The sequence below is a fragment of the Rousettus aegyptiacus genome, unplaced genomic scaffold (assembly GCF_014176215.1).
Source record: "Rousettus aegyptiacus isolate mRouAeg1 unplaced genomic scaffold, mRouAeg1.p scaffold_m13_p_9, whole genome shotgun sequence".
Classification (NCBI taxonomy): domain Eukaryota; kingdom Metazoa; phylum Chordata; class Mammalia; order Chiroptera; family Pteropodidae; genus Rousettus; species Rousettus aegyptiacus.
Window position 1 is genome coordinate 86,968,667 of NW_023416312.1, and position 72,089 is coordinate 87,040,755.

Here is a 72,089-nt window from a genome sequence, read left to right on the forward strand (position 1 = left end):
TTTAAAAACATTGTTTTAGTTTTTGAGATAGGTAAGAGCCTGAATAGGATATGTATGCAGTATCTAACAGGTAGAGGCCTGAAGGGAGGATGGCAGGTCAGGTCTTGGGATTTACAGTTCATTCATGTGGAGGTAGAAACAAAAGTCTAGAGAAAACAAAAAGCCCACATAATTAGGAGTGATCTGAGAAGTACAGGGAAAATAGGAATCCACTGTTCTCAGAGAAGTGATAACTGTGAAAATTCTGGTGTGTGAGATTTGGAGGCTGAAAACAGAGAAAATATCCTTTGAGGAAAAGAGCTGAAAGATAGTGCCAAAAGTGACTTCCGTCAACCAATGATGACTGTTGGTGCCATTTCAACATCGACAGGAATCTCTAATGTGGGGTGTGCCAAAGAAGGAAACTTAATTCAGTGCAAACAGCTCAATTGTGATAGACTACAGCTATGGAACAGCTCAGTAGCATTACAGCTCAATTATAGATGTAAGGCTGGCTATCGGGTGGGTTCTGGGGCAAGGTCTCTCTCTGGCTACAGTGCTTGCTTAGGTCCATTTGCAAGGGGAACACAATCTTTAGTCTTTGGTGGAAAAGGGAAGTGTGTTATTTGAGTCAGAGTAATGCTGTCTATACAGGGAGAAATCCCTCCTTCCCAGGTCCCTGATTGGCCTGTCCTTATGTAAATGAGACTCCAAATCCTCTAGTTTCATTGGTCCAAAAAGCACTGTCCTGACTGGTAAGATGGAATGTTAATTAGGAATGACACACCGAAAGGGCAGACATGGCAGGCACCAGAGCCCTGCTAAAGTGAATCCTGCTCTACTCCATAAAGTCAGCCCCTGCACAACAGCTTCTCCACTGCAATTATGGCCATTCCTTACAACCAACCAGTCTGAGGGTCAATCCCTTCCACTGACATGCAAATAGAAACCAAGGCTCAACTATAACAGGAGGGGCACACACAATCCACACAAGGGACACACTTGGGGCACCTAGCTCAGGTGACCAGGAAGAATGTGCCACTGGGCCCCAAGTGCACCCACTACATAAGACCGCTCTACTAAGACTGGGAAACATAGCAGCTCTACTTAATACATAGAATCAAACATAGGAAGGCAGCTAAAATGGGAAGACAAAGAAATGTGTTTCAAATGAAAGATAAGAACAAAGCTCCAGAAAAAGAACTAAACAAAATGGAGACAAGCAATTACCAGAGTTCAAAACACTTGTTATAAGGATGCTCAACAATCCCAGTGAGAACTTCAATGAAGAGAAAGAAACATAAAAATGGAGATAGAAAACATAAAAGGGAATCAGTCAGAAATGAAGAATGCAATAACAAATAAAGAATACATTAGAGGAAATCAAAAGTAAATTAAATAAAGCAGAGGAACAAATCAGCGATTTAGAAGAGAAGGTATCAGAAAACACCCAATCGGAACAGCAAACAGAAAAAAAGAATCCCTCCTAAAATGTGATAGTTGAAGGCGCCTCTGGGACATCAAGGGTATCAACGTTCACATCATATGGGTATGAGAAAGAGAAGAGAGAGAGAAAGGAATAGATAACCTATTTGAAGAAATAATGATCGAAAACTTCCCTAACTTGGTGAAGTAAATAGACATACAAGCATGGGAAATGCAGAGATCCTAAACAAGATGAACTCAAAGAGGCCCATACCAAGACACATCATAATTAAAATGCCAAAGGTTAAAGACAGAGAGAATCTTAAAAGTAGAAAGAGAAAAACAGTTTGTTACCTACAAGGGAATCCCCACAAGACTGTTAGCTGTCTACGGCCATGCCACCCTGAATGTGCCCATTTCGAAAGCTAAGCAGAGTTGGGCCTGGTTAGTACTTGGATAGGAGACCACCTAGGAATATCAGGTGCTATAGGTGTTAAAAAAAAAACCTGTCAACTGATTTTTCAACAGAAACTTTGCAGGCCAGAAGGGATTGGCAGGAAATATTCAAAGCAATTAAACCAAGAACCTACAACCCAGATTACTCTACCCAGCAAGGCTATCATTTAGAATCAAAGAACAGCTTAAAGAGCTTCCCAGACGAGAAAAAAACAAAAAGAGTTCATCACCACCAAACCAGTATTACAAGAAATGTTAAAGGGACTTCTTTAAGAAAAAAAGAAAAAGATAAAAAATATGAATAATACAATGGCAATAACAACATATTTGTCAACACTTAAATGTAAATGGATTAAATGCTCCAATCAAAAGACATAAGGTGGCTGAATAGATAAGAAAAGAGACTCATTTCAGATCGAAAGACACACACGGACTGAAAATAAAGGTATGGAAAAGATATTTTATGAAAGTTGAAACAAACAAACAAAAAGCTAGGGTAGAAATACTTATACCAGACAAAATAGACTGAAACAAAGGCTATATCAAGAGACAAAGAAGGATCTACTAATATCGCTTCTAGGTATTTATCTGAAGAAACCCAGAATACTACTTTGAAAGGTCATGAGCACCCATATGTTCATTGCAGCATTATTTACAATAGCCAAGATATGGAGGTAACTTGGGTGTCCATCAATAGATGCATGGATAAAGAAGAGGTGGTACATATGTAAAATGGAATATTAGCCATAAAAAGGAATGAAATCTTGCCATCTTCTACAACACGGATGGACCTCGGGGGTATTGTGATGATTGCAGTAAGTCAGATAGAGAAAAACAAATGCCATATGGTTTCACTTATATGTGGAATCTATAGAAGAAATAAACAAACAAAAACAAACAAACTCATAGAGACAGAGAAACATTTTGAGGGTTGTCTGATGGGGGTGTTTGGGGAATTGGTGAAAAAGTAGAAGGGATTGAGAAGTACAAATTGGTAGTTACAAAATAGTTGTGGGAATGTATAGCATAAGGAATATAATCAACAATAGTGTAATAACTATGTATGGTGTCAGGTGGGTACTAGATTTATTGGGGCAATTGCTTCGTAAATTATATAAATATCTAATCACTATGTTGTACATCTAAAATTAATATGATACTGTGTGTCAACTGTAATTGGAAAATAAAAAAAATTATTTTTAAAAAAGGAAATAAATGCTAATTAAGATATAGCTGTGCAGCTCTGATTGGACAGGGAACAAATCAGTCCTATTGGTTGAAATAGGATACCAGGACCTCCTGTTCAGATGGCAGAAACACAATGTAGGCAGGCAGTTCAGTGCAAGCAGCAGGTGGCATGCGTGAGAGGTCCCTGTTTAGAAATGGCTTCCAGGTTTTAAAATTTGAGCCCAGTTAGCCATCAGGACTCCTTCCTGGTAGGCGTCTTCTTCCTTAAGGTGACCCTTCTGAGCTGGTGAAATTTGCTTTAAGACAGAAGGGAAACAGAGCAAGAGGAGAGGGAAAGATGGGCCACACCACAAAAGATTTCTTCTTCCAGAGGAGTGTTTTGGAAAATAGGTAAATTTTAGTACAAACCGGTCGAATCTTCTCTGCGAGACTGATAAGTTTCTGTCAGGTTCTCTGATGTGAGGGATGACTTTTATCAGATGTTTACATCTAAGGAAAGCTCAATATACAGACACGCATAATCCTTGCCTTCGAGTCCATTCTTCGACGAGCTACTGCAGTGTTGTTTTTCCCAATGAGGACAGAACAAGGAGAATCCGATTTAAATTACAGAGATGGAAATTTAGACCACCCCCAAGGGAACAACTTAGACCACCCAAGGGAACAACTTCTTATCCTGTTAAGTGACACTGGGGCACAATATTGAGATGAGTTATGAAAGATAGATTCCCCTGAGAGCTCTAAGAATAGGATCAAAGTAGACATAGCGCAATTTGTAGCTGCTTGATTACGCTGAGCCGAGGTTTCTTTTCCAGAAGACGGTGGGCTAAATTCGATGGCCTTCATTCCCTGGCAGTGCCTGAGTGTGCATACTCGGTGCTGGGGTAGCTGGTGCGGAGGGGGTCGACAAAAGTTAGCTCCGTGCAGAGCTAATTGGAAATGTTGCTGCCCCTTTAAGAGCGGCGGCAGAGGCGCGCGTACAGCCGGCTTCCCTGGGGCCCCGCCCCATTCCCGTGAGCCCTCGGGGAGTGGTCTGACCGCGGGCGGCGGCGGGTGAGGAGCGGGGCGGGAGGCGGGGGGGAGTCATGGCTCCGCGCAGCTGGCTGCGGGCGCCCTTCCACCGCGGCGTTGGTGGCGGTGGCCCTCGGGCCCGCGGGCTCACGCGTCCGCTCTGGTTGATCCTCGCAGTGGGCATCTTTGGCTGGGCCGGGGCTTCGGACGGCGCTGATAGAGCGGCGAGAGCCATGGACGAAGAGATCGTGTCTGAGAAGCAAGCCGAGGAGAGCCACCGTCAGGACAGCGCCAACCTGCTCATCTTCATCCTGCTGCTCACCCTCACCATTCTCACGATCTGGCTTTTCAAGCACCGCCGGGCCCGCTTCCTGCATGAAACCGGCCTGGCTATGATTTATGGCAAGTGCCTCACCTCCACGTCCGTCCCTGGCGCTCCCCCTTTCTCTGCCCGCCGGCTGCTTCACCTCCTCTCCTCGCCCTGCTTGTCCTATGTTGGGCTCCCTTTCTGATTCCTTCCATTTTCTGCCTTTCCCCCTCCCCCACCCGGTTGCTCTGCCTCGCCCCCATTTTCTCTGCTACACCCCCCAGTTCTCTGCTCACCCTGTTTCCTCCTCAGCCCCGCCCCCATCTTTCCCTGCTTCGCACCCCCTTTCCTTTGCCTTCCACACCTTTTATTCTCCTCTGACCCCACCCCCTTTATTATTCCTCACCTCTATGCCTATGCCTACCTAGCTTGGGGCCCAGGACTGAGGATGGGAAGGGAGTGGGTGCGGTGACTGGGATTGGTCTGGGGCCTGGGGGAGGGGGAGACAGCCTAGTGAGCCATTTCTCTGGGGTGTCAGTTTGTTTAGGGCACACTGAAGCTGCAGTAGTATTTCTGGCTCAGAACCTGTATTCCTTTGGAGCCAGTGTCCGCCTTTACCCATCACCCAGTTCTTGCTACGCCCTGTCCTTTCGAGGTAGAGAAAGACCTCACTCCCATTTAGCCCAAGTTAAAACCAGAACGCGAAAGAAGCTAAAGAAGGCTTAGGCATTTTTTAATGACGTTCTGATGTATTATTTGTAATATCTGATATGCATATGTATGGTTGATCCTTACAATTCAGGAGTACAAAGGTGAGGACAAGGAAGAGTTAATGATCTTCCAGCAGTGTGTTGTACTATACGATGATCAGGACGATGATCAGGACGATGATCAGGACGGTTCAGCCAAGCAGACATTAGAAACCCGCATGTGCAGTATGACTTGCTAGTGGCATGAGGTTATTGACGGATCTTTGAGTAAATGGCTTCAGTTTTTGTGCCGTGGTGTGCTTTTTTTTGAGGTTTCTTATTTGTGTATAATTTTTTTGGTCATGAGGAGAGACAAGCAATCAAACCACAGGCTCAGAGGCATTTTGGCCTGTGCTGGGGGCCTCGTGAGAGGAAAAGATGCATATTGCTGACTCTTAATCTAAGATGCCTGTGAGGGTATTCGTGACTGAAGAGATGCCTGTAGACAGTCCTTTCTGTGCAGTACAGGGGTAAAGATTATCTTCATTTGGAACAGGCTTAAACTGATGAGCTCGTTGAGCTTTGTGTCCCAGACTTGCAGATAGGTACAAAAAGACATTTCCTCACGTACCTACCCCCAACTCTTTCCAGTAAATATAGGTTTCTGAAATATGCATCTCAAGGGTAGCAAGGAAGATGCATGAACTCAGGCTTATTTTTCATTTGTAAGGTAATTAAATTCTAAGCCTCTCTGTTCCCTAGGATTTGTAGTTTTTAGACATATTAGTTTTTTTTTTAATTTTATTTGTAGCATCCCTTAAGCTAAACTGGCTGGAGAAGCTATACATCTCTATTGAATTTCTCTGGATAAGAGTTTGTGGTTTATTTACTACCCTCAACAAATGTTTGCTAATCAGCCTACTATGTGTTGTGCACAGAGAATACAAAGAAATATAAAATCCCTGCCTCCAAGGAACTTATCCTTCTTGGGTAGACAGGTCATGAAAAGAAAATAATGGCATCTTAAATTCAGTTAAATGCTAAGTGAGTATTATGATGTTAAAATAACCGATCACAGAAACCTCTTTCCTATATAGAGAGTGTGATTTAAGGTGTGAAGAGGTCTGAACTTTTTTTCTGTAAAGGGCCAAATACTAAATATTGTCAGCTTTGTAAGTCACATTGGTCATAGGTCTCTGTGTCTCCGTTGCATTTTCTTCTCTTTTCATTTTCTTTTTTACAAACCTTTAAGAACATAAATACCATTCGTAGCTTTTGGACCATATTAAAACAAATTTCCAGCACCTGCTTTACAGTCAGACTTGGGTTCCTGTCCCACTGTTCCAATAGCTCTGTGTGATTCTAGGCAAGTCCCTTACCCTAATTCACTGTCATCTATAAATTGGGAACAATGATAGAATCATTTTGAGGAAGGAATGTTTTTAGCTTAGTACCTGACTCCTAAGTAAATGCTCAATAAATGATAGCTATGATACTATTATTATTGCTGTTATAACTACATTTTCTCAAGTTTGGCTCAGAACAGTTCTTTTAATTGCTCAGTCTTGTAAGTTAAGAGGCAAACCGTATTTTTTTTAGGCAGTGATACCTGTGGACGAACAGTTGCCTGACTAATTCCCAAGTTCAATTTGAGAAGAGGTGGGATTGGGTCAAAGTAGTTTCAGTGCCATGGAAATTGGGATTTTCTAATTCTAATTACTGTCTGCCATTTGCCTTTTCTTACGACTTTTATACCATCGTGGCTGCTATGGTAATAATGACTTTTAAGATCTTTATTTTTCAGCTTGACTTCCAGGTGAAAAGGCTTCTTACTCTGGTAATGTCCAAACCTCCAAGATTCAGCCCACTGAAGATTTTATTACTGTGCTGTTGGTTTAGCTACCTAAAGCCTAGAAATATGCTATTTAAAATAAGCCTCTCATATATATTTTTTGAGAAGCAAGAGTAAAAAAAATACTAAATTGCCTTTGTGGTCAGTTTTTAGGTGTGTCAGAGCACCTAAGCTTTCTCATTGGGGTAGGTTGCTTAATCTTAAAAGTGAGTCGCTGGTAGTAAAAATTGTCAGGGTAGTTAAGTAAGTCTGAAAAGTGACCACTGACTGCAGTGTGTTTACACATGGTATAAAAATCAGACAGGGAAGAAATATTCGTTTTGCCTTAAACTTACAGCATCCAGAGTCCTAGGCTTAACTAATATGATTTATCAATAAATATTTATTAAGTTCCTTTGATGTATGAGCTATGGGAAATACAGATGTGAATCATCATCCCTGCCTACAGAGCACTTACAGTCTAGTGATTTAAGAGGTAATATTTATTGAGCCTTACAATGTATTAGACACTGCTAAGTGCTCTATAAGTATCACTTCATTTAAACCTCATAACTCTGTGAGATTGGTACTACTACATCCCTGTTTTATAGATGAGAAAATTGGAGCACAGAAAGGTTAAATGACTTGCCTGGAGTCATATAATGTGTAAGTATTGAGCCAGGATTCAAATGTAGTCAGTCTGGCTCAAAAGCCCCATTCTTTTAGCCCCTAACCATATTGCCTCATGTTAAAACGATAAAACTTAACTATGAAGAAAAACAGGTTAGTATTATCATCAGCTATGTTTGAGGAAGCTGAGGTTCACTGAGGGGTTGTTTACCTTATAGTCACCAACTGTAAATTGATGGAGCCAGAACTCATATATCTATCTAATTTCCAAACTTGTGCTTTTATTCCTACATCATACTATACTAAATGTCATAAGATAACATCTGTAGGGAGATAATATTTGAAGTTGTGGAGGTTTGGAGGTGGATTGTGAGGGAGGGCTATGAGAAAATGGTGACCTAAACCACTGGAGAAGTTAGTGCTGACATGAAAGTGAAGAGATGATTAGAAAATTATAGAATTTGGAAAAAGAAAACTCAGATATCAACCCCGTCTTTGTCACTTAATGCCAAATCATGTTGGGCAAGTCATTTATTCTCATAGATGAGATAATGACAGATTTATATTAATATCTATTTCATAAGGCTATGAGGATCAAATAATATATTCAGAAGCAATTCAGACAGGGGTTGGTTCAAAATCCCAGGTGAAAAGATTCTCTTGGAAAAGAGGTTGATCTTTCCTGAGAAGGTAGCTAAAGAGAAACGAGTTCATATTGAGATGGAGAGGCATGGAATTGAGGCAGCTTATATTAAATGACCTCTGGCTTCTCAGAAACATAGGCAGTGAGATTGGAGACTTGAGAAGGAGGATAAAGGTTGGAGGAGCTGTAGGAGACAGATGATTAAACACATGTAAAATTAACCAAGGGCCAGCAGAAACCTTGACTTTTTGGCTATCTTGAAGTTGAGCTGAACAATCTAACAGCATTGTTCAAGTAGATGTGCTTTATATATATACACACATATATACACATATAAATATATATATGTACACACACACATACATTTTAATATGTAGAAATTTTATCAATTTTGGCCACATTTAATACCCCAGTGATGTTTCCTCCATATTTTTGACAATCAGAGGCTTGTAGTGTGATAAGCTGGAAGAATGGGTTGAAATCTATTAGAAAACCAGTTTCCATTAACTGTAAGACTCATATAGTGGTGGGACTTGGGAGATACTGGGTTCTTTATCCCTTGGAGGGTTTCTAGCACAAGAGAATCAGGAATGTGTAGAAGGGGTGGGACCTCTGTTTCATGAAAGATCTCTATGGTTGTATTCTTTGTGGCCTGTTAGTGGTCATTTTAAATTTTATGATATCAATATTGTTTATGTCTCTGTCTACGGGGGAAGCTAGAAGTTTCTGCCTTGTTTGCTTAACAAAGCACTCTTTCTGTGTATGTTCTTTTTACTGAGAATTGCTTTAACTCCGTGATTAGGATTTGACATTTCACAGAATCCAAATTAACTTGACCTGTCAACTTTATTCAAAGAAATTCCAATTTTTCAGATGTCTGATGCTGTAATAAAAGGATCTTGATTTTTTCCAACCTATGCAATTATCCTCTTTGCTGATGTTTTAACTGCCAAAGTGTATGTCTCAAATTTGTCCAAGTGCTGAGTCCTCCTCAAGGCACCCAGTGAAGTTTCAGCATCAGGTCTGGGTACAAGAGAACCAGTGGGTACTGTTCCTTACACAGTTGGGCTTGGGGACATGGGAAGAATATTTGCTGCCGTTAGTGTTTGTGGTAGCTTAACTGTGGTTTCTGCACATAAATAAGTGGGCAACTTTTACTGAGACTCTTAATTAGAAGCTCTTATGAAGTAGTAGAGAAAAGAGCTGTTACTATATCATATAGGCAGAATGACTGGATATATAGCTTTTTCTCTCCCAAATTATGTTTATCAAATACAATAGATACCCAGCTGTCACATTTTAATTTTTTGTAGGTGAGATATGTTCAAAGGGTATCTTTCATTTATTTTAAATCTGAACGTTTGTTAAAACTTTTTTTAAAGTCAATGTCACTGTACTGTTCACCAGTTAATCATTGCTGCTCACTTAAAAAAAATGTGTGGCTATAAATTGACCAGAAGGATCCCTTATCCTCCTTTCCCCCTTCTTGACCAACTAGTGCTCTTACACTCCCTATTTCTGTTTCATCACTTCCCACGCTGGTCTGCCTTCTGTCCCCACTGTTCCACTGAAACCGCTGTTACCAAGGTCACTTATGACCTTGTTGCCATCTCCAATGGACTCTTTTTTAAATTAAGTTTATTGGGCTAACATTGGTTAATACAATTATATAATTTTCAAGTGTACATTATAATTTGACATCTGTATATTCTATTGTGTACTTACCACCCAAAGTCCAGTTTCATTCAGCTACCATATATCTGATCCCCTTTACCCACTTCACTCTCCCCCTACTCCCCTATATTTGTCCCCCTTTAACTATCTACCTCCCCCCTCCTCCTCTACCTCCTACCCTCTGATAACCACTAGCCTATAATCCATGTCCATGAGTCTCTGTTTGTCCTGTTCCTTTGTTGCTTTTAGGTTTATATCCCACATATAAGTGATGTCATGTGATTTTCAGCTTTTTCTGTCTGGTTTATTTTGCTGAGCATGATTAGTTCAAGGTGTATCCATGTTGTCGCAAATGGCAGTATTTCATCTCTTATGGCTGAGTAGCATTCCATCGTATATATATACCACAGCTTCTTTAGCCAGTCATCTATCGTAGGACACTTCGGTTGCTTCCATGTCCTGGCCACTGTGAATAATGCCGCTATGAACATCGGTGTGCAAATATCTTTTTGGATATGTGTTTTCAAGTCTTTGAGGTAAATACCCAGTAGAGAGATTGCTGGATCATATGGTAGATCAATTCTTAGTTTTTTGAGCAACCTCCATACTGTTTTCCATAGTGGCTGTACCAATTTGCAGTCCCACCAGCAGTGTTCGAGGGTTCTTTTTTCTCTGCATCCTCTCCAACATTTCTTATTACTCGTCCTGTTGATTATAACTATTCTAACAGGTGTAAGATGGTATCTCATTGTGGTTTTGATTCGCCTTTCCCTAATAGCTAGCGATGTTGAGCACCTTTTCAAATATTTGTTGGCCATTTGCCCAATGGACTCTTAATGCCTATCTTCCTTGACTTTAAATTTGTTGGAACATTTGCTAGTTTTCATCACTTCCTCCTCTTTTCTTCCTATTCCTGTATCTTTCCTTCTTAGACTCCTTTATCAGCTACTCCTCCTCTACCAGGTCCTTAATGTTGGCTATTAAATATTGGGATAAGCCCAGACCTATATCTATAGCCCTCTTCTCATTTGCCCTCCAGGTAATCACATCTGTACCTGACATAACCATCTTATGACTGCCAAGTGTGTATCTCCAGTTCAGATAACCCTCCTCCTTCCTTGAGCGCCAGATCCCACATACTCAACTGTGCATGTATCACCGGTATATCAAACTCAACAAGTCCAAAACTGAACTGCACATTTTTCCCTGTAAATCTGTTCCCTGTCTCACTGAATGGCCCTGCGTTACGGTTGCTCGGGCCAGCTTACCCGCTGAGTTGCCAGGTCAGTTTAGGCTCACTTAGTCTTTCATCCCCCTTCTTCCCAGTCTACTAAGTTACCAAATCCTTCTAAAAGATAATCCCTTCTAAAAATCTATTTCCCTACGTCTACTCTCTTAAGTTAGGCCCTAACCTCGTAATACCTAAATTACTGCTGTAGCCTTCTATCTGATCTTTTTGACCCTCCATAGTCTAGACCAGTCTTTCTAAAAATAGAAATCTGATGTCGAGCCCCTGCTTCTATCCCTTCTATGACTTCCCTTTGCTTTCAGGATAAAATATAAACTCCCTTCCTCAACATGTGAGGTCTTTCATAGTTTAGCTCTCTTAGATCTTTTGCACCTCAGCTCTTGTCACTTTATATCCCAGCCATACTGAACTCTGTGTGATTCCCTGAATGGGCTGCATTCTCGCAGTCTTCCTTGACTGGCTATGTACTACTATTCCATCTACCTAGAAGACCTTTTCTTTTAATTTACCTGCTTAGGTGACACTTCTGGAAAGACTTCCCTAATGTCCCATTTTTTTAGCCTTGGTTAGGTACCTCTTTTCTGTCTTTATAAGATCTGTATCTATCATAAGTTTATTTGGTCTGAGAGCTACTGGACTGAAGAACATTGATTGTTTTTACCTCTGAACCCTGGGGACCTACTTAGCGTAGTACTCCATTCACATATAGTAAAAGAATGTCTGGCTGGTTAGAGTGAAAGGAGACAGGAAGGTAGAATGTAACTACCAGGGATATACTGTGCATCTTGGAGTTAAGGAAAGTTCCAGAAGTTTCAGATTAATTGCAGTTGAGGTATACCTCTATAATGGAATATTATTTGACCATAAAAAGGAATTAAATTCTGATTCATGCTATAGCATGGATAATCCTTGAAAACATGCTGAGTGAAAGAAGTCAAACATAAAAGGTCACATGTTGGGGGGTGGCTCCATAGTATAGTGGTTAGCACATCTGCTTTACGTGCTGAAGGTCCTGGGTTCACACCCCAAGTGGAGCCACCTACCATACCCCAGGTGTGGTGTGGCAGGCCCCGGGTGCAGGCCGCGAGCATGTGGGAGGAGACACCCTGCCTTCAGAGATCCAGTGGGGGGCAGGAATCAAAGAGAGGGAAAAAAGGTCACATATTATAAGATTCTATTTATATGAAATGTTCAGAATAGGCAAATCCTATATAGAAAGAAAGTAGATTAGTGGTTGCAAGGGGCTGGGATTTAGGGTGGAGAAAATAGTGACCACTAATAGGTACAGAGTTTCTTTTTGGAGCAATGAAAATGTTTTAGAATTATGTAGTAGTGATCAAGATACAACTTTGTGAATATACTAAAAGCCGCTGAATTATACAGTTTAAAAGGATACACTTAATGGTATGTGGATTATATCTCAATAAAGCTGTCAATAAACACTTTGGCCGGTTTAGCTTTATAGTACCTAGAACATTGTACGTATTTGAATATGATGATACAGGTAAAATTCTGGCAATATGTTGATATCATAGTGCCAGAATCAGGACTTTTATTCCATGTTTTGACTTTGAAGCATGTATTTTAAAATTGAAATTCAACTTTTTAATGGAACTCAGTTAATCCACAAGTGTTATTAATTTTCTAATTTGTTAAATGTGTATTATTTGGCCAGCTATGTGCTTTCAGAATAACTTAAGACATGTATTTGTCTTGTGTGAATTGATGGATAGGATGGTAAACACATTTCTAATGTGATTATACTCTCAGGTTGGGATACGTTGGAGTATATTCTGTGTACAGATGATTCAAAGGTATTTTCTCATTTTGTTACTTTCCTAATCACATATTCATATCTTGATCTAGAAAAGCAATGATATGTGCAGTTACCCTAGGGAGTTTTCCCCTCCTTTCTCACAGGATTATAGGAATATTGGACTCTTAGATTTGTGAATTTAGTAATACTTTAAAATGTAACTACATTCCATCTAAAAATTGGTTCTGAACCACAGGCGACTATTTTAAGAGATTTTTCTGTTATCAATCCAAAGGTATTTTGTTGGGTATGAAAGAATAGTTTTTGCCTAAAATAAGAATTAAAATCATTCTTTTATTTTTTCCAGGTCTTTTGGTAGGCCTTGTGCTTCGATATGGCATTCATGTTCCAAGTGATGTAAATAATGTGACCCTGAGCTGTGAAGTGCAGTCAAGCCCAACTACCTTATTGGTAAACGTTAGTGGAAAATTTTATGAGTATACGCTGAAAGGAGAAATTAGTTCACATGAACTCAATAACGTTCAAGATAATGAAATGCTTAGAAAGGTAAGTTCTTAGTTAAAGGGAGTTTTGGGGTTTTTTAAAAGTATATAGCTAGCAGCAAAGTGATTCAGGAGAAAAATAATGAATTTTTAATGATATTTAATATAATTGGTCTTTTAAAATGGAATAAAACCTCAACAAATGTAATGCTAAGGAAATGGACATGTCTGCACATTTCATCTTCTAATTCAGACTAAGAAATATAACCCTTTTTTTTCACTCTGTGATGTTTGCAGTTGTAATAAATGGTGACCAGTATTGAGTTAAGCAGAATTTATAAGTATTTCTTTCAATTAGCAGGTGGTCCTTGGGAGTTTTGTAGCACTTCGGCACATTGAGTTTACTTGATAATACCTAAGATATTCTATTAATATTTCTTTGAATTTTTTCTTGCCTTAATGGTATTCTGCACTGGGGACAATTTAATCTTTCTTTGATTCACGATCTGGCACAACTTCAGGGCTGCAGTCTGAGCATCAATTGTTGTACCACGCTGTACATAAAGCTTTATTTAGGATGTTGGGTTGCAGTCTTACTGGCTCCTGGACATTCTTGGAGCTGCTTTCTCCCATCCCCCTCATAGTTTCTATCCTGAAGCTTCTCAGGGTCTCTTTGTTTCCGCCCACCCTTGGCCATTTGCCTCCACTTCTGTCTTCTACATTGGTAGTACTTGACTTTTATAACTACTTAATTGTGTTCCTGACTGTCTTGAGTGCTTTTTAAAACTTCATATGAACTTCAAGTTTACTTTGCAGCAAGAGTTCTTTCCGCCTGTGGAAAATTCCAGTTCCTTAAGTTCTAGTAAATGAACTTTTATCATAGGCATGTGTGTAGCTGCTTTGTATTCCTGTCAAATCCCAATACAGCCTTATGAACAGAAGGGGGCGTCTGTATTATTCTAGGAAATAAGTATTAAAAGAAATGGTTGTATTTCGTTAACTAATGCCACCATAAAAAAATAAATTAAAAAAATAAATGAGCTGTCAGGACTAGAAATCTGAGCTGTGCAGAAAGTTTTTACCATAATATTATGTTATAGACCTTTAAAGATGTAACCTAGGCAAGAAGGTCTGTTTCCTCTTGCCAACAATAATGCCATACCCCCACATTTTGCTACCAGTTTTGGGTCTCTTATTTCAAGCAAAGATACATTCATGCTTTCTCCTGTTTTTAAGTTTTTTAGTGTCATAATATTTTACCACACTTTCCACAGATCTGACTTAACTTGTTCCAAATATCTCTCTTTATATTTTGGTTGAGAAGTGGAACAACAGCTATCCTATATGAAATATTTTTCAGTTACCACAGTAAGAGTCTTGCCTTTCACCAGTTGAACATTTCATCTTTTTTCCTTTTGATAGTGTGATAATGTAATACGAGATATTCAAGGGAATTAATCTAAAAGAACTCTTTATTTTAACAGGTTACTTTTGATCCGGAAGTATTTTTCAACATATTACTCCCTCCTATCATATTTTATGCAGGATATAGTCTGAAAAGAGTAAGTACTTTTGTATTTCATATACTTTGAACAACCTTAAACTCCATGGGCTTTATCATCTTTGACACTTCAGAAAAAGGCAGTTCCTTTCAGGTTTCCCCCCTTCTCTCCTTATCCTTTTTAGATGCTGAAATTTATGCCTGTATGAAAATTCTTTCTCTTACTTAATCCCTTTAATGAATAATGCATTTACTATTATATTAGCACAGCACACTAGACTAGAAAACCTTTTCTTTGTCAAATAGTTGGTAAGTATTCTAACACAGTGTAACCTTTTCTTTTGTCAGAGACATTTCTTTCGAAACCTTGGGTCTATTCTAGCATACGCTTTTCTTGGGACAGCAATTTCTTGTTTTGTAATTGGGTAAGTACTTAAAGCTTAAAACACTTTTCAGCCTTCAAATTATAATTTTAAAATAATGCATATTTGATTTATGCAGTGTTGTATTTCTGAATGTGTCTAAGGACTTTTTCAGTAAAATGCATTCACATAGATAAATTGTTTGAATTTTCCGTAAGGCCAAGGTATTACCATATTTATGTGACATGAATTGAATTTGAGATTAGTCACAACGTACTACTGTAGACCCATGTTCTTATTCTTACTATATTCTGACTTCTTTAACAGTTGATGTTTATTCTAAAGTAAAAATATGTTCATTGAACAGGTCAATCATGTATGGCTGTGTAACACTGATGAAAGTAACTGGACAACTTGCAGGAGATTTTTACTTTACAGATTGTCTGCTATTCGGTGCCATCGTATCAGCAACTGATCCAGGTATGTTTTACATGAGAGTGGAGCTTAAGTATTTAAGGAACAGTGTTTTGCCAGCAAAGCACATGTGGGTATGTCTTCCTTCGGGGTATAGAATTCATGAGTAGGTACTTGCCTTAGTACTGTTCTTTCCCATTGTGAGGGGAAAAAAATGAAATTCATTGTTCCTTTTTGGATTAAGCACACATTTTTTTTTGTTTTACATTATTATATTTGCCTGTTACTGGTCCATAATTTCATGCTATTTAGACACTGGCTATAAGGTATTTTCTTCAGAATTCTAGGTTGGTCTCCATTTCTAGTAATTGGATATGGGAAATGAACTAGATTAGTTAAAATGGGTAATAATTATATACTTCCTTTCAAGTTTTTAGAAAACCAGTTCCCTAAAAATCTTCTGTTTGCATTCAGCTACCTGCATTTAAGAGTAAGAAAAGAAGTTTCTAAATGATTGTTAGAAGGCAATTGAGCTACTAAAAGTTTAATTTGGGGTCATTGGTTGACTTTAATATTATGTTAAAGGATTGGTTTTATAAAATAGGCCTTATGATTATAAAATAGTTTTGATATTAGCACAGCTGGAAAATGAATTTAATTGTACTGAGTTAGGTCGTAGTTTTCGGAATATAGTTTTGGTGGGTTTAACTGCTACATTCAAATTATGGGCACTTAGAGAATATGTAGGCCTAGGAGGTAGAGATAGGAACATAGACAGCAGTTTTTGAACTAAGGATTCAAGTTTTCTTTACTAGACTTTAGGACTTTAGTAGAGGTTTGCTCTGTTATACCTTTTGACCTTGTAAGTCAGTCACCTTCTGTAACTGCCCTCCAGCATAATTAAAAATAGGACCCTAAGGTTATCTCTGAATTTCTGTGTTAACTCTGATAACACAGGGCATTATAGGAAGTAGGAAAATATGTTTTACACTCCACGAAAGATGATTATAAAAGATCAGAAGACATTTTATTTTTATTTTTAATTTTTTTCAGAAGACAATTTAGAGAGGCATTTGTGTAGTTTATTAGCATTTTTAAAACTGAAAATCAAGTTGCTTCCTTAAAGATTTTCAAAACTGACCCCTTATTGTTCATAGCTGCTCCCATCAATATGAAGATAGGATTTTTTTTTTAAGAAGCCAGTGGTCTCCATTTTCTGTGTTCTCTCACTAGAAGCAAATTCCTCAACTTTTGAAAGCCTGTTAGAAATCTAAGTCCATAGGACTGGCAACATTGCTTCAACCTGTGGTTGTGTTTTGGTAGGAGTATTGTCCGAATGGCTCAAGCAAAAACCTTTCGCTCGTGTAAAGTTAGGCAGTTATATTTCTTCTGAATTATAAAGGCATTAGCCCCTATAATAATTCTTTTGTTTTGCAATTGTTCACTTGATAGAAGGGTGAGCCATAGGTTCTCTTTACAAAATTCTGCAGGATCACCTCTGTGCAGCTTTTTGCCTTCTCCTGGTAAGCTTTGATATTAGTATATTCCAAACAAAATGCTTTGCAATAGAAACTATATCTTTTAAATGCAAGTTTCCTGTTTTTCATTTGGCATTTGAAGAGGCTCTTCCATCTTCAGTTATGATAATCTTTTGTGTCTGCCTGAGTTTATTTAGTGAGTGAGCTGATATAACTCAGCAATTAAAGTTATAATGCAACTTCAATCTCATCTGATTTTCTAAGAACTCTTGTATAATTGTTTCCTAAAATAAGGTGGTTTTTTTCCTTCTCAAGTGGTAATAGGTAGATAGTTGGTTTCTTATTAAGTTAAATATAGCATCTGTAATTCTGATCATAAATTTTATCCCAACCAAAAACTAAACTTGTCTTTTCATTTTCTACCATCTTTGCTAAACCAGTGTGCTTGAAATTTGCAAGTCAAATAGAAGTGAGTTGTAAGGCTCCAAGGAAAAAAATGAAATTTGCAGCAGGGAATGCTTTTCATAATATTATTCTTGAAAGATTAATGATCACCTGGTCTGTAAGAAGTTACAAATACATTCTTTATGGAAAAGAAATTTACAAGACAAGATTACTAACATTCGCATGAAGAATGTAGTCCAGCTCAGTCTTCCAACTTTATTTTCAGCTGTTTGTAGGCGAAAGGCGATATTGCCTGTACACATTTAGGGAAAAGAAAAATATTCACATAAAATTACTGAATCTTTAATATGCTAAGAGAATGTTTATTAAGATTGAATTTTAAGACAAATAAATGAATTTCTACATAACTATTGTAATCATCTATGGAAGTGAATGTTATATTTGTAACTTCTAAATATTCCTCTGACTCTTTCTACTTGCTAGTGACTGTTCTCGCCATATTCCATGAGCTTCAAGTTGATGTTGAACTCTATGCACTTCTTTTTGGTGAAAGTGTCCTCAATGATGCTGTTGCCATAGTGCTGTCTTCGTAAGTGTTTGTTTTCTTATTATATTCTGTATATTGAATGTTAAAGTACTAGGAACTGAAAGTCACTTACTGAATGAAGTGAATTATGAATGGAAACTTTTGAAAGAATGAGGCATTCTTTTTCTCTTGAAATGCAGACTTACAGATAACATGGAAAATGCAAGGAAGAAAAAGGAAGAAAAAATATGTGCTCGACACCTAAAGACAATTACTAGGACATTTCCTTTTATTCTTTTTTCTATGTATGGTATTTTTACATAGTTGTGATTGTAATATATATATAATTTATATTCTATTTTATTATTATAATGTGAACATTTTTTTTTGAATTAAAGGAGATTTTTTAGATAGATAATATTTCACATGGTTCAAAAATCAAAACTATATAGAAAGGTAAATGTTGAAAAGTAATATTCTTATTCCTTTTCTCATCTACCTGTCACCCAGCCCCTTATAAGTAACCATTTTTGTTAGTTTCTTCTGTGTCTTAGTATTTCTTTATTCATATGTGTGTACACACATGAATTAATATTCTTATTTGCTTCCTATTTCTTTTAAAGGTAGCATGCTCTGTATGTTCTATACCTAACTTTCTCTCACATAATTGTAATTTGGAGGTCTTTCCATATCAAAAGAGGTTTTTTTTCATTCTTTGTTTGCAGCTGCATAGTGTTCTATGTACTGTACTACAGACTGAACTATAGTTTATTCAATCAGTCTCTTACTGTCGGAAACAAAGACTTTTAGTCTTTTGCTATTCCAAATAGTGTTGCAGTGATTAACCTTGAACTTACCTGTTTTAGACATGCATAGGTATATTGGTAGGATAGATTCCAGAAATAAGATTAGTAGGTTAAAGGTAAATACATTTGTAATTTTGTTAGACATTGCTAAGCTGCCAGCCAATGGGGTTATGCCATTTTGCATTTTAACCGCTAAATTATAGGAGTGCCTGTTTCCTCATAGCTTCACCAACAGAATATTTGTCAGACTTTTGTATTTTTGTTAACTCTATGATTGAGAAATATCTCATTGTAGTTTAATTTGTATTTATCTTGTTTAACATAATCAGTTCAGAAACATTTTTAATTTTTAGAAGTGTTAAATAATACACTTTTTAAAGACAATTATTGAAATGAGCAATATTTTAATCTAATTATAAAAATTACAATGCATGTTACTAGAAGGTGCTTGCAGGTGAAAGAAGGAAGTTTCAATCTCTGAGGAGCTCAGCTCAGTCCTGCTAACCCAGTCCCACTAAGCAAATATTTAACCCTATAGACAGTTGCTTTTACTCCATATCAGACCTTTCTATGAGAATGAAATTAAAGCCCTTCACATTTTTTCTTCATTTTTATTTTTCTCCTTAATTTCCACTTTCTTAACTGTAAATGACCCATCAGTCAGTGACTCTGGTTTGCATAGCTTGAGTGCCCCAATTGCCTTACTGCAGAATAGAAAATTATCCTTTCTGAGATGTAACACTAATTTCTTAAATGTTGTGTATAAAGATCTGCAAAAGGTCAAATCCATTTTCTGAATGTGATTTATGTAAATTCCACCCCCTCTGTCATATTTATTGCAATACTTTTTTTGCACCTGCCTAAAACTAATGTCCATTTAATTTAAGAAATAAAGCCTAAAGGCTAGATCCAATATTGATACTGAATGTATGTACCTTTGATGACAATAGGTGCAAAATAAAAGTTTAATAGTACTTAAGGGAGGAAGAAATGGATAGCGTGGTTATAATTTAGGTGTTTTTTAAAAAAAGAAGCTACAAAGATCATTGAAGCTTTCAGTACATAAGATTGTTAAGCTCACCAGTGCTACCAGATGAAGAGAGTAAGATATAGGCAGTTACTTATAGCATCAGTTCTCCATCCTACATAATTATTCTGCGACTTAATTATCTTACTAATAAGTGTTCCTTTCTCATTGACCTAATGGATGAAGAGTTGGAAAAAAATCTCTGATTTGGCCCTATGTTGAACTGAACTGCCCTGGTGCCTAAGTTTTTCCTTTAGTAAAGTGATATTTCCTGCAACTTGAAGAACAGTTGAATACATATTAAAAGAAAAATAACTCATTGAAAAAATTTGAGCTTGGGGGTGTACATATCAGTGCTGGTGAAGAATAAATGTGTTAGAAAAGAAATGCCCTTTCTGTAACACTTCTCTCACAAAGGACCGTGCTCATCCTTCTACTGCAACCTTTCTCAAACAGGGTTCTGTGAGAAAATAATCCTTATAGAGAATGATTTGAGTACTTTTTTCAATTCTCTTAAGGATAGTGCATCACTAGTACTATTCTAGATTCATGAGATCAAAATTACTCATTACATACTTTGGTGGAACTGTGGTGGGGGTGAGCAGGACTATATCTGGAAAGTATCATATCAAGGAAATTGTTAACTGTGTAAGTGTCTTAGTGGAGGTGAGCAAATGAGTTCCTGCTCAGAAGCCAAGGGGAAACCAGTTGTGTTGCTAGCCGTGGGAGGTTGCTAGCTGGAGCGCTCGGTGATATGTTTATCATCGTCTTTCATTTGCCTTTTAAAGTACATTAGATAGAAATAGTCTACTTTGTGTTGAATTCTGTTGATTTGATGATTTTCTAATGTGAATATTCTTTAGAAGCAACCTTGCATAAAGGAGTGATGGGCACCTCTTTTTGAGGGACTTGTGTTTGGTAGTAAACTGTATAAAGCAACTTTCCTGAAATCGAAGTTGGAAGTTGTTTCTGTTTTTTGACCTGTTAGATTAGCAGTACTTTTTTTGTTAATGTTAATACTTTAATCCAGGGAGAGTGGAGTGAAAACTGGTTCAGTCCCTCATACATAGCTGTATGAGATAGATTGGTATGTACTAATATAGCGTAGTGCAGATAGCTAGTTAGAGATAAAATTTAAGCTTCATAGTATTCTGCCAAATGAATATATCATAATTAGCCTGGAGAACTGAAATTCCTACGAGTTTAAAATATGTTTTTTAAGATCATTTACATTTTTATAAAATAGGAAATACTCAAATATCACAGACAAACTGTTTAACTTAACTACTTACCGGAGATTTACATATTAAAATATGTGGTCATGTTTACTTATTCAGTTAACAAGAAAAAATTGCTAATGAAAGTAGTTACTGCTAGTAATGGTCTAGTGTAGTCATTCTTAACCAGGGACAATTTTGTCCATCCCCCCTCAGGGGATATTTGGCAACGTTTGGGAACATTTTGGTTGTCATGAATGGGAGGAGGTTGCTACTGGCATCTAGAGGCCAGGGGAGCTGCTAAATATCCTTCAATACACAGGGCAGCATCTATCATCCAACAAATAATTATTCAGCTCCAAATATCAATAATTTCAGGATTGAGAAACCCTGGTGTCATGAAATGAGATCACTCATACATTGGTGTTAACATTGAAATTGGCATTACCAGTACTCTTTTGTATTTTATCTTTTGTCATTATTTATGATATTAAGATTAATGTTTTTGCAATAAAAATTTAAAGTATTTGACTTAGAAATAGGAAATTCCTGAAATTTCAGTTCTTGAGAAATAACCACTATTAAGGTTTTCATCCAGACTTTTTCTTTTAGGATAATAACATACATATAAAAATATCAATAATTTTTAAGCAAACAGCACAGTATTATACATGCTGTTTTCACCGAGGTATTATAGTATATTAACACCTCTATTATCCCATTGTACAGATGCACTATAAATTTACCTCTCCAGTCACCCCCCATTGATTAATATTTGGCATTTTCTAATGTTGTATTGTGAATAGCACCACACTGAACATGTGATAATCATCAAAATTATTTCTGTATGATTATTTTTTAGAACTAGAATTTCTAGGCCAATGGATATGATCACTAAAAATTTGAGAGATCTAGTCATATTTCCCTCCAAAAATGTAATGCAGATCTATTCTAAAGCAGTTGTGCAACATGTAAAAAGAGCCATAGGAATAGTAATACCCTTTTTCTAAGAATGTATCACAAAGGAAATAGTTCAAAATTTGTAAAAAGCACAAATATGTTCTTTCACACTGTTATGATTAGGAGCAAAAAATTGAGAAGCAACTTTTAAATGTGTAACAGTGGGGAAATAGTTAAATAAATTATGTTATTTCCATTTGGACCACTTTTGAAGTCTTAAAAAACCACGGTTAGTGAGACTGTAATACTTCTTACATCATTGTCAATCAAAGATGCAGAATTCAAAACCATATGTTCACTATGATTACAACTAAGCATGAAATAGCATGTAACAAAAAGAGGAGAAAGAAAGAGAGAAGGAAAAGAAGATAGATCTGTCTGGGAAGTACAATGGTGGGGTGATCCCCCCTGAATTGTACATTGTATTACTTACAGAATTAAAAAAAGTATTCATAAAAATGTCACTTCCTCAAGATAAAATGTTGATCGATGTGGAAAAGGTGAGTTAAGTAAGATCTCAATCCAGAGGCTAGCATTCGACTAAAAAAAGAAAACAAATCTCTCATTTGTTCTCAGCCCACTATGGTTTTCATGTGTTCTTGTACATTTTAGTGATTAAAGCATAAAATAATGATTAGTGTGAATCTTGAGTTTACATGAACTAATCCAGGGAAAGCAGTCTCAAGAGGCATAGTATTAGATATTTTGTTCCAGCTAGCATTTTGAAGACTATTACTAGGGAGAAAGGAAGTTGTCATAGCAATATCCTTTCTTTTCTCCAGTCAGTTGCTAATATTTTCATGTTACGATGTGGTCAGATCTGATTTATGGTGGTGGGACCCCTTTGTATGTAGGTAAGAAAGCATGACATTAAAGGACATTTCGTATTTATTAAAACAGTCTCAAATCTACTGGTCCTAAAGTGATTTGGTCAGTTTGAATATTTAAATGCAAGTGCTCAAAATTTTCAGTTCAGATTAGTCTCAGAAATTTCTAGATGCCATTACTAGAAATTAATATCAGTGCTGTATATCAATAAAATAGGTAAAATTAGGAAATTTTAGTTTGGTCTTAGATTTTTTGTGAACTGAGGAGGTATGAAAGGAACTTGGTATATGCAGTATAGCAAGCCCATGTTATTGCCTTGAACCAGAAAAACATTGCAGTAACCACAGGGGGAATTAATTATATTCTTAGGAATGTGTTTTTTTCTTCTATTTTACTTTGACATGACTTGTATGATGTCTTTGAGTCTGGACTTTTTATAAAAACACTGGTACCTCAATTAACTGAGATGAGAACTGATTTGTTAATGGTAGGCACTCCTGCCAGAGACCTGTTGGCAACAGTGATCTTCTCAGCCATTTCTATTTCTTGGGGTGACTTTTCAAAGAAGCATTTTAGACCAGGTTTGGACTATGAGTTCAAGATGGGGAGTATCTCCTGTAATTGCCTGTCTTGGCCTCTTAAAGAGTGACTTTCTTTCAGAAACTTGAGGTGGAGGATCCAGCTGGGTATGCTAAAAGTACCATTGAGTGGATTCTAATTCCATGGAAGGCCTTTCAAACCCTTTTTCCTGTAAAAGTCCATTTCAGTTAGTGAATAGATCTTAGATATTAGGCCCATTCTGGAATTCTAAAATTCAAAAGAGTATGTCGGTCATCTTTTTCCCCCCATAGGAAGAAGAAAATGTGACCATTGAACAATATTTTTTATATTCTTATGCTTCTGCTGGAAATAAATGGACTTTTTTATTAGTTTGTTCACATTATTATATTAGGGCTTTTAGGCACTCAGTACTAGTAAGTCTTCAACAGAGTTAAAAAAAAATATTACTGCACAATATCTTAAGGCTGGACGCAAACAGTTTCATATAAAGGACCTTAAAATGTTCTGCCTCCGGAAACTGTCATTTAATAAAATCTGAGTTTTCTTGCTAGCTTGATCCACTGCAGGGTGTTTTGGTAACCTTTTCTCCTTACTTTGGCAATTTGGATCCAAAGTTTTTATGTTTTCCCCCCTCTGATTTCCTTTTTTAAGCTCTATACTAGATAATGTTTTTATTTATTCATTTTATTATTTTTAGATAATGTTTTCGAAATAAAAATTGCTTCTAGAAGTAATAACAGTCTCTCTTTTGTAGCTCAATAGTGGCATACCAGCCAGCTGGAGACAACAGCCACACCTTCGATGTCACAGCCATGTTCAAGTCTATTGGGATTTTCCTTGGGATCTTCAGTGGATCTTTTGCAATGGGCGCCGCTACTGGAGTGGTGACAGCTTTAATATCCTCATATTTATCTTTTCTTGTTAACCTAACAAAGTAATTGAATGCCATGCTCCGCATGTTCCGTGGTCTCTTCTAGTTCCATAGTTGCCATTGTGTTACTTGGTGTGAAAACATTAGGCAGTTATCTTTACCAATAAGTAATTTAATTGTTTTGCATAGAGTTCCATGCCCTCAGAGTTTCACTACAGAAGTCTAATTAGACAAAATGACCCTTTGGGGTCAATTTTAAGGTTGTAGATTAAATTAATATAAAGGTAGATATATTCTAAAGAGCCTCTGGGTGTTCTGTGCCACTGTTCATTCTGGAAGTCTTTTGCTCTTTGTTGAAGGGACAAATAGGAAACATATGACCATGATGCCAACTGAACAAGACAGGGTCCCTAGGTTAGGATAGATGGGAGTTCATCTCAGCTCTTACTGATTTACTCCTTCTGCTCTAGAGTCCTAGATACTTCCACTAGTTTGCTATTCAAAATTTTGGGCAAGTCATTTTTGTATTCATCCAAAAAACATTTCTCTGTTGCTTGCTACATGCCAGTATATCAAAGATAAAAAGACAGATATAGCATCTGCCTTCCTGGAGTTTATGTTCTAGAAGCATTGACACTTTACCTCATGGGACCTTGGTATAGGAAGGTGGAGAGTAGAGATAGCTGGGAAGGTGAGTGAGACTGGATGATCTCTAAAGAGCTTCCAGCTCTAAAACTTCTAAGATACTTTCATATAAGACAATATTTTTTCAAGAATCTATAAGTTTTCTATATTTCAGCTTTGTGCTGGAAGAGACTTGTCTTATGGCTTTTTATAGGTGAACTGAGGAAGAAAGGGACAGATAGTATCTCTTCCTCATTATAAGTTCCTTGCATACAGGGCATATATCTTATTAACTTTTTTTGTCGTAGCACATGTTTGTTGAAGTGAAATGGATTTAAGCTCAAGATATGTCACAGCTTGACACAAGGCCTTCCACTGTGAACTAACAAACACTTTTTAGACTGGTATAAGTGAGTGATGTGCCTTAGATTCTCATCATGGAATGCCCTGCATCACAGAGGTGTTGGAGGATTAAATAATCATAAAATCTCATCAAAATGGCATTTTTAATAGATGTAATTTGCTGGTAATCATGGAAGCTGCCCTGCCTTAAGTCTTAAATTAATAGTCAGAGTTGGCATGTTATGTATCTGATCTGTTATTCCGGTCCTTTACTTCATGGGTTACTTCTGGCAAGGCATTGATACCCATAAAACAATTGGGTTGACTAAGCTATAAGACTTCCTCTTGGAAGGGATGGCTGCTCACTCCTCAGTAAAATGCTCATTTGAAGAGTTTCTTCACTCTGGGGCCCCCTTACTCTGTGACTTGTGTTAGAGAGGCTGGAGACACCTTTTTTTCACTTTCATGATGGGCTTGCTTCGACTATTATTTTTCCTTGTCATACTTCTGTATTCTGAGGTCTTGTTACCAACCTTAACGGTCTTACGTGACCAAGTTCACCAAATTACGGGAGTTCCAGTTGTTGGAGACAGGCTTATTCTTCTTGATGTCCTGGAGTACCTTCCTCTTGGCTGAAGCATGGGGCTTCACAGGTAGGTATTTCCTCCTTTTGATTGTAAACCTGTATAAGGAATGACTTTGCCAGTCTTTTTCTACAAGTGGACCAACTCTTCTAGTATTTGAACATACTCGTTAGGGTTAGGATTTATGCTGTCACTTTAGAATGTAAAAAGGATTTTCAATGGAAGTGGTTCCTCTCAACAAAGTAAGTCACAACTGGAAATGACTACACTAAGCATATAATCTACTTCTGTTAAATAAGAGCCTCAGTAGAAAAGTCGAGAACTCTCCTTTCATGTGAACTCGGAACTTGTCTCTATAGGTGTGGTTGCTGTGTTGTTCTGTGGCATCACGCAGGCCCATTATACATACAATAATTTGTCCACGGAGTCTCAGCACAGAACCAAACAGGTAAGAGAAACTTTATGGTTTGTGAATAAATTTTTCCTTCCTGCAGCAAAACAGATCCTTTCATACAAAAAAAAAGTAATCTTTGATCTGTTCTAAATTATGTCTATTCATTTCAGCTCTTCTCTTGACTCCAGAAATAGATGGGATTGACAGGTGGAAGGGTGACAGATATTAGAGTAGAGGTAGGTCAGCCAAATAGCCAGGAGCTGTTGAAATTGTTGCTCTAGTGATGGGTCAGTTAAGCTTCCTTTCCTGTTTTTCTAACATAATGGCTTTTAAGAAGAATGTTTTAGAAGCCCACTCAGGTCTGACTAGAAATATTGTTGTGTGATAGAGGTAAGATAACTTCTGATCCAACTAGATCTACTGCTGGGTAATACAGAGATTAACTTCCTTCGGTCTTCCTTCAAGCAGTTTGAAGCTGCTGTGTTTCCAGAAATGTCAAAACATCGATGGTTGGGCCTCATATGGTACTGAATGATCAGTTGTGCAGAGTACCCGAAGGGAACTATAAAGGACATACGCATAGCATTTTCTATTCTTATGAGGTATATGGGACAAAGACATGAATAATATGTGATGTCCAGAATAGAAACAGATACATACTTGATTATGATCACATTGAGAAATAGAAGCTTTAAGTTTGCCAGCGACTAGAACACAGTAAGATTAGCATGGAAAAAATAAAGCAGGAGCAAAGATACTTTTTCTTTTCTTCTTTTTTCCAAAGCCTCAAATTTAGTATGTGATTGATGTTTTTCCCAATTCCTCAAAAAAGATTAGGCTCTCCCCACCAAGCATATACATAAAGTTTACAAATCTCTTTTACAGATTAAATTCAGTGCAATAAGTATATAGAAAATCAGCTGGTGAGGGGTGCATTTTTCTAGACAATGAGGTGGGGAATGAAAAATGAAAAGGCTGGAATATCCAGTCTTATTTGTGATATGAAGATTGTATACATTTAAAAGACAGACTAATAGAATTCCTAGTTGTGTTTCAGATTATATGTCATACAAGAGGTCAGAGAAGGAGGGGAATGGTTTGAGGCTTGAGAAACTGGAACACTATTGTAGAGGAAGTGGTAAGCCTTGAAAGCTGGGAAGATTGTGAAAAGCCTAAGGGAAACAATACAGGTAAAGGGAGATATAAAAAGGCAGCTAATATTCTCAAATGGAAGGCAGTGAAGTGCAGAGCAGGGCAGGGATTGGCAGATGTCAGCCAGGCCTCTCTGTGAGGTTTGCAAGTTAAGGATGGTTTTCTAAGTGGTTGTAAACAAATCAAAAGAAGAATATTTTGCGACATATGAAAGTTATATGAAGTTCCAATTTCAGTATCCATTAAGTTTTATTGGCATACTACCACACTCATTTTTTAGTTGTTTTTTTTCACACTCGTTTTTTAACGTATAGTCTGTGGCTGCTTTTGTGCTATATCAACAGAGTGGAGTGGTTGTGACAGGGACCATGTGGCCTACAAAGCCTCAAATATTTACTCTCCGGCCCCTCACAGGAAAGTTTGCTGACCCCTGGTGTGCATTAAAGCAGGGACTCAGGAATCACTGTATTGTTCCAGATCCTGGTTCCACTACTTGCTGGCTGTGTGACCAAGGGCAAGTTATATACCTCCTCTATAGGACCTACCTCACAGAGTTGTGAGATTAAAACGAGATAATGGAGGTACATAGTAAAACTGGATAAAATTTAGCTATTATCATTAAAGAAATAATAATAATAACATATTAAGTCCTTTAAATAAATTAAATATATACTTATTTATTTTCATTTTTCCCATTTTTCAGTAATAAGGCAACTCCAGTTTATAAGCATTAGCTTGTCCAAAGCCACACAGCTAGCAAGTGGAGAAGGCATTTTGACTTCTGAGCCCATGTCGTGACTTAAGAACTACTCTGTTTTATGGGACAGAGGACTTCTGTTAAAGAGCAGTGATAGATAACTCTGATGGACAGAGAGACACGGGTTATGGGGGCCTTGAATCCATTCAGCAAGTCTTGTATCCTTGCTCTGTTAGTAATACTTGATGAGGTGTGATGTTGAAAGGGTGGAGGGTGGACAGATGGCTGGGGAGGGTACAGAGCACAGGACAATAATGTATAAGCCCTTTCTCTCTAAATGAGGGCTAAGACCCATGTAAAAAGTGAAATAACATAGCAAGGCTGCAATATTGAGAGTTGTCATGAAATACTCTGTAGGGTAAAAGAATTTGGACTGGATCTTACAGCCTGTGAAGAGGGAAGTATCTTGAAACTCCCATATTTAGAGATTCATTGGGTGGGGATGTAGAAGGTGGGTGGCAAGGATACCACCCATCTTCTACATCCCCTTTGCAGCATTATGAGCAGGAAGTGATGAAAGGTAGACAAAGGCAGTGGCAGGGACAAGGTGCATTCCAAGAAAAAAAATTGACAGAGTTTGGAGGAAGAGGATAAGAATGACTGGATGTGGGGTTGGAGAACAAAAGCTCATGGGGGAAGGTGACAGGCAACATTACTGGCTTTTTCTGTGGTACTGGAAATGCCATCTGTACACTTGCTCCCCTCTGAATCACATATTTTTGGGGATATACGTGAACTTTACATATTTGAAGTATCTGTTTCATTATCTTAGTAATATTTGTGTTTTCATATCATGTACCTTAATTTATTTACTAGACTAACCTTTTAAAATTTTGTTTCAGTTGTTTGAGCTTCTCAATTTCTTGGCAGAGAATTTCATCTTTTCTTACATGGGACTGACACTGTTCACCTTTCAAAGCCATGTCTTTAATCCAACATTTGTAGTAGGAGCATTTGTATCCTTTACTATGTGTTCTATTTTGAAAAGTTTTTTGAAAATCGAGATTTACATGTGTTTTCTGGAGGGGTGGTTGATAAGAGTACATTTAAATTTATAATTTTTTTTCTCTTAGTATAACAAGTAAGGATTTTAACTTTTTTCTACTCTATTTTATTCTATTTTCATTTTTTTTCATTTATTGTACAAATAATAGTGACAGATTAAAATGACAGGAACAAAGTCTTTAACCGTTCTGGCAATCCAAAAAGATAATATTGTCTGTCCTCTATTACTAAAGGGGAGACAGAGAGAGGAGATACTGGGGAGCAGTGCAGTCTGTGCCACAAGGCAGCAGTTGAAAGATGAGGAAAGGCTGAAGAAGGCTGCTTCTCTCTCTGTCTCTCTGTCTCTGTCTCTCTGTCTCTCTCTCTCTCTCTCTCTCTCTCAGTCACTCAGTCAGTCAATCACTCATGCTCTCTCTTGCTCTCTCATTGAGTCTTTAAAATCCATTTGAAAGGGAGAAGCTGAGTACATGAAAAGGAGCAATCAATAGTGCCAGCCTCATGAGAAGGCAGAAGGAGATGAAATCTGGAGCATGTGGGGAAGGACTGGCCTTCAGTGGGAGGAAGCACAGCTCCACCATGGTTCCACAAGAGAATAGGTTATGCCGAGATGAAAGTACATTTGCAAGATGGTGTTCCTGTCTGATAACCTCTATTTTAATCTGTAAAGTAGGAGGTGAGATTATCTGCTGAAAGTAAGGTAGGAGCAGACAACCCATCAGTTATCTATTATGTAACAAATTACCCTAAAATTTAGCAGCTTGAAACAACAACAGTCAGGTCTTAACCTCACAGAGTTTCTGAGAATCAGGAATCCAACAGCAATTTAAGCTGGGCTGTTCTGACTCAAGGATCTATCATGAAGTTTCAGTCATGCCCTGGGCTAGAACTGCACTCTCTACAGATTTCACTGTGGCTGGAGGATCCAGCCCAAGCTCACTTGCACGGCTGTTAGCTAGAGGCTTCAGTTCTGCTCCGCATGGACCTCTACATGGGGCAGCTTCCTCCAGAGAGAGTAAGTGGAGAGAACCTCAAGATGGAAGTCAGAGTCCCTTTTATAACTTCATCTTGGAAGTGATGTACCATCATCCCTTCTACTGTATTCTGTTGGTCACACAGATGGACCCTGGTATGGTGTGAGTGAGGATTACACAAGGTTGTAAATACTTGCAGGCAGGGATCATTGGGGATCATCTTGGAGGCTAGTTTCCACAAGTGGCAGGAGTTTTGAGGAGAAGCTTTGGAAATAGTTCTTGTAGAGAGTTGGGAGAATGAGTTGATCAAAAAAAATGCAGTGGGATTGCTGAGCAGTATTAGGGACCCATTAGAGTCTGAGAGATAGATGCTAAAAGTAGAATCAGTCTGCCCTGTTGAATGACTTTATCCTGGAGTACTTAGCTATATAAGCATGGAGAAAAGAGATAGTTGAGTCTGTCTAAGTTTGGGGTTTTGCAAAGTGAGTGCAAAGAAAGCACGGAGAGGAGCAAGTGAATGTTGGATTTTAGAGAGTATTATCATTATGTGGCTGAAAAGAGAAGCAGTAATAGGACTGACTGACTGAAGGAAAAGCAATGGGATCTTTGGACTGGAGGTCCCAGTGAGGTGGAAGAATTTTCCAAGTGGGATAGGTGAACATGAAACATGAAAAAGGAATGATTGTGCTTAGAAGGATGTCTGAATTAGTGATATTTTATAAACCACCTCAGAACACAGATTCTGCCAAATAGATTGGCAGAAATGTTTTTCTTTTAACTAAAACTCTAAGTAGAATGTCTGTTAGTAAGTGAGTTATTACTGAAATGCCATTCTGCAGAGTCTTAATCTTCTGGGAATGAACTTCAGGCTAAAAAAGATAAAGCCCCATTAATAAGAGAAGAACCTTAGCTGGAAAACTCCCATGAGATTGGTAACTTCATATCATGCTAGTCTTTGAGAAATTTTTGAGCAGTCAAGTGGCCTGAGCCACTATACTTAAATGGAAACAAGGCAAAAAATTCTGCGTAGGTTTCTGAGTCTGTTAGTAGGTGAAGTTCCTCGATACAAAATCCTACCCTGATAATTGACCCTTACCAGGGAGAGTTGTTCTCTTGCTGACTGTATTAGTTAGGATATAGGTTTGGTTTCATGTGACAAAGACCCAAATTATCCAAGGTTTAAACAAAAAAGAAATTTATTGATGGGCATATTCTCACATACAGATCCTTTTGCTTTAATCTTACAGACTCCGTCCATTTCCAAATGTACTTAGGTCAGCCCTGTTTTCACCTTGTTTTGTTTTTAATCTTAGCTTTTCCTTGGTGTTCCTTTCAGAAAATGGGATGGAGACTATATCATAAACCCTGAAATAAAAATTGTAATTGTAAAGCAGGAGTCTCTAGACAGCAAACTGAAGGGAAAAAAACACTAAAATTGGTTTCTAGTTAAAACTATTCTGAATTCTCATTCGACCTTCCCTTGGAAGCAGAGTGGATATTATAAACTCGGAGGAACACATTGGGACTAGCAGCAGTGTCAGTGGTATGAGGTGTTTGAGCTGCCCTTTTCTTTTTTGTAAATGCCTTTTTACTTTTCAATTTCAGGTGACATACAGTATTATACAAATTAGTTTCAGGTGTACACGAGCTGCCATTTTCTTTGTTCTGAAGAAGCAAAGCCAAGCTTAGCCAATATTACTCTTCCTCCTACCAACATTGACAATTAATCTGAGTTGGCCTACTATATGTTAGATCTGCTCTGTCCAATTTGGTAGCAACTAACCACGTGTGATTATTTAAATTTAAATTAACTTAAATGAAATAAAATTAAAATTTCAACACCTCAGTCACACTAGCCGCATTTCAGGCATATGGCATGTTGGGCAGTGCAGACATAGAACATGTCTATCATTGCAGAAAGTTTCATTGGACTGCTCACTGTTAGACAGTGGGATCACAAGACTGTGTGTTAGAAACTGAGCTTCCTAAGATAGTCTTTCACCCTCTTGAATGTAGAGTCTAAATAATATTAATAGTAAAAAGAAATAATCCTTAACCTATTGGTAATTTTAGATTGCTATTTTCGTGGGAAGAGCTGCCAATATTTATCCTTTGTCACTCTTACTTAACTTGGGTAGAAGAAGTAAGATTGGATCAAATTTTCAACACATGATGATGTTTGCTGGTAAGTTATAATTCCCTCTCTTTCCCCACTCCAAGAAACTACTCACAATGCATATGCCAGCTTCATTTTAAACAGAAATGATATGCTGCTGGTAATATATGACTCCTTTAAACATTAAAGTTGCAACTGCCAATGGAACATTTTTTTATAGTGACCTATTCCCTTCACTGGGAATATTTTTCATGTTCCAGTTCCAAATTCCCCATTTAAAAATATGTCACATATAGTGGAGAAGATAAAGATTAATACATTTTTACACAAAAACCTGTATGTGAATGTTTATGGCAATTTTATTCATAATTGCCCAAATCTGGAAACAGCCCAATTGTCTGCATTCCAATGGGTGAATGAATAAGCAAAGTGTGGCACATCCATGCTGTGGAATACTACTTAGCACTAAAAAGAACAAATTGTCAGTACATACAACATGGATGAAACTCAGAGGCATTTGCCAAATGAAAGGTCACGTACTATGACTCCGTTTATATAACATTCTCAAAAAGATAAAAGCATCACAGTGGAGAATAGATCAGTGGTTGCTAGCGTTTTGGCAGGGTGACGGAGAGGTTGGACTAAAAAGAAGTCACACAAAGGAAACTATTCTGTGTCTTGGTTGTGGTAGTGGTCACACACCTCTACGCATCTGTCAAGACTCATGGAACTGTACACCAAGAACAGTGACTTTGACTGTAAGTAAATTTAAAAATAAATTTAAAATATTGTTAAAGAATCAGTGCACGTCAGTATTATGTACTAGTTCTCTTTCTATTTAGTTGTATATGCTTATATATGTTAATGTAACGTATTTGTTCACATGGTTCTAAGTTCTCAGAATGTGCCTTATTTCTCTGAATTTATGAAGCTCACCTTGATAATGAGTAATTGAAGAAATATCTCTTTCGTTCCCTTTTAGGCCTTCGTGGTGCAATGGCATTTGCCTTGGCCATTCGAGATACTGCCACTTACGCACGGCAAATGATGTTTAGCACCACACTGCTGATTGTGTTTTTTACTGTGTGGGTGTTTGGCGGTGGCACCACTGCCATGCTGTCATGCTTACATATAAGGTAAGTAGTGACTGGGGACCTCATTTTAGTATTAAATTATAATTCAGGTTATTTTTCTGTTATTCATGAGGAAGTTTTAAGCTTTAACTAATGTTTCATTTTTCCTTTTAAAAAGTATATAACATGGTACAGAAAAATGGAAACTATGCCAAATGAAATAAAAAATGTCATTAACACTTTGAGGGATGTCTTTCTATACCTCTTGCTGTATATGATATATTTTTAACAAAAGGGGACAACACTATAGGTACACTTATAAACTGATTTTTAAATATAATATAGAATGGGCATCTCTGTTGGTACATATCATTATTTTAATGGATGAATGTATCATAATTTATTTAACCAAATTCCTACTGTTGGACTTTTGTATTGTTTCTAGGATTTTGTTGTTACTGTTGCCATTAATAATGTGAACATTTGTACTTTCATACACCATGTGCATTTATTTGATTATTTCCTTACATTCCTACAAGTGGAATTCCTTACTCAAAGGATATGCATATACCTAAGGCTCTTGATCTGTATCACCAGATAGGATTAAAATTTTTCTTCTATCGGAAGCCTGTGAGACAATCTAGTTTATCCCAACCCTAATCAATATTAGATATTATCATTCTTTCTCGTCTTTGTGATCAGCACGGTTTCTACCCTGACAATTCAAGGTCGAGATTGTAATGTCTCCATCTTCAGTTCACACTAGTTAATGTATTCAGTTGGAAAGCTCCCTTGTATCTCAAGAGTTCTGCATTGTTTCCATGGATACAGTAGACTGTGTTGCAGAAGCCTTTGTAGATTTTAGTTCTGTGTTTGGCTGAAACTTCATTGACTTCAAGAGCTACCGAGCTTCCAGAATGTGTAGGGTTCATGAGAGAAAATAGTATTTCACATTTTATAGATTCTGTTCTCCATTTTTTCATTCTATTATGCCTTTCTTTTTCTAAAGACCAGCCAGCACTAAATCGCACTTCAAATGTTGTTGTTACTGTCTTCTTTCTCTTTACTATTCAAATCCCTTTCTCACAGTTTCTGTGCTGTTATTGTATACAATTGAAAATACACTAAACAATATATTGTATAATTCGTATAACCCCGATTATTACCTCAGGGAGGACCTGGCATTTGTTGAGCACCTACTGTGTGCTGGGCGTTGTGCTAAGTGCATTGTAGATATTTATCACAATAGCTCCATTTTACAAGTGAGAAAATAGAGGCATAAAAAATTGCGGAGTTCAAGTTCATATAGACAATTAAATGGTGGACAGAGGAGCCTCATCAAGAAATGAGGGTGGTAAATTTTAGAAGGATTAAACTCCTTCCTTTTCTCAAGAGCTTTCAAATGAAGACGCTTCCTTATTCTACTAAGAAAAACTAAATTAAATGTAAGATAATTTAGGAAAAATAGTACTCTTAGTGGAGCCTCAGTATTTAAAAAGAATCAGTTCCCTGCCGTAACTGCCCTCCACTCAAACCAAACAAAATACCCATGCTTACTCTGCTCACAAAATAAAACCTCACAAAAACCCCTACTTACATAAAGTTGAATCCACCTTACCAACTTTGCAAGCTCTTTGGCCCCATCTTTCCTGTCCCGTAGCGTAGTTTGGCTCTTAATTATATACATTACTTTACAGTCTTAGATTACTTGTTGTTGTTGGGGGTTTTGGGGCCTCTTCGCAATGAGAGGCTGGCATTTAAGTTTCTCTTCCTTCCCCCCAAATTTTTCTAGTACAGTTTCGAGGATGCCGATAAGTCCTTAAGTTTAAGATTAATGCAGGTGTAGATTTTACTTTGAGTTCTAGCCCCTTCCTTTACTAACTCTGTGATCTTGAGCAAGCCCTTTTTTTAAGCCTCAGTTGCCTCATTTGTAATGTGTGTGTGGTAGTACCCACCTCCTAGTGTTGTTGTAAGGATTCAATGAGCTAATGTCTGTAAAGCTCTTAGCACAGCATTGCAAATGTGCCTTTCTGTCATTCGTTTGATAAATACTGATTGAGCACCAACCATGTGCCGGGCACTGTTTTAAGGTCTAATTCAGTGGTTCTCTACTAGGGGTGATTTTGCCACCCCCTCCAAAGGAATATTTGGCAATGTCTGGAGACATTTTTGATTGTCGCAATTAAAGAGAGGAGGCTGCTACTGGTATCTAGTTGGTAGAGGCCAAGGGTGCTGCTGAACACCCTACTGTGCACAGAGCAGCCCCCAACAGCAGAGAGTGATCAGGGCCAAAATGTCAGTAATATGAATGTTGAGACCCTGCTCTAAAGAGGTATGGTGGTAGTAATCAGATAGTCAAGGTCTCTAGTCTCATAAAGTCTATTCTTTAATGGGAGAAGACAGACAATAGACTAGTAAACAAATGAAAATGAAAATTTTAGATGATATTAAATGCTATGATGACAAAATGTTGTGACAGTGACTGGGGATTAAGTATATTTTATAGGCAACGGTCAGGAAAAGTCTCTCTCAGGTTACATTTAAGCTCAGTTTACCTGAAGTACAAGGTATTACCAATTAAACAGTGAGCAGGAAGAAGAGCAGTCTAGGCAGAGGGGAAAGCATGTGCAAAGGCCCTGAGGTGGGAACAAACTTGGCCTGTTGAATGAACAGAAAAAAAGCCCACATAGCTGAAGTACAGCGATCGAAGGGTAGGTAGGAAATTAGGTGGGCAAAATCCTATAGTGGCAGGGGTTGGCAAACACATCTTATAAAGGGCCAGAGAGTAAATATTTTAGGCCTTGCAGGCCATAATGGTCTCTGCCTTAGCTACTCAACTCTATTGTGAAGCCCCACTGACAGTGTATGAATCAGTTGGTGTGGCTGTGTTCCAGCAAGACTTCATTAAAAAACAAAAACAAAAAACAAAAATAAAACAAAACAAAAAGCAGGTGGTCCACCGGATGCGGCTTGTGGGCTGTAGTTTTTGGACCCCTGCTTTCAGGTCTTGTAGGACATGGTAAGGAGTTTGCATTTTAAAATCCAATTGGAAATCTTGTAGGATTTTAAAGCAGGGAGTAACATGATCTGTTTAGCAGGGTAAAGGCGTCATTCCAGCCTCTGTGAGGGCAATGGATCCTCAGCGAGTTAGAGCCAGAGAGCTGTCCCTATGTCCTTTCGTAGTTTGTGACAGTGACATTTGGCTCCCTGTTATTTACCACATGTACTTTGCACTTCTCTATCTCTGAGCCTTTGCTCCTACTGTTCCTCTGCCTGGAATTCTCTTTTACTCCCAAGATATGACATGGCTCAAGTGCCTCCTCCTTTTTCTCCTCTTCTTTTGTATCAGATTCACTCTTCTATTTACTTAACATTGAGTATCTCTATTACAGCGCTTACTTCAATCAGACTTGTAATAATAATATTGTCATAAGAGCTACTTGATGATGTATCAGATATTCTTTTTAAATGTTTAGATACATTTTTCTCATTTAATCCTTGCAGGAACTCTGTGGTGGTATAATCCCTGTTTTTCAGGTGATAAAATCACAGTTCATCAGGCTATGTAACTTGACTAGGTTCACACAACTAGAAAGGAGCTGTGACCAGATTAGAACCCAGCTCTTCTAGATTGCAAAGTCATTGGGGATTATGCTCTAGTTGTGTCTCTCTCCCCCAGGAGTCTGAGAACTCCTTAAGGGCAGGGATTGTGTCTAATTCATGTCTATGCCTTGTGCCTAGTGCAGTGCCTGGAAGATAATAAGTGCTCTCCAAATGTTCATTACATCTAATTGGCTTCTGATAATGTTCCAAGTATTACAAATGTGCTCTCTGTAAGACCACTAGGTGTCACTTTAGATGCACAAATGTGGTTAGAGTTTCATGTGGCTAGGAAGATATTGAACAGCTTCTGGCCATTTTAACAAAGAAGAACTGAGCTTTTCTTGAAATTAAGAATCTAGTCATAGCCATCTGTTTTTAAGTACTTGACAGTGACTCACTTGCCTTCCAGATGAGGTCTCGCATCATTTTCCTCCCTTCAGTGTTACTCGTATTCTGAGATGCTACTGCTACAGCTCTTCATACTGCTGTTTTTTCTGTGTTGTCTAGTAGTGACCTTAATCGATAAACATTTGAGCACCTATTGTGTGTCAGGTACTGTGCTAGACTCTGGGGATACAGAGATGAATTGAGACATGGCCTTTACCCTCGAGCTCACAGTCTATTTGGGGAGACTGACAGGTAAATAACTATACTCTAATGTACTAAGTATTATAATAGAAGAATCTAGAAAGTGCTGTAAAAGGACAAAGAAAAAAATGATTCTGCTTCAAACAGTCATAGAATGGCTCACTTAGAACTCAAAAAAGGAGTAGAAAAAAGTGAGAGACAGCGCATTTTGTTTTTTGAAGGGACAGTGCATTTGAGATAGAAGGAACAACATGAGCAAAGGCACAGAGGCATGGGAGAGGACAGGGATTTGGGAGAGGAGTAGTCAGGTATGGTGAAGATAGGGTGTGTAGAATAGAATGAGGGGAAAGGTAGGTTGGAGTGGAGGGGTACTAACTTGTAGGAAGTATTGAATGCTGCACAGAGGACTTAGACTTGACCCTCTGGGTTATAAGCTGTTCTTAAAGTCTCATCAAGAGAATAACCAGTGAGCTCTGTGCTTCAGACAGCTAAATCTAGGAGAGAACTTGGCATCTGGAAAACCTTACATCCAGTTTCTACAGACACCAGGAGTCAGAACGAGGCCTGAGCTTGAGCAGTTAGAATGGAAAGGAGAGAAGACCTGAGAGACAGAATAGAGAAAGAATTAACAGAGTGAGTGCTCATGCTGAGAAGATAGAGGAGTCAAAGAGAACTTCATAATGAAGCTGTTCCCTGGGATATGGAAAGCAGGAATTCTAAGCAGATGAAAAAGAATTACAAAGAACCAAGGCTGATGTCTATCCATAACCTATGAAAAAAAAAGCTGTAATTGGACCCTCTCTTCAGTCATCAAAACAGAATGTTACCATGAGAGCGGAGAGGTCCGAAAACATGCAACTCCCTCCTGGAACTGCATTGTGCCAGCCTTGTTTTGGAACTACCCAGTAGTTCTTATTCAGTAACAGGCAATGCTGCTTTCCCAGACTCTGCTTACAGTGGACTTATATTCAGAGGAGCAAATGTTATTTTGCTGAAACTGGTAAGTGGAATTTCAGAAAGAGAATCATTAGTAGACACTGCTTGCCTGAGGATCCAAGCTGTTGCTAAGGAAAGTGGCAGGAGCCAGAAATTTATATCAACAACCAGAGAGAAGCAAGAAAACATTAACCATTCCATAGCTTCTGTTTTGAAAAAAGTAGCTGCCTGACTACATAAATATGTGAATAGACTTTTGGCTTCAAGATCTTATTTGCCTTTTGTGTTTCTCCTTTAGGGTTGGTGTTGATTCAGACCAAGAACATTTGGTAAATATGCGCTTGTGCTGTCCTTGACATTTCTGTCGAATGTGCAGTTGTTTGAAAAGAAAACAGTCTGCTGTAGACTTCATGCCACCACTATCTAGATCCTCTCCTGTTTGCATCAGCTTTCAACTAGCATCATTCCTGGCTTTTTTCACTGTGCAATAAAGACAAAACCGAATTTTAGACAGCATGTGGTTATCAAGGGCGACAGCTCTCATATCTGTGGGCCAGCCTGGGCTTTGGCTACGGAGGAGAGCTGTCCTATAAGCGGCTCCTGGATATTCAAGTGACTGCTCTGGCACAGGGAGCCTTTTTCCATTTTGGTTTGCGCATGGAGACTTGTCTCTGATGTAAGCCCCACTCCAGCTGCTCTTCCTGTGTAACTTTCAAATTGGATGACCAGCAGCTGCTCTTGAGAGCTGTCTGGAAGCTTTGGAATCTTCATCCAGTCTTTCCTGCCTGTTCAGGAGAATGCACTTTCTTACCCTGTGCCTCAGCCTTGCCCACATTTCCGTGCCTGCTTCCATGTGTCACTTTCTTAGTTGTTCCTCTGCACCTGAATCTGGTAGATTGACTGCAGTGTAACACAGTGCCTTCTCTAGACTGACCACTCTTTTCTGGTATTTTCCATCTGCTTTTTAATGGTTTCTCAGCACCACTGAATACATGACTCTGTCTTAGACATTAGATGGGAAATTGCAGAATTAGGTTTTGGAAGATGGAAAGCAACTCTTTCAAAATAATTCTTTTTCTTGTCTGAAACAAGCACAGGTCTATATGTCTTCAGGGTGTGGTTCAAAAAAACATACAGAAGATTAATTAATTTCCTAAATGTTAATTTTGTTAGCTGTTGAGTGATGAGTGTGTATGTGATATAGTAAGTACTTGCCTCTTTTGTGGTCAGACCTTAAAGTTTAATTCCATGGGCTTGAAATATCTGAACAAACCAGGCAGGATAAATTCCTATGATGTTGAGCTGCTGACCAGTGCTTCTACCCCATGTCCAAACAAGAATAAAGTTATCATATAGCTCAGCAGACAAATGCTTGATCACTATCTCATAACTCTCCACCTATTATGTCACCTCTATCATCACAGAGGAGAAATGGAAATGAAGTGACAGGGAGAGAGCCAGGTTGGTGAGTACAACCTGTGACATGCAGAAAAAATACAAGCTCTCCCTTGCCTTCAAAGCCCTATGGATGCCTTCGTTTGTTATATTGTTTATTCAATGTTTTGTGTGACCACTGGAAGGCACAGAGGAGTAGTATAGTAAGTACGGAGTGTGGAGGAATTGGGTGTACAGGTGTTTATGAGATGAGGAGATCACGAGATTTATAGAGTAATTGTTCTTTAAAAAATGAGACACATATACCTACTGATGTAAAAGGAAATACTGATATTCTGGTGGGCTTTTGTAAGCCCATTCAGTGTTCTCAAATATTTTTATATCATGTATACATGTTGAAAGGAAGATTCATTTTATTTTGAGGATCATGAAGGGTAGGAAGGAACCAAAACCCAGAATCTAAATTCTCTGCTCTTCAAAAACCATGGAACAATAGAACATATGTGCTAGAAAGGGCCTTCGAGATTCTCCAACCCTCACATTGCATGAAGAAATTCAGGCCTACAGAGGGAAGAGGACTTGCCCAGCTAGTTCACACCAGAGCCGAGATGAACCAGGTTGCCTAACTGCCCCACTGCTGACTACACCATATTTCAATAAAGACCCACTTTGTGTTTTTGGAAGCTATTTTCAAAGAGGCCTGCCTGCTATATTAGTTTTCCCTCCTAGCCTGTCAGGCTTACCATGGAATTTCCCTGCTTGCTTTCATTTTGCCAGTGTTTTAAGAACACAGTAGCAACTTTGCAAATGCCAGTTACTTTTGGGACCCATGACAAACTCCCCAAGATAAGGCTGTCAGTATGATGTTTTCTACTTAAGATGCAATTCACATTGTGGGTGTAAGCCTTTCAGATTTAAGGGGTGAACTTCTCACATTGATTTTTTAAATGACAGTAGACTCATCAATCAGCAAGCAGCCTTGGTCATAGAAGTTTTCAGAAAAACATTTCAATTTCTTATTCCAAAGCCACAATATGCAAGCAATTAAATTTCTAATGTTCCCCATGTTGGAGAGTTTCACATACATAATAGGCTATATTTCTGATTCTATAAAGAAATGACTGTAAATAAATGTGATTTTATCTTTGCGTTTGTATTGATTTCTTTATTATTTGTTTGCAGGGTATTCCTGAAAACGAAAGAAGAACTACCAAAGCAGAGAGTGCCTGGCTCTTCCGGATATGGTACAACTTTGATCATAAGTATCCTTGAGAAAAAAATGGTAGTCCGGACATGGACAATTACAATTTAATGGAATGACTGTTTTGACCATTCCCTTCCTGAAGCAGTATATAAAACCTACCTTTGGTCTTCCCTTTCCCCTTCAGCGTCATGGAGGAGGTTATTAAAAGAAACCCACACAAATGAATTCCTCTGAAAATCCATGAAAGCAGTAGGGACTGGTTATTGCAGAAGCAGGCTGTATAAAGGGACTCAGGAGCCCTTTTGACAGACTCTTTGATAAATAGGTTTATTTATTTAGCAGACTTTTAATATTTATTTTCCTTTAGCTAATTTAGTTAATCCTGAAAAAAGTATTTGTTGGCTCTTGTCACTGTACTTGCTAGAATAAAAGAGGAAGAGCTGCCTTAGGAAAAAGCATGAGAATAAGATTTAAAATGTAGACAAATATTTGGTGACGGAAGGAAATCTAACTTTGGTAGTGAACTTACTGTTGAACTATACACTTGAAACTTATTTGATTTTATTAATGTCATCCCAATAATTTTTAATAAAAAATAACAAAATAGAGTGCAGTAATATTAGATAACCACAATAGGTAGTGATATGCCTTTTTTTTCTCTGACTCTCCTTTCAGAATGCCAGTGTTTCATTGTTTGTCAAATTTCTTTTTTGTCCTATTATAACAGTCTTCTTCACAGCTATACTTTGGGTCATGTTATATTCTATAACCTGTTTAGATCATGTCTTTTAAAAAAACATTTTATCACATACTATTTATTAAAATTAAATCTTATTTGAAAATTGAACTAGGAAAAGGGACCATGGTGTCCTTTCTGGTGGAGATTTATCAGTGAATGAATCAAAACCTGGTTTATGTTCCATTGAAACAAATTTGGGTCAACGACATAAAATTTTTTCCCTTGCTTTCGCCTTTCTGGTTAAAGCCTTGAATATTTAAGAAAAATGTACTTAACACTTATTATTACAATCTACTTACTATATTCTGTTGGCTAGATTTTTATATTCACTTTTTATATTACTCAAAATTACTCTATGAAAATGAAAATATAAGAATATCTGTGGTATTAAGACTCCTATTAGAGGGAGAGAGCCTGACTCTTTTAAAGTTGTTTAATGATTATATCATTACTTTTGGCTCCATTATCAGCATTTTGGCCATAAGCCACTCCCATATTTCTTGGGACTTTTTCATCCTGATTTAACAAAAATGGTTTAATGTTCCCTTCATTAAATGTTCTGTATATTTTCTGCATAATATAAAAATAATTAAATGATCTTAATGTAAAGAGTAAAATAAGAGCTTATTTTTCTGAGTATTCTTATAAAACTAAATACCAAGACTTGTTTAACTCAGTACTACCCTATTAAGTGCTACTAGCCTTGTAATTTTCTTATTATTTTTTATTTTTTTATTTTTCAATTGCAGTTGACATTTGGTATTATTTTGTATTAGTTTCAGGTATACAGCTTAGTGGTTAGACGTTTATCTAATTTATGAAGTGATCCCTCCAATTAGTCTAGCATCCACCCAGCACTCTACATAGTTATTACAATGTTATTGACTACCTTCCCTATGCTGTACTTCACATCCCCATGACTATTTTGCAACTACCAAATTGTACTTCTTATTCCCTTCATCTTTTTCACCCAGTCCCCCACACCCCTCCCATCTGGCAACCATCTGTTTGTTCTCTGTATCTATGAGTCTGTTTAAGACCTCATAATTTAAAAACCTAGTGCCCTAGTAGAATTAATCATTCATCATTCTCCATTTTGTATAGCCGGGTTGTTTGTTATAATTGAGATTCAATTTAAATACAGTAATGTACGTAAATCTTAAGTGTACAGTTTAATCATTCTTGACCTATGTATACATACATGTGTGCCTGCCACCCACATAAAGTATATAGAACATTTTCAGCACCCAGAAGATACACTGTGTTCCCTTGTATTCAGTAATGCCTTCTTCCCCTTCCACCACCAAAAGAGCAACCACTATTCTCACTTCTGGCAACATGGATTAGTTTTACCTGTTTTTGTTCATCATTTAAATGGAATCATATGTATTATTTTATGTGTTGCTTCTTTCACTCAACATCGTACCATTTATCCATGTTGTTGCCTGTATCTGTAATTCATTCTTGTTCATTACTGTGTACTGTTCCATAGTTTGAATATATGACAGGTTATTTTTTTAACCATCTACTGTTGATAAACATTTGATTTGTTTCAGCTTTTGGTTATTACAAATAAAGCTAAACATTTATGTATATATCTTTTGATAAACATAGACACTCATTTCTCTTGAGTTAGAAATTATGAGTGCAATTTAGGGCACGTATATGTTTAGCTTTAATAGATATTGCCAACCCTTTTTCCAGAGTGGTTGTAACTGATTTACACCCCCACCAGCAAGTTAAGGGAGTTCCAGTTATCCTACACGTCCACCACCACTTGGTATTTGTCACCCTTTTAATTTTTAGCTATTTTGATGGGTGTGTAGTGATATCTCCTGTGGTTTAATTTACATTTCTCTGATAACCAGTGAAGTCTAGCATTCTTTCATATATTTATTGACCTTTTTGATATCTTTTATGAAGTGTGTATGTTCAGTTATTTTGCCTATTATTTAATTGAGTCGTCTTAACTGATTTGAAGCTTTTTTTGTATTCCTGAATTTGGTTCTTTGTTGGTTCTGTGTATTGTGAATATCTTCTCCCAATCTGTATAGCTCAACTTTTCATGTTCTTAATCCTCTCTTTTAAGGAATAGAAATTCTTCATTTTAACGAGCTTTATTTTATCAATCTTTTCTTTTATGGTGCTTTTTATATCTGAAATCTTTTATATCCCAAGGTCATGAACATATTTTCTTGTTCTAAAAGTGTGATTGTTTTAAGCTGTCACATTCGAGTTTGTGCATGGTGTGAGGTGTCAGTGAAGATCCACTTTTTTCTATATAGGTATTCAACTGACCCAGCACCATTTATTGAAAATACCATCCTTATCCTACTGAATTTCAGTGGAGCATTTGTTGTAAATCACTGGGCCATGTAAACGGGGGTCTGTTTCTGGACTCTCTTTTCTATTTGTCTATTTTTACATCAATACCAAACTCAATGTCTCTTAATTATTGTACTTTATAGTAAGTTGCTATCCAAAAGGAGAAATCTTCTTGGTTTGTTATTCTTTATTATTGCCTTGGCTATTTTAGATTCGTTGCATTTTCATCTAAATTTTAGAAACAGCTTCTAATTTTACACACACACACACACACACACACACACACACACACACACACACGAAAAAAAATCCGGTGGCAGTTTTATTGGGTTTGTATTAAGTCTATAGATAAATTTGAAGAGAACTGACATCTTAACGACATTGAGTCTTCCAATCCGTGAGCACAGTATTTCCCTCCATTTATTTAGACCTTATTTAATTTCTCTCATTAATATTTTATAGTTTTCAGTGACAAGTTTTACAAATCTTTCATTAGATTTATCCCTAGGTATTTGATATTTTTGATGCTATTACAAATGTTTTTTATTTTATTTTCTACTTGTTATATTTTAGATCTACAGTCAGATTTTTAGATGTCGACCTTGTATCCAGCAATCTTGTTAAGTTCACTTATTTTTTTAAAATTTTATTTTATTATTAGTTTCAAGTATAAAGTACATTGGTTCGACATTTATATAGTTTATGGAATGATCCCCCTAAATATTTTATCTTCCCTCTGGCTCTACACATGGCCAGTACATTACTGCTGACTACATTCCCTATGCTGTGCTCCCCATCCTCGTGACCATCAACTACTACTTTGTACTTCTTTAAGCCTTCACCCCATTTTCCCAGCCCCATAAACCCCCTCCCCTCTGGCCGTCACCAGATTGTCTTCTATATTTGAGGTTTACTTATCATGTTTAATAGTTCTTGGATCTTTTTTGGTTTTCTGTACATAGAAACAAGTGAATAATAATATTTTATTTATTTTTTCTTTTCCAATACCTTCTATTTCTTTTTTACGTCTTATTACACTGGCTGGACCTCTCCAGTACAGTATTGAATTTAAGTGATGATAGTGGGCATTTTTCTTATTCCTGACCTCAGGGGGAAATCTTTCAATATTTCATTAAGTATGTTGTTAACTGTAGATTTTTGAAAAATCCTTTTCAAGTTAAGAATATTCTCTTCTATTTCTAGTCTGCTGAGAGTTTTTTTTTTATCATGAACAGGTATTGAGTATTATCAGATTTTTTTCTGCATCAATTAAGATGATCATGTATTTATTTTATTCTCCAGTAATCTGTTATTGTGCTGATTTTCATTGATTATTTGAATGTTAAACCAGTCTGTGTTGGTGGAACAAATCCTACTTGGTCACGATGTGTTATTCTCTGTGTATGTCACTGGGTTTAATTCGCTAATATTTGTGTGTCTGATTTTTGTGTCTATTTTCATGAGAGATACTGGCTTGTGATTTCTTGTAATGCCTTGTTCAGTTTCTATAATAAGATCATGCTTGCTTTATAAAATGAGTGAAGAAGAATTTTTCTCTTTTTCCATGTTTTGAAGGATTGGTGTTATTTCTTAAGTACTGGGGAGATTTTATCAGAGAAGTCACCTGAGCCTGAAGTGTTATGTATGAGAAGGTTTTAAATTTATTTAATAGATAGAAAACTATTCAGATTTTCTTTTGTCAATGTTTGGTAAGTTTTGTTTTTTAAGGAATTTGTTCATACAGAGTTAAGCACCAAGACTTGTTAGCCTCAACACTACCCTATTAACTACTACTAGACTAAGACCTGGTAGTTTCTGTACTCAGTGACTAGTAGAATTTATCATTCCAGGTTTTCAGTGGTTTTGTGTGGCCAGATGTTTTATAAAGTACATAAGTGCATTTATGTAGAGTACTTTAATCTTTACTTAGTATTTATAAATATGAGAATTCATGACTTTTCCTCTGACTTCCTCATTTTTAATTGAGGACAACCGTAGGTTGTAATTTTAGAAATTGGGAATATGTATGTGTCTTTCTCCCTTTCTCTACTTTTTCTTGTGGTTTCTTTTTTTTCTTCTGTCATATATTATCATGTCTGTCTATATTTTTATTTTTTGGAGAATAAATGAATACTGAAATGAGAGTCTATGATTGAGGAACTCATGATATGTAATTTTTAAAAAGGTTTTTAGAATTGAATCTCCTTTGATACCGAAGTTTCAACTTTTTCAAGAGGCCAGCTGAGTCCACAATAAAAGATTCAAACCATTCATTAGTATATTCTACTACTGGAATATTTAATCTCTTTTCTGTTAACCATTGTTTACTTTCTTTGTATCTCCTTTAAGTGCTAAATTGAAAGTAATTTTGTCTTCCTTTTGGTTTTAGTAAAATCAGAAATACTGTGCTCAAGGATTGAAAATATCATGTGGTTGAACGGGCACAGGATTTTGAATCAAACCAATCTGGGTTTGAGTATTGGTCCTTCGTTTACTTAATTGTGTGACTAAAGGCAGATCATAGATCATGGACCACTCTGAGCCTCAGTTTCTATACCTGTAAAATAGAGATAATAAAATCTCCCCTTGCTATCTCACTGACATAATGTGATGAAATAAAACAACATATGTGAAAGCCCTTTGCTATCCTCTGAAGTGGTTGGTACACTGTGACGATGGTTGTCATCAAATGAGTTGTTTTAAATTTGTGAAGAAAGGAATGCAGCTCTTCCTTAACTACCACAGCTATCTGAAGCCTCTGCTGACACATAGTGGGCCTCCCCTCACGACAACACTCCCTGCCTGCTGTGGCCCCATCGCAAGATGCCTAACCAGCCCCCAGGCTTATGAAGTAAGTGAGTTTTATCCAAAATATATGTTCTTCATTAGGTTAAATTTATCTGCTCTGTGGCTAGGTTGCTTCTTTTGTTTTGCTTGTCTGTAAGGTATAATCTATGAGAGAAAATATAAGCATGTTTTGCTTAGCTAGAAAATACACTGAAATCTATAAATAGAATTCATAGGCTTAGCAACATCATTTGAAAACAGGTCTTGAATAGTACTTCATCTTACTGTTGGTGATTTTAGTAAATAATTCTATTCCCATGCTGGTTTTCATTGATTTGTAGTGTGCTAAATAGGAACTCGGTGCTAAATATGTATGTTTTAATTTATAAATTAGGGTTGTCGCAGTCATGTTGAGAGGATTAATAAAACAATTTTTGAGTTTCCTAAAGTGCAATAGATGGTCTTTTATTTCACACTTGTAATCTTTTGAATATTAGGAAAGGTTTATCTACCTCTGTTTTGCATTGCTGGGAGGTGTGAGCACATCTAGATATAATCTAGATGCCATATTTTTTTTTCTTGGCTACCAAAATATGACTGGTGATTTGGCAAGTATTGCAACAAAGAAAAGTCACAAATGCTAACAAGCTTTTATTTTAAAATATGAACATTTTATTTTTCAAGTTCTTTTTAAAAAAAACTTTTGCTTCTAACCCAACTCTTCAAAATAATCTGTGGCATCAAAGAAAATGCCCATATTAACAAAACCCACCAATTTTGACTAAGTAAAGAGTTAAGGCTGTGGTGAAGCAGTGTAGATATGCACTCCCCAGTACCCTATGACCCTTTTTGTGGTGGTGTGTTAGCACAGAACCCACAGAGAATGGGTGGGGAAGAGTGGACTTAGTGGGGGTGGCATGTGGGTCAGGGAGGAATACCCTACAGTTTTGCGTTACATTAAGTCATGCACATTTCTGACAAATTGTGCTTGTGGAGTAGAGGAAACACCCCATGTTGTCTTGTGTCTCCCTCTCACATTGCCAAAGCCCCCTTCTCAAGCACATTCTCTATCCCCTCTGTGCCCTGGTGGCTCTGTGTGGAGGATGTCAGCCAGCTTGATTGATAAGTCAGGCACAGCTTTTGGATTCCAGAGACCCACTTGGCCATCACCAAAAGTGTGTCCCATAGAATAAAGCAAAATACAACATTATTGTACTAGTTTCCTAGTGCTACTGTAATAAAGTCAAGACGTTGACACGGTTGGTTCCTTCTAAGGGCTGTGAGGAAGAATGTGTTCCATGCCTCCTAGCTTCTGGTGGTTTACTGGCAAGCTTTGGCATTCCTTGGCTTATAGATGTATCACATAGATCTCTTCATCTTCACATAATGTTCTCCATCCGTGTGGTGTATGTATGTGTCCAAATTTTCCCTTTTTATAAGAACAACCACTGTATTGGATCAGGGCCCACACTAATGACCTGATGTTGACTTGATCATCTACAAAGATCCTGTTTCCCACATTCATGGGTATTGAAGGTTTAGATTTAAGCATCTTTTGTGGGGACACAGTGTAACCTGTGATGGCCATAAAACTTCATTTTTAATGTTATTTTTGTTAACTCTTTATTTTAATTATAAACATAATGTGCTGTGATCAAATATTCAAACAGTATGAAACATATAAAGTGAGAAATAAAAGTCACTCTTCTTCCACCTACATCCCTCAGTGGTAGTCTTTATTAAGGTTTTATTGTGGATGCTTCCTGATATGTTTTATCTTCACAAACATGTTTTTTATTGTTTTACACAAATGAGATCATAATCAATGTATTGTCCTGCTACTTCCTTTTTTCGCTTAATGATACATCATGGATACCTTTCCATGGGTACACGAGATGAGAATCGGTACCTTCTCTTTATTCGTGGCCGCATAGCGTGCTACACCAAGATTGATTTAATCAGTCTCCTGTTCCTTTTTTATTATTGCAAACAGTGTTTATGATGAATATCTATGCATATAAATTTACTCAAGTATATAAAGGTATACAAAATACATTTTAAAGGTTAAATTGCTGGGTCAAAAGGTATATGCATTTTAAAATTTGATAGATATTGCCCCAAGCTTCAAACTTAATAAAGACATAAGAAGGTGCTGAAGAACCCCTGCTGACATGTGAAGGTGCCACAGAACTTTGTTGTATTGCTGAGTCAAGTGATAGACACTAGTTAGACTTAGTGTTTTAACTAGTTTGGGCAGGAAGGGATTATGGCTGGTTGGTGGTTATGGGTTTGTTTTTTAATTCACATGTCTTTCTCTTTGAATCAAATTCCTAGGAATAGCAAATTAAATTTTTAAAACTTTTTTCTAATAGTCTCCTCGGTCTGTTTGACTATCTTAGATAAGTCTAAAATTTTCAAACACACATAGGATTGGAGAGCTGGATATAAGATGTTTCTATCAGCTCTGCTTCCCTCAAAGAGTATTAGTCACAGACTTTTTTTTTTGCTAGTATTTAGAATGATTCTTAATCTTTACATTTAAAAAGTGACTTCCTGATTTTTAAAAGTAACATGTGTTCATTATAATAAAATTTCAGGTAGTACAGAACCATAAAGAAGAAAATGAAAATCATTAGCAATTCTGTCATGTAGAGCTAACTATTATCATTTTGTTGAATACCTTTCCAAAATTTTCTATGTACATGTACTTTTTTTTAACCAGAATGGCAGTATATGTTCTTGACTTTTTTCCATTTTGTAGAACTTTATTTAATTATACTCTTTTGGCTGCAAAGTTTCCATTACAACAAAAGTTTGTCAATCTGGGAGACAAGTATGCAGTAAGGGTTCAATATGTTTGGGGATATTATATTTCTAGGCATTGTTAATACAAAAGGAAAAGCTTCATTTATATAAATACATTCAATAATCAGTTGAACTTATGTTTAGTGAATACTTTCTGCATGTCCCAAACTGTTAGGTTGTTGAGTAGAAGGGACTTAGTCTAGTGGGGGGCGAGGTATGGAACAGACCACTACCCATGCAGTTATAATATGAGGGTGAGTACCACTCTAGGGAGATGGCTAAGTATAGGATGCTAGGGGAGAACACAGGAGGGACACCTCAGCTAGCCTTGAAAGATCAAGGATGACTTCTGGGAGAAAGTGACTTTTAAGCCAAGACCTCTATAAGTAGGCATTCATCACATGAAAGAGGCCAGAGGGGACAGGAGGTAACAGAAAGCTTAAGAGATGTGAGCAGCTCTCAGCAGTTCTATCTAGCCAGTACACAGTGGGGCTGTTGGGATGGGGGGGGTGGACAGACTGTGGTGTGAAATGAAGCTGAAGCCCCAAGTCAATGGTGTCTTTTAGGCCAGTGGAAGGACTTTAGACTTTATCCTGAGGGCACCAGGCTACCCCTGACGGGTTAAATAGGGAGTCTTTGAAAATTCCCCTATTGGATGTTTCTTGAATTTCATAACAATTTTTAAAACTTATTTTGTTTGTTTTTAGAACCAGGAACAATTGAAAGATGATGACTCCGATCTTATTCTCAATGACGGTGATATTAGTTTGACGTATGGGGATTCTACTGTGAACACAGAATCAGCAACATCTGGTGCCCCAAGGAGATTTATAGGAAACAGTTCTGAAGATGCCTTGGATCGCGAACTTGCATTTGGGGACCACGAACTGGTCATTCGGGGAACACGCCTGGTTCTTCCTATGGATGATTCTGAACCCCCACTAAATTTGTTGGATAATACGAGACACAGTCCAGCCTAAACTTACTAATATTCACTTAGTGATTTGTAAAATTTGCACATGTGATTGTGAAGAAATTCTTACTACCTAAAAAGTCCCAGTGCATGTCTCTGAATGTTTAAGGTATATAAATGCTATTTATATGGCATTGAAAGAATATAAATATTCTGTACAAGGCAGATTGTGAACAAACTCTTACGTTTTATTGACTGCACTATGTAGACTGGATCTGTTTTAGAAAGTTATTTTCACAGTGATGTTGTGTGTTTCATTAGCTTTATGTCTCAGTCAAAGTGTAAAAAGTGACAGATTTACTCTTTCTTATATTTACCTGACACTTAACCATATCATGTTCTTGCGATGTTAATTAAACTTGTTTTGTGGGAGGGGAGGGGGAGAGGAAAGAGGGAGTGTCATTTCTGAAGGAGCCCAGGGAGGAGCTGTTCCTTTGTTGGGAAACTTGTGTTGATTGCTGCTGCCTTTGTCACAACCTTTTTCTTTTATTTTTCTTTGGTGGCCTGTTGTGGTAGGAGAGGCTGTTGGCATTCAGATCTTGCCCTGTTGAGGTTGGGGTGTGAAGTGTGGGGCCCTTTTTCCCCCTTGCTGTGAAAGAGCAGGTTCATCGACTACAATACACTGCTGCTGGGAAAAGAAGGCTGCAGATGACTTCCAAGACTTAGTTTCTTTGCTTCCAGACCAAGACCATAGAAGGAGACACATCCAGTCAGCTTAGCCAAAGTACGGGAGTATATAGTTCAGGGTACTTGATTTCAATTTGGTGGGGCTGGGTGGGTGGAAAAGGGCAGAGGGCTGGAGGGGAGTAAAGAGAATGGTGGTTTTGGAGGTCTCTCTTCCCAAAAATGTAAATATTCTATACCAGATAAGTTTAAATAAGAAACTCAATTGCTGCTTACTTTTTGATTCTGTACTTTATCTGTATAGTAAGCTTTGTGGTCAGAAGTTTTTATATCAATTTAAATTGCTGCTCATTAGCAGCCAAACAGGAGCAAAATGTAAAATTTTTGAACTTACTGTGTCTAATCGTCATTTGTTAGTCTGTACTTGATGTTAAAAGTTAATTTATGAATCCACGATCATTGCACACTATGCCGGAGTCAGTCATGAGAGAATTCAGTGCCCTGGAGAGCTTATCATAGAGCAGTGACTTCTCTGTGCATGCCGGTGTAATCTTCATTTTCATGTTACTTTTTAATATGAAATACCTAAGCTGCCATGAGTTTTTGTTATTTTACAGTTTTCAAGGAAGAGTACACAATTTCCCATTTCATATTGAGAATATAAAAGTGGATGCTATTTTGTAATAGTGAAAATATCTAAAGTTGCATTGAATGCTTGGAAGGAGGATACTTTCTAATGTCAATTCTGATCTGTAAATGTTTCTGAAGGAAAAGAGAAACTTTTGTGGGTTTCCTCCCCCCACAAGTCTGAGTAGCATTGCCTTAAATCTTACCCAGTCCAAAAACTGGTTTATTTACATCATGTCTAAATTTTCCAGTGAAAATTATCTCCCCCCCCCCAAATGTACTTATTCTCCGTAAGATATCTGTGCTGTTGCAAACACTCCTTGAGATTTTAAGGGAATTCTACTGTTGCACCCTTCTGTGGCAGCTCTATTGGCATAGCCATTTGTTAGGTAGTGGTAGCGACTTTCCTGCTATGCAGGAACCCTGTGAAGTGTGCATTTTATATGAAGTGTGCCTCTTCATGCAGTCAATAATTTCTTGTTAATGTATGTTTGAGGGGCTTTGAACTTGAGCATCATTTACCCATGAAGCGATTCAAGTTGTAAAACGATACACAAGAAATTAACTACTTTTTTTATTCTGTCATGTTCTGAGCTCACTTTATGAAAATGACTGTAAATACTTAGCATGACAAATTCAGTAACTTGTCTGTTCCAGCATGCATAAGACTTTTTCTTAGGGAAACTGATAATGCTTGAGTCAACTAAATCTGCCTTCATACATTATCAAAGGGTAACTAAGCTTGCTGTGCTTACATCAGCATCTGGAAGATTCTCCTCTCCTCTAATCTGTGTGCACATCTCCAAGCAAAGAAGAAAAAAAAACTCTGCTCATACATCCGTTGGGTTTAGACACCTGAATGAACCTTGATAAAGTGCAGTCTGAGTTGCCATAATGCACAAGTAGAACTGCTCTCAGACTTGTTTTTCTGTTTTTCTTTTTCTTTTTTTTGTGTGGACCCTACATGTTTGAATGACTTGAATGTTGCATCTTTTAAAGTTATTTTTTAAGGTTCCTTGACATTTTATCCTAGTAGTCCGTGTTTGGCAATGTGCTGTTAAAGTAATAGACTTTTAATCTTTATGTATTTTTTGTTTTCCCTTGGAGTACTTGGACAAATGTTATAGTGGTTTCTTTTAGGAAAATCTGTCATTAAAAAAATTATAGCCTTGCAAATAACCACTCATCATATTTGAGTCACGGTTTATTCTAGTGAGGAGTAAAGAATGCTGACTTCATTTATTTTTCTACCTATATACCTACTGGGAAAAGAAAACTGATATTTTAAAAAAGAAACAAACAGAAACCTAACAACGTAACTTATGGAGTGGCAAATTTTTGGTGCTTATGTGGAAGGCTGGATGTATTTGCTTATGGTCACCATTGAACCATTTAAGAAATATGACTCGAAGCAGTTTCATTGATTTGTAGCCTGTTAGCTTAATAATGCATAATGTCATGAAAATGTTAGTACCCTACGATGGAGAGATTAAATTCTGTATACAGTTAGGTAGAATGACAATTTCAAGTTCGGCTGAAAGCATGATCACACAGTAATTTTTCCAAGTTAAGGCTAGGTCTTTCATTTTGTACATGAAAAGTTTTATAGGTTAGAGTTTCCTGACTGACAGCAACTTTGTCTAGTCTAGTAATGGCAGCAACCAAACTTTTACTGTTTTGTTGCCATTGACTCTAGCTTCCTTGTCTATGGTCCTGTGAGAGGCCTACACACCACAATTTTAATTCATAAGCTAAACCCTACATTAGATTTGAGCAAGTACATTTATTAACCTGACTCAATGCAGGAGCGTGAGGTGAAAGTATAAATGTTTTGACTTAATCAGAAAGTCTTTGATAGGAAATACCCTACACAGATGATGCAGCATGAGGTATGAGGCTTGAAATAAATTGGAAACGATAACACTCATTCCCCTATTTCGAGCCCCTCTTAGATAAGACAGTGTGTACATGAGGTATTTTTAAATCTACATTTTGACTCAATCTTAATCATGCTGTGAGAGTACATTCTATTCTCATGTCAAGATTAGAAAACAGGTTCAAGGAAGTTGTCAAACTGCTAGTGAAAGAGTGAGGACTCAAATCCAATCTTGACTCCAAAGTCTGTTAACAACTGACTACTGACTCCAATGGCAGACTCCAGGCTAATCCATCTTGAGTATACCTAAAAGGCTGATGAAGGGAGTTGCATACTTCTGTCTTGCTGCATGCCACCTATTTGTCATGAGGCCAGAGTAAGGCACAAAGTCTCAGCTCTATCCCTCCACCTGGTGCACCATTTGACTGCAGACACAAGTTCTCCTAGTTGGGAAGTTTCTCAAATTCTTAGTGATTTTGAAGTGTCCTCCTGTGACTCTGACCCCATGAGCAAGGCAACCTGGCTAGCACCAAGCCTTCACTCTCTACTTGCCAACATTTTCACCGAGGGGTCCATGGCAGAACTTGTGGTTCTGAATGGTGGCTCCGTGACCACACAGTTTGATATAGTAGAAAAAATACAGGCTTTGTAGTTTACACAGAGCTAGGTTCAAATCCAGACTGCTCTTTGTTCATTGTGTAATGTTGGCCAGTTACTTGACTTTGCTGAGCCTTTCTACTTTCTTGTCCACAAAGTTAATTCATTCACGAAATATTTAACTTTATTTTGTGCCACATACAGTGGATATAGCAGCAAACTACAGTCCCTCTCTCAGCATATTCTACAGGAGATGCCAACAGCTATCTCAGGTTGTTAGAAATCATTTATGCAAGAAAGACTGACTGCCTCCTGGTAGGGGAATATCTGTCTTAAATAATCAGTAACATCAAATACCATAATCATAAGGCTATGATGGAAAACTGGGAGGCCATGAAAGGAGACAGATCTGGTGGCAGGGAAAGAAGGGTGATTTTCCTGACCAAGTCTTATTTTATCCTAGCCCTCAAGAGTAAGCAAAGGGGTCAACAAGATGGAGGAGATGTGGATGAGGAGCATGCCAGACAGTGGACAGTGACAGCCCTGCACTTATAATTGATCTTCCACACAACATTCAATCAAATAGTTGAGTAACCAACATACCATATGCTGTGTTATAATCCACATAGGTTAAATAGATGCGATCTTCCCTCATAGTACTTACCTATTAGTGTGGAAGACAGGAGGTAGTGCCCAACAATCATAACGAGGAGTACCCGGAACCCAACCCTGCCCCTCAACTGCCTCCCCTTCAGTCCTCTCCCAGTGTATCTCTGAGGTGAGTCCATGCCCCTCCTCTTGGTTGCAACCTTCAGACATTTGAAAAGACTTGGTATATCTTCCAGGAGTCTTTTCGTGCCCAGGCTAAGACCTCCATTTTTTTCCTTTCTTCCAGACACACACCAGAAGACCATTTTTATGCATGCGCCTGAGACCATAATGACTATCTGTTTCAGTGGCCATCTTCCCATCATTTTACAGTGAGCTGTCATCAGAAAGTCTTGGCCAGCCCCCACCCTCATGGAGCTTACATTCCTGTTAGGGAAGTCTGACCAAAAATAAGTACACATGATAAAAGATTGGGTAATTGACAAATAGGAAATGTGTGAGGAGGGTGCTAGTTGGGAGGCTTGGCTCAGGAGGTAACATTAAAACCAAGAATTGAAGAAGCCAGGAAGGCAGAGAACAGGGGAAGAGTAGTGGAAAGGTCTCATTTAGGGTAGACACTCAACGAATATTTGTCAAAAAAGTGTGAGGTGTGAAATGTCCTCCTGACCTTTAACAAGTCAGATTCTGAAGGCCAACATGATAGCATTGGAGAACTGATAGGCCAGAGTCCTAACCCTGTCTGCCACTGGGCACTTGCAGGAAGTCACTTAAACATCTCTGAGCCTGTTTCTTCCTTTATAAAATGAAGACAGTTCATTGATTCAGTAGATATTTATTGAGCTACTGTCATGTGCCAGCATTGTGGTAGGTATTCGATTATGATTTTAGCCCCAAGTAGCTGCCAGGCCTGTTTAGGGGTTCAGATGAAGCGATGTACATTGAAGCATTTTGACCAGGATGCTGAAGGCTCTTAAAACAGATTGAATATTCTGTAAGGTTTTGCTGATGAGGTGCTACATGAATATAATATGCAAAACTCTTTGCAGATCATGCTTCTACTCTGGGCTGCTTTCCTTCGGAATCTTCAGTTGAGCAAGTTGGAGGTGCCCCAAGTGGTTGCCATGGCAAGGACTGAACTCTGAGAACTGGCTTAGCTCGGGCTGTCATGGCTGGAGCCCGAACTCCATGAAACCTGACAGTTTCTGGCCAATTCTGTCTGCCGAATAAAAGAGCTCCTCTTCCTTTCCATGCACCCATACTTCAACTGCAGCTTGGAAATCCTGGCCTTGGTGTCCTGGCTGGACCCCAAGTCTGCTCATTTTCCTCTTAGTGCTGTTCGATAGGCACTGGGATCCACTAAAGAGACACAGCTTAGTTGTGCATGTTATTCCTTTTGCGATGATAGAAAAACACATTGAAGACTCTGAGTGCTTCTTGGAAGGAAGGTTTAACTTCTCCACATTTGTTGGAACTGAAGTGGTTCACTGTGTGTGTTTAAATACTAATCCTACAAAAATTGCTTAAGAAGTATTCAATTTTTGGTTGCTTTTGGAGTCACAAGGCTTTATTGCATGATTTTTTTTTCTTTTGTTCATTTCAATTTCCTATACAGCTGTGTTCCCATGTGGACTAGGCAAAAAGCATGTGAGCAGTTTTTTCATGTGAAAAATCTGGAAGACTTTTGTCAATTAATGGACAATGCCTGTTTTTTCAATCTTAGAGCTGGTTTAGTGTGAGAATACAAGATAGTAGCAGTTGAACCCCCTGATCATGCTACAAATTTTTTTAACACGATCTTGAAACCTCAACAACCATAGCTCCATTTTCTAAGGGGAGACCAATAGGTTGATACTTAAACATTCCAACCAACCAAGTTATTTACTTACTGACTTCCCATCATGGTCACTGAACACCTCACATAGTCTGTGCCCTTGGCCAGGCACTGGGGACACAAAGGTAACTAAATCATGGTTTTGATGTAAAGGCAACTGTGGCCAATTAGGTAAAAGCATTGCCACTGTGTGAAAAGTATTAGAAAGTGGTCGCTCTATGGAATTTAGGTTCCTCACCCTTTGCAGTTTATGGTAGCCAGAATAATGGCTCTGAAAGATGACCATGCCCTCATTCTTGGAAGCTGTGAACATATCAGGTCACATGGTGAAGGGAATTAAATTTGAAGATGGAATTAAGGTTCCTAATCAGCTGATTTTGAGATGGGGTGATATGCCTAGATTATTCAGGTAGGCCCAATCTAATCACACAAGCCCTCAAACTTTCCTGGCTGTGTTGAGAGAAAGGGATGTGACAACAGAAGCAAGGTCAGAGATATGCTACATTTCTGGCTTTGAAGGTAGAGGTAAGTGGCCCCTAGAAGCTGGAAAAGGCAAGGAAAAGTGTCCCCCCCTAGAGTCTCCAGAAGGCACACAGCCTTGCTGACACCTTGATTTTTAGCTCAGTGAGATCTGTGTCAGACTTCTGACATACAGAACCATAAGATGACAAGTGGGTGTTGTTTTAAGTCACTGAGTTTGTGATAATTTGTTAATAAAGGCAATAGGTTACTAACACTCTGACTTTAGGGGAGAGGTGTTGTCTCTATTACTATGTAGTTCTGAATGTCTTCTCTGTGTCAGGCACTGTGCATGGTGCTGCAGATACAGAATTGAACAAGATCCAGAGTCCATAGTCCAGTGGAGGAGACTAGCAAGTATAGAGACAACATGGCACCATGATGAAGGAAAGCCCAGGTGATACACATATAACTTGGGGAGAGCTGCTGAGGCTAGAGAAGCCCTGCCATTTCTCTGAATTCAGCCTAGCTTTGACTAACCCTTCTGCAGTACTCACTGGTGTAAGAAATTTTCTCAGGCTGTCATGCCCACTACATTTCCAGAGAGTGACAGTGTATGGGAGACATGATCAATTTGAGTTCTAGAAAGATCATTCTCATTGTGGCTACAGTGGGAAAGGTAGATTATCTGAATAGGAGCAAGAGTAGACAGAGATTATGGTTAGAAGACTTGGTCAGAGAATGTAGTGGCCTGGACTGGAGAAATATCAGTGGAGATGGAGAAGAGGGAACATCCAAGAGACATTTAGTCAGTAGACTCAACAGGACTTAGAGACTAAATCTGGTGAAGGAGTGAGAGGGGGCCATTTACAATGATTCCCAATAACCCATGTTGGGCAAATGGGTAGGTGGAATAGTAGTAACTACAATTTTAGAAAATATCTTTTATGACAAAGAGATATAGCAGTAAAGGTACAAATCTAAATTTGCCTCTGGATCATATAGGTAGGTGAAGATTGAGCCCAATCATGAAAAGAAGGTTGGGAGAAGGGGATTAAGTGCCCCAAACAAGAAAGTTGGGAGAGGATGCAAGTTTGAAAAACACCAGGACTTGTGATCCATTCTTCCATTATAACCTAATAACATCTGGAGCTTTCTGCTATGGGTGGTGTCTGGGGAAAATAACTAAATAACTGGGGAAATTAACCAAAGTACAATGGATAAAGGAAAAAACAAATTATTTTCCCTCCTTACAAAAAGCAGAAAGCTTCCAAAGTTCTCAGGGAATGATGGGTGGCGTTATTAGGAAACTTTTAAAAGTGTGTCACTCTGGACTTTGATGTATCCTCCATTAGTCTGGTCAGAAGAATGAGAATATATATTGTAGGCTCTCTAAAATGCATTTCTTAGCATTTTCTGGAAGGGTCAAGGGCCAAGGAATAGATACTGGATCTGAAAAGGAAGCCACAGCTATTTAGCCAGGCCTGTCTTGGTTTGTGGAGGTTTACATGCAAGAAAGGAGACTGCTTCATTTTGTGCTTTTCCCCAAAGACTGTTGCAAGAGTTCTCTAGTAAATCCAATCTAGCATCCAAAACCCTCTGGTATGCTGTTCTCAAACACTGTGTGCCATTAGCTTGCTGGAGCAGTCCACGCCTGAGCTGCAGTTTTTGTGGACATTCGAGCCAAAGAGCAACTATTGGGACAGAGTTCATAAAATATACAGGGATTCAAACTTTTTCAAAAATTGACTTTTGCCTCAATAGAAGGAAATCAGCAATCGACAGTGTAACTGACAAAGTAAACCATAGAGGCCTATATTAAGATGAGGGGAACATCTGGTTTTTGTTTTCTTAACTTTTATTAATTCATTTGAGGTGTGAGTCACCAGCTCAGCAGCCAATGTTTCCAAACTGAAGTCTTCGTTGCCTCTGGAGTCTTTGGTAAAAGTCACTTCGGAACTACCTTGAGAGAAAGATTATCCATGAGGAGATGTTACTTTTTAAAAATATAATATTGGTTCAGATAGGTATTTCCTAAAATTGCTCTTATATTAACCCATAATTACATTCCTTTCTCAGCAGCATTTTATTTCTACACTCAGAAATTTCAGGACTCATGTGCTGAACTAAAAATCTATATTCAAGTCAGAACATCACAAAGTATGCCCTTCACCTATAAAGATAACTTTATTGGCTCACATTAGTCTTTCCCAGTAGCGAGTGAGTTAGATCTGTATCCCCTAGGAATGCTAGGGAAGGAAACATTTCTCCTCTCCTTCTCGCCAAGGTTTTCTTGAACCAACACCAATCTCGCCTAGGGAGCTCAGGTGGAGACACCAAAGAGAGAGGAAGATTACGTGCTCAGGTTAGACCCTACCACTATTTGGGTTAGTGATTCTGTGTTCATACTCATTCCTTTTGATGACCAACAGCACATTTTCAAGATGACTGTTCAGAGTTCACAGTTGGTCTATGGTTACTGTTCAGGACAAAGCTGGTTGGTCTGTGTAATGATGGAACCAGCAAACTTACTCTCATTACACTGTACTCTATCCAGTTGAGCTCTACTCTTTCTGACCCATTGGTAGGGATATCAGCAGTGGAATTCAAACCTCTGCCTTTTATAGGAGACTAGTTATTTGATTATTTAATCATTCATTCATTCAGAAAAATTTGTCTGAGGGCCTAGCCTGGGTACTGAAAATTCAGAGGTGAATAAAGCATAGTACCTGCCCTCAAGGAGCTCACTGTTAAGTGGTAGAGAGAGAGTTATAATTATAATTAGATGTATTATTATTCTATGGTTCCTGAAGAAGGTAGTGTTAAATTGAGCCTTAAAGGATAATGTGTGTGTGTATAAATTATAATATATATACACGCGCCTAAAGTACAGAAGAGATCTTGACTTTGGAAGTGGAGGATGAGATCACCAAGAGAAAGTATATAATAGAAAGAGTCCTAGAAAAAAAAGCCAGGAAAAAACAGTGACATTTAAAGAGAAAGTAGAATATAAAGAGACTGAGAAGAAGTAACTAGAGAGGTTGGTGGAAAACAAGAAGAGACTGGTGTTACAGATATCAAGGGAGGAAAATCAGGTTTATAAGGAAGGAATGGCTAGTAATTTCAAAATCAGTAAAAGATCAAGTAATACAAAGACAGAAGAGCATCCATTGCATCCAGGAATATGGAGACATTATGGACCAATGGTGACAGTAAGGGAATGGCAAAAGCAGGTTTAGGTGAGACCTATTAACTGCTTGGGTATAGGAAGTCCGGGAGAGTGGGGTGTTAAGGATGACTACCAGGTGTCTGGACCAAGTGACTGGTGAGTGGCGTTTCTTCTCCCAAGGTGTGGAACCCAAGAGGAAAAATAGATCAGGAGAGGGAAAGGGAAGAAGTTCAGGCGTGAATACATTGAGTATGAGGTACCTGTGGGATAGCCAAGTGGAGACATCCAGTGGGCCACTGGCTATATGGATTTAGAGCTCAAAATTTCTTGTTTGTAAATAAAACAGACTAACATGGCCATTTTTTTCCTGTAGTGAACTCTATGCCATCTTTTTATGATACCCTTTACCAAGAGCAATCACTTAAATATTTTCTAATTTTCAGTATTCCTCTGTGATTTCTCAACTGATTTTATTTGGACCAGGAGCATCTGTGCACACAGTTTCTGCACCACACATTTGGAGGCACTTCTAAGGAAAAACAGAAGCACTTACAGATAAGTTAACTAGAACAGCTTTTCCCTCTGTATTGAGCTAGTTGCCCACTTCTTTCCCAAACCTGGTATGTTATAGAACTTTCTATTGTTGTTAACCTAAGGAATAAACAAAAGATAGTTTCAGTTTCTACCTCAATTATACAGCATCTAATATCAGTACTTATGGACAATGATTCAATCTACGTTAAATAAAGTATAAAACAGTCTCAAATATTTACATGACATGACTGAATTTGAAAACCAGTGTAATTCAGGACAAGAATTGTAGCACCTGTTTCTATACATAAATACAATAGGCCCTCAAGTTCCTATGTATGAAGGGAGGTCTTCATCTGGGTATCTGTCTTTCCTTCAACAGATAATCTTAATATCTTGCCAGCTTCTGACTCATGTAGTCTCCTACTCTAAAATAGTCATTATGTTGTGTCCCTTGCAGTAAATGAAAGCCCTAATCTTTAGAAAGAAAATGAAGTCATTAGCTGCTTGCCCTTTTCTCGATTTTCCATCAGACTGAATCGAGATAGGATACTGGCAAGAAAAACAGTATAAATTATCTATTTGTGATGTGTCTGATCCAAAGTGGATTATTTTGATAGTCTGTTCTAATCATCTAAGCAATGTTTCCAATAAAAAGTTTTATTAGGTGTTGTCACAGATGTAAATGTTTCATAAAAATATCATTCCAGTTGTAAATCATATACTTGAATTCATACTAAAGTCACCTCATTAAATACCAGAAAAAAATCACAGCGATGTTTTTCACGTAAATTCTGGTCTCAAGTGACTTAATAAAAAGGAACAAAGAAGAAAAAACAAAACTCAAGCTCCTGCCAACTAAGGCCAAACTTGGAAAGACTGACAGGAATATGAAATTTTCTCTATCTGTTTATTTAATCTTCCTTTGGAGATCATATACTCTAAAATTTTCATTATCTTCCTAGGTCCATCGGATTCTCCAGAGAACTGTGTGTGAAGAATATAACTGGAGAAATGATCCAGATTCTAACATAAAAAAAAATTATTGAAGTATGATTTATATGGAGTAAAATCCTTTTTACCGTACAGTTCTGTGAGTTTTGAAAAACACATACAGTCCTATAACTATCACCACAATCAAGATACAGAACATTTCCATCACTCCAAAAAATCCCCATGTCTCTTTGTAGCCCCTCTCCAGCCCCACCCCAGGCTCCTGGCAACTAGTGACCTATTTTTTGTCCCTACAGTTTTGTCTTTTCTAAAATGTCAGATAAATATAATCATATATAGCACATAAGCCTTTTGCAGACTCTTCACTTATAAAATTAACATGATTTTTCAGATAATAAAGATTAATGCACATTCATTATAAAAAATTAAAATATTTAAGAAAGAAGAAGATATAAAAATGTTTTTCAATGATAACCATTGTTAATAGTTTGATGGGTTTCCTTCTAGTTTTTTTTACTGTGTATGCATATGCATTCCCATGTACAGAAAATGTACAAAATTGGAATCTTACTGTATACAAGATTGTGTGTTTTTATTTTGTATTTTGTAACAATATTTTGAGCATTTTCTTAAGGATTAACTCTTTCTTGAGGGTTGGAGGTAAGAGCCTAATCAGCAGGCTCAGGGTTGGATGAGAAATAGAAGCAGAGTCGCCATGACCCAGATGAAGCAGCTCCAAAGCTGCCTCTGCAGGCTCTGCACACTCTGCATTGGTTTCCTGGGCTGCTATGTTCCACTTGTTTTCATCAAAGCCCATTTTTTGTTGTTGCTGCTGGCTTTTTCTCAGACTAAAACAACACACTTTCATTCCTCTGGGGGCCTGACAGCACCCTGTGCTCCTCTCCCACAGAGAATTTTCCACGCTGCATTAGAATTATTCCTTTACGTAATCCATCTTCTCTACTAGATGATTAGCCCCTCAGGCACAGGAACCCTATTTGTCTCCTTCTGCCCCTCATGCCTATGGCATATTACTCAGCAAAGAGTAGACACTTGAAGGATGAAATGAATAAACAAATGAACACAAGATGACACCTACCCTTCATTGGACTGGTTGCTGCCACTTATTTTTCCCCTCTTCTGCTTTACCCTTCGAAGAAGAATAGGAAAAAAATACATTTGGGGGCATTATTTTTGGTGGCCACCACAGAAAGGGTGGATTTTGCTTTCAAATGCCTTGGCATTTCTTACTCACAGCTATACTGCCTGGCAAGAGAGCCAGCAAACTACTTGTCACATTGCTATGGCATGACTCATGGGTTGCCCTGCAGAGCCAGGCCAAAGTTGTATTGTCAAGGAGCTGTAAAATGCAGATAATGGATCCAGCAGGGAGAAAGAAAGAGGCAGTCTGCTCAGAGTTGCTGTTGGTGGGCACACAGACCTGTGAGTGATTGATTTGTGCTTCTCGAAGGCCAGGTCAGATCTTGCCCTGCCTGCCCTTCTGGTAGTTGGGTGAGGATTGCAAGGGTCTGTGTTTAAGAGCAAGGGTAAATCGAGAAGGGTGAGGGTAAGGGAAGACAGAAGTCAGAGTTAAGACTGTTCTTGTTTTCCTCTTTGATCCTAATCATTTGATATTTTTCACATGGAAATAATAATAATAATAATAATAATAATAATAATAATAATAATAATAGTTACTACTTACTGAGTACCTAATATGGGCAAGGGACAAGGAGTTAAGACCTTCACACACTTTGTCTCATTGAATCCTTACAACAACCTTCTGAGCTAAGCACTATTATTATCCTTATACAGGTAAGCAAGAAATCGAGGCTCAGAAAGGTTCAGTGAATGTCCAAGGTTACACAGCTACTTAGTATACTGCCTGGGCTAGAGTGAGCCTCCTAACAATTGTAGCTGTTATGAATATTATCACTATTATTGATCATAAGAAATGACTGATGCTATAGGTTCAAAAGGGTCAAAGCAGGCTTTAGGATGTGGACTCCCATAGGCTTCACTGGAGCTTACAGAGGCCTGCTCAATGGGCATGAGATCCCCTGACTTCCTTTTCTGCCTCTTCAAAACTTGAGAAGGTGGATCCTTGGGTGGTGGGGAAAATGATGCCATGCTTGTGTTTGGCTTTCTTGGTTCCCACAAATTCCCTTAACATTTTCCATTTTTCTGAACGCTTTTGTGAAACAGCTATGATGTGGTTGACAGTGTTTGTAGTCAGAGCCAAGTCAAGCCTTCCTCTGGAGGAAAGCTGGAAGCCTTTAAGGGTCTTGTCAGTACTCACGTAGCCCGCAGGCCCCTTCTCGCCATCACCCAAGGCTGAGGCATTCCTGGCAGACAGTTGCCGAGCACAGTACACTCATTGATCCCTGTTGCTGTTTCTCCGGGTGGGGAAACTAACACCATATCAGCAAGGTCAGGGCCTTCCCTCAGGAGGCCTTTGATGGAACCCCTGATCCACCCGTGATGTTCTTCGTGATTTAGAGTCTGCTGTGGATAGCTTGAGATGATCTCCCTTTCTGAATTTTCTGAGGCTTTTTCTTTCAAAACCCAGGAGAAACTTTGGAATTTAAAATTACCCATGTGCCAGCAATCCCCCCAGCCTCCTTGTGAGGGGTAGATGAGCACCATATGCTATTTATATAAAAATAAATGGCTTCCCACCATGAAGCACCCGGGCCTGAATCACTGGCTAACCCCTCTTTTACCTTAGCAGTTGGAGCAGTGGCCCTCTGGATGTATATGCAGAGGCAATTTAGTTTGAAAAAAAACCCAGCAGTTTGTGTGAGTGTTGTGTCTCTTAGGGAGGCAGGTGGTGGGCAAGCCAGCAGCCCCCTGTGGGGCCAGCTAAAGAAGGCAAGAGAAGAAGGCAAACAGACAGTGCTGTATGATGACCTTCTGCCTCCCCAAACAGACTTTCAGAGGAGTCCCCTCATCTTAATGACTCCCCCTACAGTATCATGAGCCCAAGGAATAGGGGGTGAGGGAGATCTCTTTTCTTGGACTTCAAACCCATAGGGCTTGGCTTAGGAAATCACTGTTCATTCATTCATTTGTCAGGCAATTAATAAGCACTTACCACATGTACATCTCGACATTGCACAAAGTCAGCCCAGTGGCGACCCCCCAGGACACTGAGCCAAAACTAAAACTTTGGAAATAAGACAGGCCGAAACTTGACAGCCTAGGCAGTTAGTGAGTAAAGGCACCAGTTGCTGCATTTCAGTGGGATTTCATTGATTCAACAAACAATTTATGAGTATCTACCATGGGCCAGATATTGGTAGGTACTAGAGTTATCAGAAGGGAGAATCCTAGCTTTGATCAAAGGGAATTTCAGATAACAGGAGCTGAAAACATGTGCCAAGAACTACTCTGAATGTTTTCTGTGCCTTATCTTTTTGAGTTCTTATTCCAGAGCTGGCAGGCAAGTCTGTACAGATGGGACAACTGAGGCACAGATATTTTACTGACTTGCTCAAGATTACCTAGCCAAAAGTGGCAAAAGTAGCTTGAATAATCCAAGTGAGTCCAAAGGCCCGAGGCTGTGTTCTTTGTGCATCACTGCCTACTGCAGGGGTCTGTCAACTGCAACCTGCAGTCCCCATACTGCCTGAGAGCTCAGAATGGCTTTTGAATTTTTAAATGTTTGGAAAAGCCAAAAGAAGAATATTTCACAGTGTGAAAATTATATGAGATTCAAAGTTCAGTATCCATCAATAAAGTTTTATTGAGACACAGCCACACCTATTCATTTACATCTTATCTAATGCTTTCCCACTGTAACAGCAGACTTGAGGAGTCATGACAGAGGCCTTATGGCTGGCAAAGTCAAAATACTATCTAGTTCTTTGCTAGAAGAGTTTGCCGACTCCCTGGCCACATAGGTCACTGGTAGAAAAGGAAGCAGGTCTCAACTCATGTCTGAACTCAGGTAGTTTCCTGAGCTCTGTCCTCCTATCCCGGCCTCTTCCTCGGCAACTCTGGAAAATCTCCAGGGAGCCTCAAATGAGTGTGTTCTTGATGGCCACCTTTGAGTTATTTTCAGCACTTCTTTCAAGCATCTTTGAAGCCTGAGATGTTTAAGGTGGTATAGCTTTTTCCTAATGTTTACATGAAAATGTAGACAGCAGATCCGGGGTTATTTGTGAAAGCCCTGAAAGCAATCCTGTTGGTTTTTGCTGAGAGGTGCCAAATTATCTCTGACTCCACTGGGAGCTGCCTTCAGGGCCTTATATGGGCATAATCTCCTAACTAGGGCTTGTCTCTCTCTGTATTATGGTCACATCCACTTTTAAGGTTATGTGTGAACATTTCTGGTCTTTCCATTTGCTTAAGCTGTGGGGAATTTAGCTTCTGCTGCACTCGAAGGAAACATGAATGCTGTCAACTTTTGCATCTTATTTGTACATGAAAGACGACAATTGCCTGCCTTTTGGCATTTATACCTTTATATTTGTCTGCAGGTTGAGGGAAGCATTTTTTATATTAATTTCAGGTGTACAGCACAATGATTGGACATTTATATAGTCTTATACCCACCTGGCACCATACATAGTTATTACAATATTCCCTATCCTATATTTTACATTTCTATGACTATTTTGTAAATACCAATTTGTATTTCTTAATCCTTCCACCTTTTTTATCCAGTCCCCCAATCCCCCTCATATTAGACAACCCTCACAATGTTCTCTGTCTCTATGAGTTTGTTTCTGTTTTGTTGTTGTTGTTGTTGTTGTTCCTTAGATTCTACATATAAGTGAAGCCATTTGGCATTTGTCTTTCTCTGTCTGACTTACTCCACTCAGCATAACACCCTTTAGGTCCATCCATGTTGTTGCAGATGGCAAGATTTCATTCTTTTTTTATGGCTGAGTAATATTCCATTGTATATATGTATTACCTCTTCTTTATCCAATCCTCTATCAGTGGATGCTTAGGTTGTAAGGGAAGCATTTTTGTAAGTGCTGGAGTGGGGAATGTATTTTCATTACCCCTGTTGTGTCCTGGGATTAGTGCGTTTGAGGAGATATTGATAAAGAAAACATTTTAAGTGGGACTATAAGCAATGAGTTCCATGTGAAGCATTCTACATGTGTTGTTACTCAGACCTCGCAGCATTCATTTTTCAGCAGATATTTATTGATTCCTACTGAATGTCATGTCCTGTGCTAGGCCAGGGCTACAGCAGTGAATGAGGTAGATAGTTACTGTTCTCATGGACCTAACCCTCTAGTGGGAAAGGTGGACAACAGACAGACAAATAAATAAATATTATGAATTATGACAGATTGTAATGAATGGTATAAAACAAAATAATAATGTGCCAAGACAGAGTAATAGGGTGATATAAGTGCGGCTGGGAGTCAGGGAAAGCTTCTCGGAACAGGAAACATCAAAGATGAGACCCAAAGGATTAGAAGGAGCTTCTTGGGTGACTCTCAGTGATTACACTTGAAGTTTTGATGTGTAAGAGTTTAGTTTAAAAAGTCAATGAAAGAGATATAACAGTGACTCAGTTGATTGGAGCCTCATGCTAAGGGACCCAAGACTACAGATGATTGTGTTCCGGAGACAGTAACCTGAAACCCTAACTAGGATAACCCTGGAAAATACAGCTCTGGTTCAAAAGAGAACCCTTGGGCGAGTAAGGTGCCCCCACTATTGAGCATTCAAGTTCACAAATGTTTAGGGAGCCCAACACTGTCTAGGCTCTGGGGATCAAGAGACAAATCAGATAGCAGGGAACTCCCACTCTAGTAGAGGAAATCAGTCAAATAATCAGCATGGTAAACACAATAGGATATGTACAAGATTCCAAGGTAGTACAGAAGAGGGCGCTGAACACACTTGAGAGAGCCAGGGAACAACCAAAGGACGCTGAATTTAAAAGAGCTATAAAGGCTTTACAGAGCAAGGAACTCCAATAAGCAACGGCTCAAGGGCATGAAGCCACATACATGCCCCCTGGGCCTTTGGAGAATTAGAATTCGTTATGTTATATGTTTTTGAACCTGGAGTACGTCTTGGAGAGTAGTGGGAATTGAGGTAGGAGATTTCAGCAGGGGCAGGTCATGAGAGAGCTTTGTGAATAAGTGTTGTGGATTTGAGCTGTCCTAAGGTATGTAAACACAAGAAACAGATCTGGCCCTTGATTTGCCTTGATAATGCCCCTCTTGTTACCTAAGCCCACCGGTTTAGACTCAATTTTCTAGGAAGCTATGGTATTTCAAAGAAACTGTCTGATCTTTTTCTAGACTAATTTCATGCTTTTGGAAGTAGCTTCTCTTCCCCCGCCCCCTAAGTACTTTATACTTTTCTTACAACTTTTCAAAGCATCTACCATATGGTATTTCTCCCAAGTGAGAGATTATTATCCCTTTATTTGAGGGGGAGCTGAAATGAAGTCATCTGTCCACTAGAGTGACAGCTGCAAGCAGAGATGTGCTCTCCAGGGCAGCAGGCTGCCATCTGAGTGACACGGTGCACCTTCTCCATGAGTGGCTATTTCCACTCAGCTGCCCATTGTGGCTTTCCCTTGTTCCTTGTTCCCCATTATATAAGAGCTTTTTTTTTCAGAGATGAGCTCTGGGCTTGTTCTGAATATTTTAGGTGTCAAACATCCTGTTTTTCTCTGAGTAATGTGACCCTGTCAATGACCCACTGCATTTCAGAATGACATCATGGTATTAAACTGAGAATGGTTAAAGAGAAATGATTATGGGAGCCTAGGGACCTCTGCTTGTCCCTTTACCTTTCAGCAAGTTATTTGGAGATGTTTAGCAAGAAGTCTGCAAATGAGTATTTGCTTTGCAGAGAGCAGGCTTGTAAACGATGGCTGGTGGACTAAATCCTGCCCACAGAGAAAATCTAGTCTGAGCTATTTTTGCAAATAAAGTTTTATTGGCACACAGCCATGCTCATTGTTTTGTATATTGTCTATGGCTGCTGTGGCACTATAAAGGCAGAGCTAAGCCTATGTAACAGAGCCCATATGGCCCATGAAGCCAAAAATACCTACTATCTGGTCCTTACAGAAAAAGCTTGCCAAACCCTACACTGAAACTGTCAACCTTCCCCCCAGGAAGAGAGAATGTGAATTTAGTGGTATCCCATATTCCCTTTTCCTCCTCCCCAAACACATGGCATAACAAAAAGTAGAGATTAATTTTTAACAAGCATATCAGAGCCTTCATATTTATTAAATAACACCAGAACTTTCACATTTATTAAATATGTTGCCCTTCCAAGAAGTTCCCTTAGAAGATTGCACATCTATTCTGATCCTGCTGCCAGTATACTGGACATCTTGGGGGCTGCTCATCAGAGCCAAGTTATGTGACACCTGAGAAAATCCCCTTCACCTTCTCTTTGGATCCAAAGCGGTGCAGCTTTGTCAGAGCATCTGCTTAGTGACCATAGAGCAGATGTTGGCCATTTTTTAAAAATTTCCATCTAACACTCAGGCTATCCTAAAGAGTTGGCTGCAGATTCTGAAACTAGTTGCTTAAAAGATGATCCACACGTGATTTCTTCAGAAAAAAGTTCACCTCACCCAAGTAATTGAGAGTCAAAGTTATATTTTGGAAACACCTTTTGGGATGTTGGCATTTTCAGTATTTGGGCCATTTGATTTCTTACAAAATCAGATGTTCAGCATTGGCTTTCTCCTCCCTATTCAGGAACTGCTTCTATACACCAAACACCTTTACCATCTGCCCCATATTTCCTCATCTCTTTGCAGCTGTGAGCAGTGGGTTTGCTTCATAGTGCCCCTTTGACTAAACACAGCATGGGCTAAGGGATGAAGGAACCCTTTGCTCAGTTCCTTTTCTCACAGCCAAGTCTGGATGGGGAAGAGTCTTCGAGGAGCTGAGATGTGGTATACTGTAGGTGGGCCAGGATTGTTGGGAGAGCATGGAAGCAGTGGGCATGTCAACATTTGGTAGTCAGTCTTGTCTCAGGGACCACTGTGTGCTATGGACTGCTGTGGTAGAAGGGGTCTGGAGTTTGGTGGTTTTTGAAAACCATGAAATGCTTACTGATTGCTCCACATTTCTGCTTTCTCATTTTCCTTAAACTCATTCTGCAATGGGGATATTGTGTGGCCAGCCCTGAAGCAAAAAGATAACCAGTTAAGCAAGTTGCTTTTTTTGTCTTCTTCCCCACCCCACCCCCAACAAGAGGCCCTGGCTCCCACACAAAATGTCTACATTTCATGAACTCGACAGCTACTTCACTGATTTCTGGTCTTCTACAGTCTCAGACACAGGCCTCTGCAGGGAGTTACTCAGATCCATGTTTTTAATTTTATTTCCCATCGAAATAATGTGTGTGTGTGCACGTGTGCATGCATGATGGAGCGTGATCAAGTGGATCGCTAAGAAGCAAGGAGGATTAGGACTTTATCAACAGGTGTAAATTCTTCACCATTCTTCCTGGATCAGCACCCCACCATAGCTCTGGATGCTCAGGCACTGCTTTCCAATTGACCCTCAGTGCTTTTGCTCTTCTGAGATTTTCTTGCTCCAAGAACCAGAATATAACTTGAGCTCTTACCCAGAGCCCTGGGTGAGGGGAGGGTCCTGGTCCTGGTGTTTTGGAGCCAGATCTTTTGTGTTATGAGTCCCCAAGGAAAGCTGAGAGCCTCAGACCATTCACTAGAGGAGGAGCAGAGAGAGAATACTGGGCACACCATATGTGTCTATATTACACAATTCTTTGTTAACAAATATGTCTTTCACACATGTGGTGATCTGTCCCCACTAGATCCTTTCAAGGGTAAGAATTATGTCTTTTATTGTTTGGGAAACACCGCACAGGGTCTCTTGGACCTAAGGGCACATAATGCTCTGAACTGTCTACAACAATAACTGAAATAGCCTGCAAATGGGACTTGGGCATTTGGTTTTATATTTTGAGCTTAATGTCTATTCTGGTAGTATTTAATAATTAAGTGGACTTTGGTGGGAATTCTCTAAAGGTTGAATCCCACAGGACTTCCATCAATCAGGCAGCATTTGAAGGAACTTGTACTTTGTTCATAAAAAGTCTGGCATAAGAAGTCTGATCCTTGGGTAGTTTCCAAACTGGCATGGCTCTCCACCAAAGCGAGAGGTGGAGGAGGGGCTGTTTGCAAGAGAGCTCTTTAGTTTGCAGTGTTACAAAAAGAAGGGGTGGCTTCAGAAATGTTTGTTGGAAAGCTCAAACCTCAATTTTGATGCTGAGCAAGGGAGAAGTTATGTTGGTAAGATCTCTATTGAGGTTCACTTCTTAGTATTCACAGGAGTGAAGAGCTCAATTTAGTAGGTTGGACACGTTTCTGTGGGCCGAGCTTCTGCAAGTGGAATGATGGCTTTACTCTTCTTGCTGTTGGTGGTATGGGGGTAGAGAATATGAGGAGGGGAGTGGGAAAGTGGGAGGGTTGAAGACAGCTGGCAGCAGGGTAGCGATGAAATGCAGGGACCGTTAGCCAATATTCCTCTTTGCTGTCCCCCAGAAAAGCTGAGACTGTTCAAAGGGGTCATTAGACATTTGGGCAGCTCAGTCCTTCCCCTGGTCGTGTCACTAGTAAATGGTATGCTGGTTTTCCTGACTGTCAGGTCTTACCAGTTAGCAATTAACCAGTCTCTAGCACCCATCAACAGTACTGATAAGCCACTCTCTGTCAGCCCCTTTCTTCACCTAGTCATGGGGGACTATTTTTTTCTTCTTCCCATTTTTTTTCTGTCAAGGGTCAGTCCATTTTAAAAGTTAAAAAAAGAGAACCTTCCCAAGTGTCCTCTTTTAATGAGTGCCAGAGGCAACTCATGCTGGGAGAATGTAGGCCACAGCCCTTAGGGAACCACTGATGACCATCTTAGGCCCCAACTGAGGCTTCACAGGCTCTTCACTTAGTTTACTGCTTCTATGTGAGGAATGCTGCTCTCCTCTGAGGCTTGCATTTGATCGACTAATTGATTAATTGATTGATTGATTCATTAATTCAATTCATCCAACGTTCATCCTGCAATGTGCAAAGCTTTAAACTATGTGCCATGTTACAATGTGAGGCAAAACCAGACAAGTCTTCTGTTCCCATGGAGCATAAATTCTTGCTGGGGAGAAAAGAATGGGATGTGAAA

At 38.4% G+C, this 72,089-nt stretch overlaps 1 protein-coding gene across 4 annotated transcripts; it reads left to right on the top strand.

Annotated features, from left to right (window-relative positions):
- Positions 1-4,063: 4,063 nt before the first annotated feature.
- SLC9A6 (solute carrier family 9 member A6) lies at positions 4,064-53,103 on the top strand. 4 transcript variants are annotated; one of them, XM_016127513.2, is made up of 17 exons: positions 4,083-4,101; positions 4,237-4,461; positions 13,206-13,405; positions 14,826-14,903; positions 15,191-15,267; positions 15,572-15,684; positions 17,985-18,090; positions 24,181-24,322; positions 25,811-25,916; positions 26,207-26,295; positions 28,993-29,106; positions 32,200-32,311; positions 33,225-33,378; positions 38,741-38,771; positions 41,020-41,099; positions 46,851-46,956; positions 50,405-53,100. In XM_016127513.2, the coding sequence occupies exons 2-17, from the start codon at positions 4,293-4,295 to the stop codon at positions 50,675-50,677; spliced, it is 1,950 nt and encodes a 649-aa protein (XP_015982999.1). In that variant the 5' UTR covers positions 4,083-4,101; positions 4,237-4,292; the 3' UTR covers positions 50,678-53,100. The 4 variants fall into 4 exon arrangements, with proteins under 4 accessions (XP_015982997.1, XP_015982999.1, XP_036082640.1 ...); XM_036226747.1 differs by lacking the exon at positions 4,083-4,101 and adding an exon at positions 37,471-37,557 and having other exon boundaries at positions 4,108-4,461; XM_016127511.2 differs by having other exon boundaries at positions 4,064-4,461; positions 50,405-53,103.
- The last annotated feature ends 18,986 nt before the right edge of the window (positions 53,104-72,089 follow it).

Bases quoted from the DNA above. Each gene is read 5' to 3' on its own strand.
- SLC9A6 (XM_036226747.1), top strand. From the start codon at position 4,134: ATGGCTCCGCGCAGCTGGCTGCGGGCGCCCTTCCACCGCGGCGTTGGT. The intron at 18,091-24,180 runs GTAAGTGTTTGT...TCTCTTTTGTAG, and splicing joins GTTGCCATAGTGCTGTCTTC to CTCAATAGTGGCATACCAGC. The intron at 38,772-41,019 runs GTAAATATGCGC...ATTTGTTTGCAG, and splicing joins ATTCAGACCAAGAACATTTG to GGTATTCCTGAAAACGAAAG.